A 63983-nucleotide genomic window follows, 5' to 3' on the forward strand; every position below is an offset into this window, starting at 1 on the left:
TACTCTTATGCCCCCAATCTTTTCTTTCAATTTATCCAACTTCTGCATGAGTATACATATTTATTTAAAGTGTGTGTGTGTGTGTCTGTGTGTGTTGAGAGAGAAGAGATTGAAAATAAATTTATAGTCCAGCGGTGTCCATTTAGTGTTTCTAATATGTATTCATGTTCAGTGCTGGCCCCTCATATAGAGGTAAAAGGAATCTGACTACTACTTTTACTATCAGAAGTTGCTTTCTAAGCTGCTAAGCCCTCAAATGGCATGGAAGTTCTAAAGCTCACCATTCACATCATGATAACATAGCTGGCTAGTTTGCCTAATCTGAGAGGTAACTCAGAGGTGATTAGTTGAACTTACATCCTGAGCTATAGAAGTTAAATCATGATTGGTTTCATAAACTTTTCCAACTACCATGTTCGTTTCATCAGCAAGTGTAATTTCTATGTGTATTCTGAATGGTAATTACTTAATCAAGACTGCTAGAGTTGATTTAAATGTCAATCTTAGTTGGTAGTACTCTCATGGTGACCAGAGATAATCTTCCTTAATCAAATGTCAGCTTTGCAAGTGAACGATGCCAGTGATCCTCATTTCTTTGTCTCCTCAGCAAAAAGAACATCAAGTAAAAGATGACTCCATTTCAAAACCTGGATTATAGGACTAAAAAACATGTTCTCAGAAAGTGAAACACAAGTGTCTGAGAAACACTTAAATGTGTTCAAAATCCTCAGCCACCAGGGAAATAACATTAAAACTATTTAGAAATTTTGTCATACTGCTGTCAGAATGAACAAGATAAATAATGGAAATCATGCAGGGAAAGGGCTGCACTTGGTTCTGGTTGGTGTAAGGCAAAACAGATTTAGTTGATATCAAAATCATTGGGGAAGATCCTAAAAAAGACACATCAGTTTACCACAAGTCTTTTAAAGAAGAATTGCAATCAAATTCTCTTAAAATTTTATTTCAGAAATCCACAAGGATGAGCCAAGCTAAGAATCTAAGTTATAGTTTAGAGGGTACCTAAAATGTCCTTCCCATGTAATAAGATTGATGGCTATCTTAATTATCTCCATATAACCTTCATCTAGTAACTGAGGGAAGCAGATGCTGAGATCGACAGCTAAGCACTGGGCTGAACTCCTGGAGTCCAGCCATAGAGAGAGAGGAGCGATATTACAAGCAAAGAGCCAAGACTATGATGGGGAAACTCACAGAAACAACTGACCTGAGATAGTGAGACTGACAGCTGGGTAATCTGCATGAAACCAACTAGGGCCTCTGAATGTGGGTGACAGTTGTGTGACTTTAGCAGTCTGTGGGACCAGTAACAGTTGAGCCAGTATTCATCCTTGGTGTATGAACTGGCGCTTGTATCCCATTCCTTATGAAGGGATACCTTGTTCAGCCTTGATACGGGGGGGGGGGGGAGAGCCTTGGTGGTCCTGCCTCAAGTGAAGTTACAGACTTTGTTGACTCCCCATAGATGGCCTCACACACTCTTAAGAGTTGATGGGGAAAATGGAAGGATGAGAGAGAGAGTGAACTGTGATTAGAATATGAAATAAGATTATTTTTAAAATAAAAAGTAAAAAGAATTCAACTCCAGTCATACTTTGGAGGGAAGCACTTTTCCTAACTGAAGCATCCCAGTGCCCATGTGGGTTTGAATTTTAATTAGTAAAGATACAAAAAATGTAGAATGTAAAGAATCACCCCCAAATATGTTATATATAGCCAGTGTTAATTTAATTTGCATCAAAGAACACACACACATACACACAAAGTGAGAGAGAGAGAGGGAGAGAGAGAGAGAGAGAGAGAGAGAGAGAGAGGAAGAAAGGGAGAGAGGCATGAATTCATGTATGTGTCATACATTTGTACACATATGTACAGGTTTGGTTTAACACAGTGAATTTTATAACTATAATAGATCATATAATGTACTTAAGGTAACAAAAGATGTGATTAATTCAATAGGTGAAGAAAAAGCCTTTGATAAAAACCATCATCCTTTCAAGATAACATTCCCAGAGAGAGTAGGAAAGGAAGAAATATACTTCAAAATATTAAAAGCTATATCTGAGAAACATACTGTCAACAGCATCATTTATGTGGAAAACTAGCAAGGAAACCTTCAAGAAGACAATCTGTCCATTTTCCCCATTCCTCTACAATGAAGTGTTGGATGCCTTACAGTAAGCAATATGGAAAGTGAAGGAAATTATAATCACATACTTATGAAAAGATCAATTTATATCATCGCCATTTTCAGATGACATGGTAACACATGTCTAAATTGTACCAGAACACATGTAGTAGAGTCAACACATTCAGCAGCATTATAAGGAAAGAATCAGATTACAAAAATTAACAGCCTTCCTATATACCAACAGCAAAATCACCTTAGAAAGATGTCATAGACAGAATTCTATTTATAATAGCATGAAAAAAGAGAAAAAAATCGTGGGTTATGCATAAACAACAAGAAGAAGCTAAATTTCTAATGTCAGGAGAAAGTTTAAGAAGAAATCCTATAAAATGAAAAGGAATTTAATAATCATAGAATGATTGAATTAATATTGTGTAAGTGATAATCTTGCAAGAAAAACCTAGCTAACTACTCAGGACCAGTGATGTGATGTATGGTGAAATAACTGCTACTTTCCTAAACCAGTATAGCCCCTAACAATAACAGCAGCCAAAGAGCAAAACCAACAAAATACGTACACGCGCACACACACATACACACACAGAAACAAATTATGTGCTTATACCTGCAGAAAATTGCATTCTTCACCTCTCATGAAAAAAACTTCTGTTTTCAATACATTGGACCATTACAGAAAAACCACAATCAATCAGAAGGCAAAGATGTGGAACCTAGTCCCAATGGATATATGTAAAACATCCCCATACCTAAGGTTCAGGGAACCTTGTGTAAGAGAGGGCATAAAGATAGAAGGATCTAGAGGACCATGGTGTTTGGTCTGAGATTCTATATCCTATCAGTATCAGAAGCCACCTCCACAAAGTGTCATCTATATGACTGCCTCAACAGCAGCAGAACAAGGAAGACAACAATAGGGATGCCAAAGTAGATAATGGGGAAATATCATGAGGCCTTAGCCCTACAGATATCACACACATGCAACTAATGAACATGAAGACTGGGAGATGATATCTTTCCATGGAGGAGCAGAGTAATTGGTTATTCAATACCAAATGGTCAGCTTGTAAATACATAACTAAAATTTTACGGACTGAGCAGGTCATCTTTATCTATTTGGAAAACATAGGAAAAATAACAGACACAAATATGTTAGTAAGAACAATTCCTGCAAAAGAATCTATAAATATGGAAGCAAGTACAAAGAGCATATGATGATGTAATTCTATCATAATCTTAAAACGTAGACAGAATAATAAAACTTGCAATCTGGTACAGGTACAAAAATAGATGTATAGACCAATAGAATCAAGTAGAAAACCCGGATTCAAGTTGTTATGATTGTTCATCACTTTAAGAGACAAGCCACGCCCACTCCCTGCAGCCCCTCCTTCTCTCGCCATCTTGGCTTCTTGCTCTATTCCCTTTCCCACTCCCTTTACTTTCTCTGTCTCTGTTCTCTTTTCTCTCTTCCCTTTCCCTCTCTCTTCTCTCTTACCCATCTTTCCCCCCTTTTCCTTCCCATTCCATAATGAATACCGAATTCTATTCTGCACGATGTGTCTGTGCCTCCTACCCACCACCTGCTCACACAACCGGGCTAGCCAGGACGAACCCGCCAATGCGTGGCTGGGCCCTGCCCGGGGCTTGTGGCTATCAGGACCTGCTGCCCAACCCCCACTGCTCGGGACCAGCAGCAAAAATCATAGCACATGTAGCTCGCTACTACAGCAGTATTGACCTTAAGAAAAGTCAAAACACCAATGAAGCAAAAAAAATATCAAATGGAAAAAGAGAAAGCATATTTAACAAATTTCTATATGTCAACATGTACAAGAATAAGAATAGACCCATATCTATCACCATGCACAAAACTCAAGTCCAATTGGATACAAGGCCTCAACATAAAGCCAGCCACACTGAACCTTATAGAAGAGAAAATGGGAAGTACATTTGAACACATTGGCACAGGACACCACTTCCTAAATATAAGCACAACAGCACAGACACTGAGAGAAACAATTAATAAATGGGACCTACTGAAACGGAAAAGCTTTTGTAAAACAAAGGACACAGTCAACAAGACAAAACGACAGCCTACAGAACGGGAAAAGATCTTCACTAACCCCACATCAGACAGAGGTCTGATCTCCAAAATATACAGAGAACTCTAGAAATTGGTCATCAAAAGGACAAATAATCCAATTAAAAAATGGAGTACAGACTTAAACAGAGAACTCTAAACAGAAGAATCAAAAAATGGCTGAAAGACAGTTAAAGAAATGTTCAATATCCTTAGTTAATGATGCCTGTATTTATTGCCAGTGGACATCTAACGGTATTTTGTTCTATTAGTTATACAGTTAACTTATGCTGGAGAGGTTGTGGGGAAAAGGGAACACTTCTGCATTGCTTGTGGGAATGCACGCTGGTACAGCCTCTTTGGATGTCAGTGTGGCAATTTCTCAGAAAATTGGGAAACAGCCTTCCTCAAGACCCAATAATACCACTTTTGGGTATATTTCCAAAGGATGCTCAATTATGCCACAAGGACATGTGCTCAACTATGTTCATAGCAGCATTGTTTGTCAGAGCCAGAACCTGGAAACAACCTAAATGTCCTTCGATGGTCGGGGTCCAGTGCTAGCCCGGACCATAAATTATTTCTCTTGACCAGACCTCAACATAAACTGTCTTTCCCTCTCTGGACTGGCATGGAGGCATGGGAATAAAGACACAACTCTCATGGCTTTAATGGGAGGGAGACTCTCAGTGGTCCCTCATGAAGTCTTGAGTTCAGATCCTGAAGAATTCCTCCTGCTTTATTCTCCAAACAGTCTTTATACCAAAATGTAAACTGAAGGGTAAATACATTAGCATTCTATATCCTAGGTAACCAGGTGAATGGCTTTTAGTCACGTCCACATCTACCTATCTGCTCTGTATACTACCTGGCACATGGAATTAAATCAGCATCTCTATCAGGCATCCTCCAAATTACAAATAAACAACATACTGACCTTTTGTTGGGTTAGCAACAGCCTGTCTGGAAGGTAACTTGACCACTTTAAATACTGACTATGGACGGACTTAGGAAACATCATTTTGAGTGAGGTAACTCAGACACAGAAAGACAACTATCACATGTACTCAGTCATAAGTGCTTTGTAAACATAAAGCATAGAAAAACAGCCCACAAAATACAATCCCAGAGAGCGAAGACAACAATGAGGACACTAAGAGAGGCATACATAGACCTAATCTATATTGGAAATAGAAAAAAGACAAGATCTCCTTAGTAAATTAGGAGCATGGGGACCTTGGGAGAGGGTTGAAGGGGAGAGGCAGGGGAGGGAGCAGAGCAAAATGTAGAGCTCAAAAAAAACTCAATAAAAAAGGGGAAAACATCTATACCGGAGAAAAGGCTGCATCTTCAAGGAATTCCACTGAGAAAACTGGGTATCTACTTGCAGTACAATGAAACTGAATCCAGTCTAACACTTTGCACAAAAATTATATACATGAGGATCAAAGACCACAATCTGAATCCTGAAACAGAAGAAACACTAGAAGAAAACATAGGTGAAAAAAAAAAAAAAAGAAATAGGCAATATCTTACAAGTTGTGGGTGTTAGTCAGGATTTTCCAAACAGGATACCATTTGCCAAAGAATAGAGGCAAATTATTGGCAACTGTACCCTCACAAAACCTAAAGTCTTCCATACTGCCATGAAAATAATGTAGGATGTGGAGGATAGTATCAATAGAACAGGAGAGATTTATGGGCAAAGATATTTCTAACACATTCTTTTTTCTGTCAGTATTGATTTTGACCATCATGTCAAGGAAGTCTGTAGGAAAGTTATTAAGAAACAGTGATCTATTTGGTTTGAAAAGGTCAACAAACAGAAAAGCACATCATCAATTTGAATTAAGAATGTAAATGGATTTCTTCACTTACTTTAATTCACTGATAATAGGAAAGAAAACCACATGAACACTAAAAGTGAATTAACCTTCTGCTAATACTTTTTCAATAGTCAGCCATTTATAAGAAATATTCTTATATGAATTGCATAATCTATGCTTTTCTAAATTTGAAGAGAAGCATGTATTTGGATGTGAATGATGATCCAATCTCTAAAACACAAGTCATAACCATATCTTCATATTTTTCCGTGTGAGCAAGTATAAATAAATTGTAGAAATGTTTTGTTAACTAGTTTAAATTAATGTAATGGAGCATATATTTCGTTTATATTATTGTTTACATTATTTCAAAATATTAAGAATCCAAACATTATAGAAAATATTATATCCTGAGCCTACAACCTCCACAACAGCAGGCCTGAGTCAGTGACTTCCAATGGAGCAGGACTGAGGCAGCAACCTCCACAGGAGCAGGTACAAGGGAGCAACCACTGAGAGAGCAGGCCCAGCCAGAGACCTCTGCATGACTGGGCACAAGTCAGGGACCTCTCTGAGTGAGCAGGCCCAAGACAGGGACATCTGTGGGAATAGACCCGAGCCAGCAACCTCTGTTGGAGTAGACCCGAGCCAGCAACCTCCATCAGAACAGGACTGATCCAGTATCCTCCACCAGAACAGGCCTGACACAATGACTTCCACAGAAGCAGGTACAAGGGAGCAACTGCTGAGGGATCAGGCCAACATCAGAGACTGTAACACCCGATTCTGTGTTACACCCTCGGTACAGATCGCGCGCCACTGTACCGTACGCGAGTCGGGCAAGGGCCTGGAGATTGAAAGAATACACAAAGAGACCAGGGTCATTCGAAAGGAGATCAGCCGAATGCCATTTATTCAGACTTGGGGAAGTCCTTAAGTATCTAGCTGCTGCACAAGGACCCCTGCCCAGGCAGGTGGGAAATTACCATATTAACAATGGAGTCAGTGTCCTACAGTTAACCACCAGGCGGGGCAGGGAGAGCACAGAAACAAACAGGATGCTTAGTTAGCTGACCAGAAACTGTCCCCGCAAATGCATCCCAGGAACATGGGCAGACCCGGGCCCTACAAGAGACTTCTGCGGGATTTGACACAAGCCAGAGACCCTGAGGGAGCAGACCCAAGTCAGTGAGCTCCGTGGAAGTAAGCCCAAGCCAGGGACATCTGAGGTCTGAGCCAGTGACCACCGCTGGAGCAGGGCCAAGGAAGTGATCTCCACAGGAGCAGGTAAAAGGGAGCCACAGGCCCGAGTCAGAGACCTCTGTGGACTGGGCTTGAGTCAGCGAGAATCTGCCTGGGAGCAGGCCTGACCTGAGATAGCAACCTCTACAGGAGCAGGCTTGAGCTAGCAACCTCTGTTAGAGCAGGTCCAAGGCAGCAACCTCAGTGAGAGCAGCCCCAAGCAAGCAATCTCCATTGGAACAGGCCCAAATGACCCCCAGGATTTCAGAGTGACTTCCAGGAAGGCTGGGAAAATTCTGGGAACACCAACTGACCTCTGGGTGACTGGAATCATGGCGCTGACTGTACCATGAGGAGCTACCATCTGAACATTCAATCTACTGGCACCTGAAAGATTCATCACCAGAGAAACAGCCCAGTTACATCAATCCGGAAAAGATGAATAGACAACACTCAACACCACAAAGAACAACACAACACCAACAAAAACTACTGGCCCTATAACAGCAAGACTTGAACACACAAATGTAGATGAAGCAGAAGAAAACATCCTAAAATATAACTTTAGAAGAATGTTTTCAGCCCTTAAAGAAGAATTGAGAAATTCCCTCAAAGAAACGGAGGAAAAGAAAAACAAAGAATTGGAAGAAATCAACAAATCTCTTAAAGAAAACCAAGAAAAAAGTAATCAAAGAGATGAAAGAAATGATTCAAGACTAGAAAACGGAAATAGAAAAGATAAGGAAAACACAAACCCAGGCAATTGTAAAAATGAAAATTATGAGAAAATGATCAGGAACCACAAATGGAAACATAAACAGCAGAATACAAGAAATGGAAGAGAGAATCTCAAGCACTGAATGTATAATAGAAGAAATAGACTCATCGATCAAGGTAAACATTAAATCTTACAAAAGCTTAACATGAAATATGAGACACCATGAAAAGACCAAACTTAAGAATAATAGGGATAGAAGAAGGAGAAGCCCAACTGAAAACCACAGAAAATATATTCAACAAAATCATAGAAGAAAATTTTCCCAGCCCAAAGAAAGATATGCCTATGAAGGTACAGGAAGCATACAGAACACCAAATAGACTAGATATAAAAAGAATCCCCTTACACATCATAATCAAAACACTAAGCATGCAGAATAAAGGAAGAATATTAAGAGCTGCAAAGGAAAAGGCCAAGTAACATATGAAGGCAGACCTATCACAATTTCATCTGATTTCTCAATGAAAGCCAGAATGTCCTGGTCAAGAGTTAAGAGACAGACATTAAGAGATCATGTATGCCATCCCAGACTACTATGTTCAGGAAAATTTATAATCAACATACACAGACAATACAAGATAGTCCATGAAAGAACCAAATTTAACCATTACCTAGCCACAAACCGAGCACTACACAAAATACTAGAAGGAAAACTCCAACCCAAGGAAGTTAGCTACAACCATAAAACACAGTCAATAGATGATCTCACCCAAACAAACCCCAAAGAAGGGGAAAACACACACAATCACATCACCAACAATGAAATATTTTTTTTAAAAAAGTAACTAGCAATCACTGGTCATTAATATCCCACAATATATATGGACTCAACTCACTTATAAAAAGACACAGGTTAGCAGATTGGATAGGAAAAGACAATCCATCCTTCTGCAGCATACAAGAAACCCACCTCAACCTCAAAGACAGACATTGCCTCAGAATAAAGGATTTGGAAAAAAATTCCAATAAAATGGAAATAAGGAACAATCTGATGTAGCTATTCTAATATCTATCAAAATAGACTTCAGACTAAAATAAACCAAAAGAGACAAAGAAGGACATTTCATATTTGTTACAGGAAAAAAATCCATCAAGAGGAAATCCGAATACTAAACATCTATGCCCCAAATATGAGGGTACCCTCATATGTAAAAGAAACAGTACTAAGGTGTAAGTCACACAACAAAACCAACACACTAAAGTGAGAGACTTTGACACCCCATTCCACCACTGGACAGGTCTGTCAGACAGAAAATTCACAAAGAAATAAGGGAAAGAACATATTATAACTCAAATGGACTTAGAGATACCTATAGAACATTCCATTCAAACATACAATGATATACCTTCTTTTCAGAAACTCATGAAACCTTCTCAAAAATTGACCACATAGTAGATAACAAAGCAAATCTCAAGAGATAAAAAAAAATATTGGAATAAGCCCATGTATCTTATCAGATGACCATCGCTTAAAATTAGAATTCAACAGCAACACTGGATTCAAAAATCCTGCAAACACACAGAAATTAAACAATGCTCACCAGAATTGTCAATGGGTCAAGGAAGATATAAAGGAAGAAATTAAATACTTCCTAAAATTCAATGAAAGTCACCAAACAACATACTCAAATTTATGGGACACAATGAAAGCAGTGTTACGTGGAAAGTTCATAACACTAAATGCCTACATGAAGAAGCAGGAAAAATCCCACAGAAGTGAGTTAACAGGACACCTGAAAGCTCTAGAACAAAAAGAAGCAAACTATCCCAAGAGGACTAGTTGGCAGGAAATAATCAAACTGAGAGCTGAAATCACAAAATACAAACAAAGGAAACAATACAAATAATCAATGAGACAAAGTGTTGGTTCTAAGAGAAAATCAACAAAATAGACAAACCTTTATCCAAACTATCCAAAAGGTATAGAGAGAATATCCAAATTAATAAAATCAGAAAGGAAAATGAGGACATAATAACAGACATGGAGGAAATCCAGAGAATCATAAGGTCATACTTTGAAAACATGTACTGCCCAAAATTGGAAAACAAAAAGGTAATGGGCAAATTTCTGGATAAATATCACTTACCAAAATTAAATCAAGACCAGACAAGCAAATTAAATAGACCTATAATTGCTAAAGAAATAGAAACAGTCATCAAAAGTCTCCCAACCAAAAACAGCACAGGGTCAGATGGTTTCAGTGCAGATATCAACAAGTTTGCCAAAGAAAACCTAATACCAACACTCTCAAATTGTTCTACACAATGAAAACAGAAGTAACATTGCCAAACTCTTTTATAAGGCCATGATTACTCTGATACCCAAAACGACACCAGGACATTACTAAGAAAGAGAATTACAGACCAGTCTCACTCATGAACATTGATGCAAAAATACTCAATAAAATACTGGCAAAACAAGACAGAGAACACATCAGAAAAATTATTCACCCATGACCAAGTAGGCTTCATCCCAGAAAAGCAGGGATGGTTCAACATATGAAAATCTGTCAATGTAATCCAACATATAAACAAACTGAATAAAAACCACATGATCATCTCATTAGATTCTGAAAAAGCCTTCCACAAAATTCAGCATCCCTTCATGAAAAAGGTCTTGGAGAGAACAAGGATACAAAGAATATACCGAAACATAATAAATAAATAATATACATCAATGCAACAGCCAATGCAAACTAAATAGAGAGAAACTCAAAATGAAACCACTGAAATCAGAAACAAGACAATGCTGTCTTCTTTCTTCATATCTATTCAATATAGTAATTGGGGTTCTAACTAGAACAATAAGACAACAAAAGATCAAGAGGATACAAATCAGAAAAGCAGTAGTCAAACTCTCACTATTTACTAATGATAGGATAGTCTACGTAAGGGACTCAAGAATTCTACCAAGAACCTTCTACAACTCATAAACACCTTCGGCAATGTAGCAGGATACAAGGTTAAGTTAAAAAAAAAAATCAGTAGCCATAATTTACACAGAAGATAAATGGACTGAGGAAAAAATCAGAAAAAATGTCACCATTCACAATAGCTACAAATAGCATAAAATATCTTGGAGCAACTATAACCAAACAAGTGGAAGGCCTGCATGACAAAAACTTTAAATCTCCGAAGTAGGAAATTGAAGAAGACACCAGAAAATGAAAATATCTTCCATGTTTATGTGTAGATAGAATTAACATAGTAAAAATGGCAATCTTACCTAAAGCATTCGACAGATTCAATGCAATTCCAATCAAAATCCCAGCAAAAGGACAGAACTGAATTCTTGGAGGAAGAAGGCAGAGTCAGAGGAACGCCATGGAGCCACCAGAGACAGAAGCTTGGAATTTTACCCAGTAAGCTTCTGCTAAGTAGTGATACACAGATTACTAGAAGTGGTTTAAGTTAATTTAAGAGTTAGCCAATAAGAAGCTAGAGCTAATGCACCAAGCAGTGTTTTAAACAACATAGTTTCGGTGTGATTAATTCGGGTGTAAGCCACTTGGGACCTGCTCCTACAGCCATGCCCAAAACTCAAGCCCAAAGGGATCAAAGACTTCATCATAAAACTATCCATACTGAATCTCATAGAGGTGAGCGTGGGAAGTACACTTGAAAGCATTGACACAGGAGACCGCTTCCTAAATGTAACCCCAGCAGCACAGACACTAAGAGAAAAAAAAAATTAATAAATGGGACCTCCTGAATCTGAGAAACTTCTTTAAAGCAAAGGACACGGTCAACAAGACAAAACGGCAGCCTACAAAATGGGAAAAGATTGTCACAAACTCCACATAGGACAGAGGGCTGGCCTCAAATACACACAAAGAACTCAATAAATTGGTCATCAAAAGAACGAATAATTCAATTTAAAAATGGAATACAGACCTAAACAGAGACCTTTCAACAGAGGAATTTAAAATGGCTGCGAGACACTTAGGAAGTGCTCAACATACTTAGTCATCAGAGAAATGCAAATTAAAATGACTCTGAGATTCCATCTTCCACCTGTAACAATGGCCAAAATAAAAAACACTAATGACACCTTATGCTGGAGAGGATGTTGGGTAATGGGAACATTCCTCCATTGTTGGTGTGAATTTAAACTTCTATAGCCTCTTTTGATATCAGTATGGTTATTTCTCAGAAAATTAGGAAACAACTTACCTCAAGACTCAACAATAGCATTTTTGGGTATATACCCAAAGAATGCTTAATCAAACAACAAAGATATGTGCTCAGCTATGTTCATAGCACATTTTTGTCATAACCAAAACCTGGAAACAGCCTAAATGCCCTTTGACCAAAGAATGGGTAAAGAATATGTGGTTCATTTACACAGTGGAGTATTACACAGCAGAAAGAAAATATGATTTGGCTTCTTTTTATTAATGAGACCTGTATTTATTCCCAGTGGACAGCTAGTAGCATTTATTTTCTATTATTTATACAGTTAAGTTTTGGTGATTATCTCTTGTAGTTCTGTACCATAGCCTTTGAATTCCATGTGCTGGAAGAATAAAGTAGTCAATATAGTAGAAGACTTAAAGGTAGCACAGGATATATCAGTATCCGTACAGGAAAACCTTCTTTAGTTTTATCATCTTATCGTCTAAGAATGTGATTGTTTTGACTCGTATTTCTCAGGCCACAGTTTTAAATTCATTTAACTGCAGAGTATTATGCTTAGATTCAGAATGTATTTTAAAAGGCAGCATTGATTAGATGAATCACATACAACATGTGCATATGGATATTGACATTTACCCACCGGTATAGTTGTGGAGTCAAAACAATTGCTTTAATGCTCTCACAAGGATAGTTCTTTCTTTCTGACAGGAACACTCAATTTGTCATCCCAACAGAACCCGACCTTTAGCCTAATCTTATTAGTTTAGGGATATGAGATAATATGCCATTCAGCAGGGCCAAAGAGGAAATAGTGGACAGATGCAGGTTGTTGTGGCACAGAACCATTGGTTGATTCCATGAAACTCCCTCTAACTAACTGTATAAAAAGCTTTGTCAGTTCAGTTCCTTCACAGCAATATCTTAATTTGAGCTTCTACAGAAGAGCACAGGCAGGTACCACCATGGTAAAGTTTCTGCTGCTGGCTTTGGCATTTGGTCTGGCTCATGCTTATGCTGAGGTAAATTCATTTGGTCTGTGAACAGGTTTGATGTTCTTCAACAGCATATTTCTGTGGATGTGATGTTTCTCATTCAGTTTGTCTGTGCAAGTCCGTATTCATGAAATAACCTTTCTGGCTTTCACACATGTGCACTTTTTAAATAAGATTTTTCTAAGATGAAACAATTGAAAGAAGGATACAATGGGTTGAATTTCAGAGCTTAAGAGGCCACCACATGAGTAGTTCCAAAAGGTCACAGATACCAAATGCTATGTAAATACAGTCATCGTATTACCCTGTGTTAGTCTACATCCCTAGAAGCATAATTTTTAACTAATAAACAAAATATTTTTTTATTTTATATTTCTAGTTAGCTTATGTATTTCTAAAGATTCAGATAAGAGACGTGAGTACCAACTCACATTCTCAGGGACTTGTTTGTTTTTTTCAGCTTGAAGGAAAGTGGGTTACCACTGCCATCGCTGCTGACAATGTTGAAAAAATAGAGGAAGAAGGACCTCTGAGAATCTATATTCGTGAACTTACTTGTAGTGAAGCATGTAGTAAAATGGGAGTCACATTTTATGTCAAGTAAGCAGATTGTCAACCATGTAAACTGAGTAGAATATTTCCATTTCTCAGCATTTATGTTGTCAAACTTTCAGGGGAATGTTCTGTTTCTGGTCATGAAATTTAAGGCCTCATCTTTGGCAATGTGATTATTTTATTCCGAGATCGGTTAGCTCTGGGTATTACATGGATGTTTGATACTGTCTTCAAATCCCTGAGTGTTTCCTTAGAAATCCTTTTGGTTGGAGGACTGTGGTTGAATTTTGTGCTCTAATATTAGATGCAAGAGACTCTAAGAATCTCATTTCTAGTAAGTTGAAGGGTAAGTGTGAACATTTGGTTCATAGTCATATATGTTATATTATTTAGTCAATGACATCATAAAAAGTCTTTCACAAACAAGTTAGACAAATCTAATTTGCAAACCCCTTTCTTTGATGCTCTAGTTTCAAAGACACTTTTTGCCATTTAGATGATTACATTCATTGAAAGGTTGTATAACAGCATAAGAACTTATAAAGCTTACAACCATTTCTTTCTTCTAGCTATGAATTTAAGTTTTAGGTTATCAATTAAATCACTTAAAACACATACATATAAAACTTTGAACACGTTGTCATTGGATTAGAACATGAGAATTAGGATATTGAAAACCATACTCAGTAAATAGTGAAATTTGAATAAGGAAGCCATCAGAGCGTTCATAGCACTTGGTAAAATTGCCACAAATAAAGGAAGTCATGTGTATGATTACAAACAGGATGATATTTTCTAAACAAGAATTAAGAGAAGTGAGGTAAGCATAGGTACTTCTGTTATAGCTCTGTACACTGTTCATAGATTTTATTATATCATCAAGTTTGTTATAATACTTAAAGATATTTAATATGAATTAAAGGATATAAAGTGTAAACCAGGGATCCTCTGTTTGATTTTTAGTGCGAATGGCCAATGTTCAGAGACCAAAGTCATTGGGTATAGGCAAGAAGATGGCAAGTACAAAACCCAGTGTAAGTATGGGATCTGGGAGCTTCCTCTACAAACAGAAGCATTCTGAGTGAGCACATTCATGCTGACACTTAAGCTACTCATAGGTACATGGACCTAGAACAATATTAGTTACTTGGAAATTCATCAGTTCTTCCAACCAACAAAGTCAGAGTACAATGTAGGTCATCCATCTGAAGTTTACATTGGAGAAGAACACTGAACCTGAAGATGTAAGTAGTGATGCTAACAAAGTGTCTCCAAATAGTTTCCTGCATGAAAATTTATTTCTATACAATATCCAGTGTCTTTTCTTTTGTTAAATTTGTTATTATTAGGCTATATATTTTTCTCTGCTCCCCTCCCTTCCTATCCCATCCCCTTCTACCCTCTCCAATGTTGTCCATGCTCCCAATTTACTCAGGAGAGATCTTGTCTTTTTGTACATCCCATGTAGATTGTATCCATGGCAGTCTCTCTTAGGGTCCTCTTTGTTGTCTAGGTTCTCTGGGATTGTGAATTGTAGGGTAGTTTTTCTTTGCCTTATGTCTAAAAAGCACTTATGAGTGAGTACATATGATATTTGTTTTTCTAGGTCTGGGTTACCTCACTCAATATGATATTTTCTAGATGCATTTATTTGCCTGCAAATTTCAAGATGTCATTTTCCCTGCTGTGTAGTACTCCATTGTATAAATGTACTATATTTTTCTTATCCATTCTTCTGACAAGGGGTAATTACGTTGTTTCTAGGTTCTGGCTATGACAAATAATGCTGCTTTCATACAATATCTCTGTTTGTCATCGGACAGGCCTGATACTCACTGATAGGTCTCAGTGGCCTCAAACATCATTGAAAACTTCTTGCCTCAGGCTGACAAGCACTTATATTACAGGCCTGAACTGTCATTCTGGATTCAGGGAAACTTTAAATTAATGGTCCTATTTTAAAGTTTCCTATTCTCTTACTTTATAGCGATCATAACATTTAGATCATTAAATGATAAACTTCAATTTTGAAAAGCAGTTAGGGAAAATCTGTTTAAAAAAATCATACAGACTCCTTCAATTTTGTACAAATTGCTAAAATAATAGTAAAATATTCAACTGAATTACGCATATGATGACCTTTGGTTAGATCTTGAAGGCAGGGCACATTCTTCTACCAAGTTTATTGTTTTCCTAAGTTTACATGACCATTATAAAGTAGTCAAGTAATAGAAATTTACTAGATAATAAATTCCTTTTATTTTTCCATGAACAACTTTTATAATTTAATAGATGTCTTTAAGAGAAAATACCACACACATATACAGCCCTGAACACACACACACACACACACACACACAGAGAGAGAGAGAGAGAGAGAGAGAGAGAGAGAGATGATGATGATGATGATGATGATGATGAGAGAGAGAGACAGAGAGAGAATGCAAACAGAAAAACTCTCACTCACAGAGAGAACACACACAATATGAATGTCTGGTAAACTTAAAATGTTGATTCTTACATCTTTTCTATCCATAATCTTACAAGAATAAAACTTTTGTGCAGATTTCTAATTACCATGTCCTTTTTAGCATATGTATCAATTCTCCCACCAAGTATTACTATGGTATGACACCAAAGTTTTACAGTTTCAGAAAACTGACAAGTGTCCTTTTGGATCTGGTTGAAAGGGGAAGGATTACCCAACAGAGTGATCCCACAGGTCTTGACACAAGGAATTCAGAAAAAAAGGAATGTGTATGAACCTTGGATTCACTATCAGGGTTAAAGAATGGAAATGATTGGTTCTCATATTATGATTGGATATGCAAAATGAATGACTACAAGAATACCTTTGCCAACATGTGTTATATGATAGTGAATCAGAGATGATTGCTACAGTCAGGATCAATATTAATGTTTAGTCAACAGGTGATGTCAAACAAAGTAGAAAAATGAGTGGCACTGAGTTTGAAATATTTCTGTTATTACAGTTGAAGGTGACAACAGATTTGAACCAGTGCATGCAACACCAGAGAACATAGTCTTTACCAGTAAGAATGTGGATAGAGCTGGCCAGACAACTAACCTGATTTTTGTTGTTGGTAAGAATGGTAGTGGGTTTTCTGATGTAGTAAGAGAAGTATCACCCTGAAAATAGAGATTAAGTCAGATTCACACTCCAAACAGTATCATGGTGTTTCCAAACTCCTCTCCACTAAATGACAATATGATTGTTGTGTGGACCAACTTTTACATTATTTTGTAATTTGAGTTGCATGGTATTGAAGAGTATTGGTGATGGTGAATGTTATTGGAAGTGTTTATGTTCATATTTCCTTACTAGAAAGAAAAGACCAAATACTATTTGTCTGAAATTTAAAACATTTTGAGTGTCATTTGATCAAGTGTGTACTAAAGAAATCATGAACTCTAGAGTATAGACTCAGGAGAAATGTGAAGGTTCCATTGATAAGCATCCATGATTCTTTAGTGTCATATTTTTGAAAATACATAGGACTGAGGTGTGAGAATTCCCTAGAGAAGTTGCTTTATTTTTGCATACATCACGAAACACTGAAAATGGAATTTGGGGAAAATTACCACTCTCTGTATTGATCCACCCAGGATAGATCAATTTGAAGCAGTTGGGACTTTCTATTGCATATGATGCAGGGATACTAAAGAAGCAATATAATTTCTCCATGTTTCTTGAACATGTCCTTGACATTGTCTTTAATAAACTGTAGGAAAAGGTAAACCTTTGACTCCTGAACAATATGAAAAACTTGAAGAATTTGCTAAGGAACAAAACATTCCAAAAGAAAATATTAGAGATGTTCTGGCTACAGGTAACCCCAATGAATATTATTTTGGCCACAGAATTCTCTCTCTCTCTCTCTCTCTCTCTCTCTCTCTCTCTCTCTCTCTCTATTCATGCATGAATATATACATATACATAATGTATATATATATACATAATGAATCTAACTCTATCTATCTATCTATCTATCTATCTATCTATCTATCTATCTATCTATCTATCTACCTATATATCTACTCAGAAAGATCCCTGATTCAGATTATATGGATTCGTATGCAATCTTTCAGCTGCTATTTCTAGAAATAATCCTTGGGTATCTGTTATCATATTCCTATGCAAACATTTCTGTCAATCCTTACCCCGTTCATATTCTTTTGCAGATATTTGTCCTAAATAATGACTTTCTGGAGGTGAGTAGAAACAGAGGCCATGATTTGTGCTTATTACATAAAAATTAGAGATAAGTATGTCACCAAGGAAAAAGTGAACTGAAAATTAGCAAAATCAAGACTGGGTATCATATGTATTTTAAGAGAGAAAATGTTACAGAGATAGCAATGAAGGATAAAATATTTTTATTTATAAAAATATTAAGAATTTTATCTAATTCACAATTGCTAATATGCTTATATTGAAGAATACTTCATCAAGAGAGTGTGCCTTGTTATTTGTAAAAATCTTATATTACTTATGATTGTGGGGTATTATTTGTCACAGATATGGTAAAATGATGTTGATATTTTCAGTATATTCCTTGAAATCTCTCAATATATATTTTCATGAAGGGGCACAGAATATCATTATTTTCTGTTGACAGTGCTTCTATAGTTTCCAAAGTACAAGGTATTGGTGATTTCTAGGATAGGAACTGTTTGTGTACCATCATTTATGTATACTCATTATATTGTTATATTTATTTTTGCATCCACGAACTCTCAATGATGAAATCTTTCCTGTCTGTTCAATCATGTTTAATTTTTGCTTTCATGTCTGCACAGATGACAGGAGGAATAGAATGATACATCATATCCTCTTGACCATGGAATCAATGTCATATACAAATCACCATTTCTTTAAAATGAATTGTCTTTTCTCCTGTGAAGGCAGAACAGCATATACCAAATTCCTGACTTGTATTTCCTTTCCCTTCTTATGATTTATAAGGTCTTCATATTTTTGAATGATTAAATAAAGTGTTTCAAGAAGCAATAAAGACGTTGTGAAAAGGATCTCATTCAAAAAGCACATAAATATTCACCAAACTAATAAAATAACCACTCTGGTGTAACAAATGATATCAGTATTACTAAATCATATTTAATTAAATAGAAATGTGATAATTACTGGAGATCCATGATTAAGAACACTGAAGAAATAAATTTTATGTTGTGCTTCATGTTTACTTTCAGCTTAAAATTATGATTTGCGGTTGAACAGTCTTAACACTCTAAAAGATTTCACAGAAAAAACTCTTTGAGTCTGCCTCCATGTTACACATTATTTAAAAGAGAGGATGAAATATGTTTTCAAAAGTCTATCTGAGGAGATTATCTTTTGTTAAATGACTTCATTAAGCAAATGAATCAGGATATGCTTTAATAGTGTACATATGACTCAGTTACATTTGAAGAATAATTTCATAAGAATGATATTCCATAGATACCATGCCCTACATATATGCATGCACTGGTTACAATTTTCTCTTTGTATTGCAACAATTACTTAGGATGTAGTTAGCTATCAAATTAGAAAAGGCAGAAGCAATCTTCTTTTAGGGCTTGGAACAAGGAAAAACAAAATATATTAGACAATGTTGTTACATACAGTTTAATGAAGTCTGAAGATATAAAGAAAGCAAAGTGAATTCAGTATTCATAAACAAGAGATATGAATAAGAAACAATGACAATTTTTCTGTGAAAAATCCTGTTATTTAAACTTTCATTGTGTGCCTGGCAAAACAACGTTACTTTAGAAAAAAAATAATTGACCAATGTCTTCTGCAAATTTGGTATATTCAGTGTACATTTACATCACACCACCTTCGTTCTCCTACTAATTAGTGCTATCCCTGTGTCCTCTTCTTGCAGTTTCTCCAACTTCTTCATGAATATACAAATTCATTTCAATATATGTGTGAATATGTGTGTGTGTTAAGAAAGAAGAGGTTGACACAGAAATTTATACCCAATTGTGTCCATTTAGAGTTTCTAATATACATTTGTACCCAGTGCTGTCCTTTTATTCTTCAATTACTTATTACCTATAAGTCTCATTTTAGAGGTAAAGGGAATATGGCTACATCTTGTCCTATCAGAAGTGGCTTTCTAAGCTGCCAAGACTTCAAATGGCATAGAAGTTCTAAAGCTCACCATTCACATCATGCTAACATGGGTAAAGCTTGCCCAATCTGAGAGGTAACTCAGAGGTGATTAGTTGAACTTACACCTTGAGCTGTAGAATGTAAATCACCCTTGGTTCCATAAACATATTCCACTATCATTGTTCTTTTCACCAACTATTGTAATTTCTATGTATATTCTGAATGGTAATTTCTTAATCATGACTACTAGAGATTATTTAAATACTGATCTTATTTAGTAGTACTCTCATGGTGACCAGGAATAATCTTCCTTCATCAAATTGCAGAATGCATTGTTCCTGTAGATATGTTCTTATAACAGCCCGAAGCCTCCCAAAGGTGTCAGTTTTACAAGTTTACACTGCAGGAATCCTCATCTTTCTATCTCCTCAGCAAAATTAACACCAAGAAAACATACGACTCCATATCAAAACATGTATTATAAAATGAAAACTCATGTTCTCAGAGAGTGAAGCATAAATGTCTGAGACACACTTCAAAGTGTTCAATGTCTTTAGCCATCAGGGAAATAAAATTGAATCTCCTTAGAGATTTTGTCTATGATGCAGGGAAAGGGCTGTATTTGGTCCTGGTTGGTGGGAGTGAAAAGTGATTCAGCTGTGATCAAAATCAGTGGGGGAAATGGCTGCACTTGGCCCTGGTTGGTGGAAGTGAAAACTGATTCAGCTGTGATCAAAATCAGTGGGTAGGATCCTAACATCTGTCTTACCAAAAGTCCTTCAAAGAAGAATTACAATAAAACTCTGTTGACATATTTTAAATCATAGAACGTAAAGGATCACTCCCATGTTATATATAGCCAGTATTAATTTAAACCCAATCAACACACACACACACACACGCATATATTCATATGTGTGCACACATACATGCACATAGAGTAAAACGTAACTGGTGATAAAAAAGGCAGAAAACATTATAAAGTACTAGAAAAATGAATACACATTTATATCAAGCGTACCATCCACAATAATTAAGGTGACTTTATTCCAGAGGTACAGGCTTGGTTCAACACGCAGAATTCTATAAATATGATTAATCATACTATATAATTAAGGCAATAAAGGCATCATTAATTCAGTATTTCAAGAAAAAGCCTTTGATAGAATGCCTCATACTTTCAAAATTAAATTTACAAGATAGTGGGAATGGAGGAAATATACTTCATAATACTAAAAGCTGTCTCTGACAACATACTGTCAATACACAACCCATATGTAGAAAACCTGTAAGAAAACCCTCTAAAATCTTGAAGAAGACAGAGTACCCACTCTCCCAACTCCTTTATAATGTCGAGTTGGATACAGTACAGTGAGCGATACAGAAACTGAAGAACATTAAAATCATGCACCTATGAAAAGATAAATCTAAATTAACCCCATTTTCAGATGACATGATCCTATACCTAAGGCATACCCAAATTGTACCCAAACACATGAAGTAGAGTCAAAATTTCAGCAGCCTGACAAGGAAAGTATTGAAAGACCCCCGAAGAGGACCTTCCCTCAGGAGGAGACCCCTGGACCCAAGGATCAAGCCAAGACCACGGATCACGGATGCAAACTGCAAGAGGTTTATTAGGTTGACACAGGTACCTGCGGGCGGCAAAGCCTTTCGGAGGACTTGCGCGCCAGCAGGCTGGGTAAGGGTCTTTTTATAGGAAAAAGGGCGGGCAGAAGCGGCGTAAAGAAGCAGATGCATGGTTACAGGGATTCCATTGGTCAGTTTGAATGAGGCAATGGGGATTGGTCAATTTAAATGAGGCATTGGGGTTGCTTGAGGACAAGTTCCTCTGGGACATGAAGATCTGATAATAGCTGACTTGTTTTTCCCCAGAACTTTCCGTTCCCCACCTGGGCCAGATGTCTGACCACAGATATCCTGTTTGGCAACCTAAGAGCACTAACCTCGCCCTGAACCCATACTTGTTTGTGTGAAAGCCTTGCGAAATGGCGTTACAGCTGTCTAGCTAGGTTTAGGCAATGTAGCAGGGCCGGGGGTCTTTCAGTATCAGTTTCAAAAGTTAAAAGCTTTTCTATATACTACCAACAAAGCCAACTTAGAAAGCTATCATGAGCAGAATCCCATTTAAAATAGCATCAAAGAATAAAAATGTTGGGTTAAACATAACAAAGAAAAAGAAAGTAAACTTCAAATCTCAGAAGAACGTTTGAGGAAAAAGTCCTATAAACTGAAAAGACATTTAATAATCAAAGAATGGAAGAATTAATAGTATGGAAGTGATCATCTTGAAAGAAACACTTCACAGATATAATACAATGTCAAATTAAAAAAAAAAAAAGACATGACATTCTTCACAGAAATAGGAATGCATATGGCTTCTGATTTTCACATGCAACCTGAAAAGACTGTAGATTCTTAAATGAATCCTGGGATAAATAGATCAATACAGGAGGTATCGTCATTTCAGTCTTTAAGGTATTTTATAGGTCTAGAGTTATAGAAAAAAATCTAGCTAACTACCCAGAACCAGTGATTAGATATGTAGTACAAATAACTGCCAGGATATCAGCTAACAATATCAACAGCGACAACAAAAATGACAACAACAACATAACAAAAGCATCAACACACAGACAGTTCTGTGCTAATAAACATAGAAAAGTGTATTCTTGACCTCTCATAAAGAAAGATAGTGTTCCATAAATAAAGGACATTGAGACTATAATTCGTGATTCTAGAGAAGCTAAATAAGAAGGTGAACCCAAAGAAATACATATAAGCATCCCCCTGAATATTAACCTTCATCAGGCGATGAAAGAAGACAGAGACAGAGACCAACATTGGAGCACTGGACTGAAGTCTCACGATCCAAAGGAGGAACAGAAGGAGAGTGAGCACGTGCAAGGAACTCAGGACTGCGAGGGGTGCACCCACACACTGAGGCAATGGGGATGTTCTATCGGGAACTCACCAAGGCCAGCTGGCCGGGGACTGAAAAAGCATGGGACAAAACCGGTCTCGCTGAACATAATGGACAATGAGGACTACTGAGAACTGAAGAACAATGGCAATGGGTTCTTGATCCTATTGCACGTAATGGCTTTGTGGGAGCCCAGGTAGTTTGGATGCTCACCTTAATAGACCTGGATGGAGGTGGGTGGTCCTTGGACCTCCCACAGGGCAGAGAAACCTGCTTGCTCTTTGGGCTGAGGTGGAAGGAAGACTTGATTGGGGGAGGGGGAGGGAATGGGAGGTGGTGGCGGGGAAGAGGCAGAAATCTTTAATAATTAAATAAATTAATTAATAAAAAAAGAATTATAAGAAAAAAAAATAAAAAAAAAAGAAAGCTAGTGTTTTCAACATACTGAAACATTACACAAAACCACAATCACTCAGAACACAGAGGTGTAAAGTATATTCCCAATATATATATGAATAAGCATTCCCATACTTAAGCTTCAGGAAACCTTGTGTAAGAGAGGGCAGAACAAGATAAAGTAAAAATAATAATAAGAGGACAACTTCCCCAAATTAGAGGCAGAGGGGACTAGCAGAAATGGAGGGTCCACAGAGTTTAGTAAATGAGAAGGAATTGCCCACTGATCTTGAAATCAGTCAGTGTCATCTGCTAGCATATCCACTGCTTGCTTGGAATTCCAGGAAGCTTCTGGTCCATTAAGATGTAAACTGGGGTCATCATTATTTCTATTGCATGTTTCTATGTTTTTTTGTGCACATGTACCATAGAATGTGTGTGTCTCATGAATGTCCTATAGAGTACTTAAATTGGCCCTTGAATTGGGGATGGCAGGCTATCTCTCCAGGACTCGAGGTCGAACTCGGACATCAGTAGGCATGGAGACATGGTGCTGTTCTGAGTGTCAGGAATCATCAGGACATCTTTACAGAGGAGCCGGGTACAGTGAAAGGGTCACTGAGGTCTTCTGCCTCCTCAATCAGCATATGGCATCCATCACTATGGTTGATCACCGTCTCCTGGTTTCTCCGTTACACTTTCTGCCTTAAGATAGTCATCTCTAAAGATGCTTTCCTGTTCTCTTGTGCCATCTGCACACCCCCCACTGCGAGACATACATGTTACATTGCTCCTTTCTTGCAGGAAGCGAGGTATTCTGCAGAATGTTACTCATGGAATCTGAGTTACACTACGATTTTAAAGGCTTTAAAAAAAAAAAAAAAAAACACTGCAGACACAGATTCTCCCTAAGGATGAATTCAAATAGAAACTCACATATTATTTTAGCCTCTCACTAACTCCTGCTTTGCTGTGATATCTTGTTTGTGTTCTGACAAATAAAGCTTGCCTGCAAATCAGAGGTTGGACCTAATAATAAAAACCCAGAGACAGAAATTGAGGTTTAACTCAAAAACCAGAAAAGAAAAGTAGCCAAGCCACTAGAGAAATCTTACCTCTACCAAGTTTAGATGACAACAAACTAAACAGATAGGTCTCTCTCTTCCATTTACACTCCCTCTAATGCCAGGATTAAGAGCATATGACTCCCTAGAATTGGGATTAAAGGTATAGACCACCACCACCTGCATTTTTTCTGCATTGATCTCCTGTGTAGCCCAGGGTGGCCTTAAACTCACAGAGATCCTTCTGACTTTGTCTCCCAAATCCTGGGATTAAAGGTGTGTGGCACCACTGCCTGACCTCTAGTGACTTAATTTTGCCTCTGGTCTTCAGGCAAGATTTATCTGTCAAAATACAAATAATATAACACTACATTTCCCATTTTTATTTACAGTAAATAATAAATATAAATTATAAATAATATAAGGTAAACTACATACAATAATTACAATGACTATATATTAAATACAGGCAACAAATACATCAACAATGTCTAGTTCATTTGCATTTGGCAAATTCAGAGAAAATACTCCACATCTATCCTATCTGGGTGAGTCAAAATTTTTTCAATCTGAAGAGTCATGGAGATGAGAGGTGACTTTGGCTGTTCCTTACTTCTCTGATCTTTCAGCATTTACCCCTATATCTGATTCCAGGTTTTTATTATTAAGACCAATTAGAATTCATGCCACATTGCTTCATAAGCATTTCATGGTGGACTTCTAGAAACCTAAGCAAGGAAGAAGTCTGCATGGAAATGAAACTTTCCTGCCACCCCTATGTATTGCCATGAAGGCTGGCCAGAGTCTGTCAGTCCTGCAGAGTCAGTACAGAATTCCCTTGAGTTCAAACAAAGCTGTCAGCATTTGGCTGTTTTCAGGCCAGTCCACTAAATAAAGTCTCAGAAAAAGAAGTAGCAAGGTATCAGCTAACACAGTGCTCTGGAAAAGAATCAGGAGCCCAAAAGCTGGGATTGCATGGCTCAGGTCTGCATTTTCCTTACTAACTCTCTGCCTGGCTTTTATCATAATTTGTCGCAGCTGTTCACATCAGTGAAAGTGGGCCACTAGCAAGGAGAACCACACCTCAGCTGAACTGGCTGGAGAGCAAGGGAGGCAAGAGATCTGTTTGTATTAACTTATTTGAGTAACTCGGGGCCTGTTTTTTGTCTCTGGTGATGTTGCCTAGAAACCCAGTGATTCTGATTTGAATCCAAGTTACTAATGGAATATTTGGCAAAGCCCAGGAAAACGCTCTTGGAACCCTGTCATCATTCAGAGAACTTTCTCTCCATGTTAATTCTGCATGTGTCTGACACACATGTGTAACTTCAGAAATGTAATATGAGATTGTGTCCTTTTGGTTGTCAGCTTGGGTGTCATAAGGGTGGGGGAATATTTTGTCTTTTCCCCAAGTCCCTGTCTCAGAATAAGGCAGCACTCCCACTAAATAGACAATGTTGGAAAGAAACCCTTTGCTTTTCTTGCCTTTATTTGCTGTTCCAGAGAAGAAGAATGAATAAAACTTTTAAGGGGAAGGCTCAATGTGTCAGCAATCAATGCCCCTGTGTGGTCTCTTTCTTTCTCTACCAAAGTTCTGGGTAAGGGCTGTAGGGAAGGCCAGTGCTCATCAACTTACATTGCCAAGATGAGGCTAGCCAGCACAGCTCAGAGCACATGGGTCCAGGACACAGGCACCGCTTTTCCAAATCTGCTCTAAGCCCACTGCCTCCAGCCCAGCTTCATCAGCAACAAACTGGTCTCGACTGGTCTGAAAATGGTCTGTCAGTTATTCTATACCTTAACCAAAGTTGGTTGCTCCAACATTAAAAATGAGACTTTAGGTGATTGCCCAGGTAGCCATTTGTCTCTGTCATTTGTTGTACATTTTGTAAGTTGATTGATAACACTTTTTGCTTACTCAAGTAATATTATTTCCCTTCCAGATCTTTGATGTAGTTGAAGACTAGATAGTTGTATTTGCTTTCCTCTCATGACTTGGCCAAGTTTTTTATTATACAAGACATAAACTCATTAAGATATGATAATTATTGAATCATTTATAATCTGTTTCGTACTTGATATATTTCTTCTTATTGTATATAATTTTGTATTGTTTAGAACTCTCTTATTTAAACAAAAGGAGGAGGGGCTGTAGAAATTCCTATTGCTAGTACCTTTTAATTTACCTGCCCACTTGGGTATTGCCTCATACTATTTATGCTGATAAAAAATGCACGTCTGGCCTTTTTTTCTGGCTGTGGAATTCAGTTGCTGTTTCCTGTCCCAGAAGAGGTTTGTGATCTGTAAGTCTACCCCTAAGTAAATAATCCTCTATTATTCTCAATTCTGGGCTACTGTGGGATTTCTTTTAAGTGTTCTTCTTCAAAGGGTCTAGGAGAGGCTCTGGTCTGGTCTCTGTCACAGATTATACAAAAGTCACACAAGGCCCAAGCCTTGTGTGCTGATAACAGGTTATTCATTACTATCTTTAAAAGAACAACCCTGTGTGGCTTACATCTCAGATCCCTAGTACTTTTCTTTGAGCACAAGGATCTCAGTTCCTCCTACACTGTTAGACCCTGAAATCATAATTCCCCTGCCACCACTCACCATGTCCTAAGACCAAAGAAGTTAGGCACACCACACAGAGTTTTAATATGACTAGTAAAAATAACTCCCGAAACTGCATAAGGATAACACAATCTGTTTGTATGTTATTTTGTTCTCTCTAATGTTTGAATTTTATTATTTTGAATACTATAGTTAATAATAAAAACAAAATATATACTTTACTATATTAATTGAAACTACTTAAAACATTACTGAAATATAAGATTCATTTATAATTGTTCATATAGAAAAATATGAAGATACGGTTATTACTTGTGCTTAAGAGATTAGATAGTTACTCACTTCTAATTACATGCTTTGCTTCAAATTTAGAAAAGAATATTTCTAAACATAGCTATTAGAAAATTCTTATGGAAATGAAATTCAATTTTAGTCTTCATGTAGTATTCTTTCCTGTTATCAGTAAATTAAAGTAAGTGAAAAATTCCCTTTATATTCTTATTTCAAATTGATCATATGCTTTTGTGTTTGTTGAATGTTCAAACCAAACGGATCACTCATTTACTACTCTTTTCTCAAGAACTCTTCTACAGTCTTTCTTGACATAATGGTCAGGATTAATACTGACAGAAGAAACAATGGGTGAGGTATATCTATGGCCATTGATCTCTCCAACTCTATTGATACCTATTTACATAATTCATTATTTCCATAACAGAATGGAAGACTTTTAGTTTGATGAGGTCAAGGTTGTCAATACTTGGCCACTATTCCTTGGCAAATGGAACCCTGTTTGGATAATCCTGTCTTACACCTATATCTTGTAAAGTATTGATTTTGTTTTCTTCTAGTGTATATACTGTTTCAGGATTCAGACTGAAGTCTTAGACTCCCTTGTATCTAATTTTTGTGAAAAGTAATAGTTTTGGTCCAGTTTCATTGTAGTACAAGTAGATACCCAGTTTTCTCAGCAGCATTCCTTGAAGATGCTGTCTTTTCTCCATTGTAGGTGTTTTGCCTTTTGTTAAGGTCCATATGCCCATAGTAATGAGAACTTCTATTTGGGTCTTCTTAATTCTATTGGAATGCACATCTATATTTGTACCTGTACCAGATTGCATGTTTTTATTATTCTGTACCAGACTGCATGTTTTTATTATTCTGTCTAAATTTTAACATTATGATAAGAATTACATCACCATATGCCCTTTGTACTCTTCCACATTCACAGCTTCCTTTTTCAGGAATTGTTCTTGCTTACATATTTGTGTATGTTTACTCCTCTGTTTTCCAAATAGATAAATATACTATGCTCAGTCTATATAATGTTAATTATGTGTTTACAAGATGTCCACTTGTTATTGAATAAACAATTACTCTGCTCCTCCGTTGAAAGATGATATACCCCAAACTTCATGTTAATTAGTTGTATGTGAGTGAAATCTGTAGGGCTGAGGCCTCATGTTTCCCTAGGCTACTTTGGCATGCTTGTTGTTGTCATCCTTGTTCTGCTGCTGTTGAAGTAGTCATATAGATGACACTTTGTGGGAGTAGCTTCTGACACTGCTAGGATATAGAATCTCATACCAAACATCATGGTCCTCTAGATCCTTCTATTTTTATGCCCTCTCTTACACAAGGTTTCCTGAAGCTTAAGTATGGGAATGCTTATTCATATATATATTGGGAATATACTTTACACCTCTGTGTTCTGAGTGATTGTGGTTTTGTGTAATGTTTCAGTATGTTGAAAACACTAGCTTTCTTTTTTTTTTATTTTTTTTCTTATAATTCTTTTTTTATTAATTAATTTATTTAATTATTAAAGATTTCTGCCTCTTCCCCGCCACCACCTCCCATTCCCTCCCCCTCCCCCAATCAAGTCTTCCTTCCACCTCAGCCCAAAGAGCAAGCAGGTTTCTCTGCCCTGTGGGAGGTCCAAGGACCACCCACCTCCATCCAGGTCTATTAAGGTGAGCATCCAAACTACCTGGGCTCCCACAAAGCCATTACGTGCAATAGAATCAAGAACCCATTGCCATTGTTCTTCAGTTCTCAGTAGTCCTCATTGTCCATTATGTTCAGCGAGACCGGTTTTGTCCCATGCTTTTTCAGTCCCCGGCCAGCTGGCCTTGGTGAGTTCCCGATAGAACATCCCCATTGCCTCAGTGTGTGGGTGCACCCCTCGCAGTCCTGAGTTCCTTGCACGTGCTCACTCTCCTTCTGTTCCTCCTTTGGATCGTGAGACTTCAGTCCAGTGCTCCAATGTTGGTCTCTGTCTCTGTCTTCTTTCATCGCCTGATGAAGGTTAATATTCAGGGGGATGCTTATATGTATTTCTTTGGGTTCACCTTCTTATTTAGCTTCTCTAGAATCACGAATTATAGTCTCAATGTCCTTTATTTATGGAACACTATCTTTCTTTATGAGAGGTCAAGAATACACTTTTCTATGTTTATTAGCACAGAACTGTCTGTGTGTTGATGCTTTTGTTATGTTGTTGTTGTCATTTTTGTTGTCGCTGTTGATATTGTTAGCTGATATCCTGGCAGTTATTTGTACTACATATCTAATCACTGGTTCTGGGTAGTTAGCTAGATTTTTTTCTATAACTCTAGACCTATAAAATACCTTAAAGACTGAAATGACGATACCTCCTGTATTGATCTATTTATCCCAGGATTCATTTAAGAATCTACAGTCTTTTCAGGTTGCATGTGAAAATCAGAAGCCATATGCATTCCTATTTCTGTGAAGAATGTCATGTCTTTTTTTTTTTTTAATTTGACATTGTATTATATCTGTGAAGTGTTTCTTTCAAGATGATCACTTCCATACTATTAATTCTTCCATTCTTTGATTATTAAATGTCTTTTCAGTTTATAGGACTTTTTCCTCAAACGTTCTTCTGAGATTTGAAGTTTACTTTCTTTTTCTTTGTTATGTTTAACCCAACATTTTTATTCTTTGATGCTATTTTAAATGGGATTCTGCTCATGATAGCTTTCTAAGTTGGCTTTGTTGGTAGTATATAGAAAAGCTTTTAACTTTTGAAACTGATACTGAAAGACCCCCGGCCCTGCTACATTGCCTAAACCTAGCTAGACAGCTGTAACGCCATTTCGCAAGGCTTTCACACAAACAAGTATGGGTTCAGGGCGAGGTTAGTGCTCTTAGGTTGCCAAACAGGATATCTGTGGTCAGACATCTGGCCCAGGTGGGGAACGGAAAGTTCTGGGGAAAAACAAGTCAGCTATTATCAGATCTTCATGTCCCAGAGGAACTTGTCCTCAAGCAACCCCAATGCCTCATTTAAATTGACCAATCCCCATTGCCTCATTCAAACTGACCAATGGAATCCCTGTAACCATGCATCTGCTTCTTTACGCCGCTTCTGCCCGCCCTTTTTCCTATAAAAAGACCCTTACCCAGCCTGCTGGCGCGCAAGTCCTCCGAAAGGCTTTGCCGCCCGCAGGTACCTGTGTCAACCTAATAAACCTCTTGCAGTTTGCATCCGTGATCCGTGGTCTTGGCTTGATCCTTGGGTCCAGGGGTCTCCTCCTGAGGGAAGGTCCTCTTCGGGGGTCTTTCAATACTTTCCTTGTCAGGCTGCTGAAATTTTGACTCTACTTCATGTGTTTGGGTACAATTTGGGTATGCCTTAGGTATAGGATCATGTCATCTGAAAATGGGGTTAATTTAGATTTATCTTTTCATAGGTGCATGATTTTAATGTTCTTCAGTTTCTGTATCGCTCACTGTACTGTATCCAACTCGACATTATAAAGGAGTTGGGAGAGTGGGTACTCTGTCTTCTTCAAGATTTTAGAGGGTTTTCTTACAGGTTTTCTACATATGGGTTGTGTATTGACAGTATGTTGTCAGAGACAGCTTTTAGTATTATGAAGTATATTTCCTCCATTCCCACTATCTTGTAAATTTAATTTTGAAAGTATGAGGCATTCTATCAAAGGCTTTTTCTTGAAATACTGAATTAATGATGCCTTTATTGCCTTAATTATATAGTATGATTAATCATATTTATAGAATTCTGCGTGTTGAACCAAGCCTGTACCTCTGGAATAAAGTCACCTTAATTATTGTGGATGGTACGCTTGATATAAATGTGTATTCATTTTTCTAGTACTTTATAATGTTTTCTGCCTTTTTTATCACCAGTTACGTTTTACTCTATGTGCATGTATGTGTGCACACATATGAATATATGCGTGTGTGTGTGTGTGTGTTGATTGGGTTTAAATTAATACTGGCTATATATAACATGGGAGTGATCCTTTACGTTCTATGATTTAAAATATGTCAACAGAGTTTTATTGTAATTCTTCTTTGAAGGACTTTTGGTAAGACAGATGTTAGGATCCTACCCACTGATTTTGATCACAGCTGAATCAGTTTTCACTTCCACCAACCAGGGCCAAGTGCAGCCATTTCCCCCACTGATTTTGATCACAGCTGAATCACTTTTCACTCCCACCAACCAGGACCAAATACAGCCCTTTCCCTGCATCATAGACAAAATCTCTAAGGAGATTCAATTTTATTTCCCTGATGGCTAAAGACATTGAACACTTTGAAGTGTGTCTCAGACATTTATGCTTCACTCTCTGAGAACATGAGTTTTCATTTTATAATACATGTTTTGATATGGAGTCGTATGTTTTCTTGGTGTTAATTTTGCTGAGGAGATAGAAAGATGAGGATTCCTGCAGTGTAAACTTGTAAAACTGACACCTTTGGGAGGCTTCGGGCTGTTATAAGAACATATCTACAGGAACAATGCATTCTGCAATTTGATGAAGGAAGATTATTCCTGGTCACCATGAGAGTACTACTAAATAAGATCAGTATTTAAATAATCTCTAGTAGTCATGATTAAGAAATTACCATTCAGAATATACATAGAAATTACAATAGTTGGTGAAAAGAACAATGATAGTGGAATATGTTTATGGAACCAAGGGTGATTTACATTCTACAGCTCAAGGTGTAAGTTCAACTAATCACCTCTGAGTTACCTCTCAGATTGGGCAAGCTTTACCCATGTTAGCATGATGTGAATGGTGAGCTTTAGAACTTCTATGCCATTTGAAGTCTTGGCAGCTTAGAAAGCCACTTCTGATAGGACAAGATGTAGCCATATTCCCTTTACCTCTAAAATGAGACTTATAGGTAATAAGTAATTGAAGAATAAAAGGACAGCACTGGGTACAAATGTATATTAGAAACTCTAAATGGACACAATTGGGTATAAATTTCTGTGTCAACCTCTTCTTTCTTAACACACACACATATTCACACATATATTGAAATGAATTTGTATATTCATGAAGAAGTTGGAGAAACTGCAAGAAGAGGACACAGGGATAGCACTAATTAGTAGGAGAACGAAGGTGGTGTGATGTAAATGTACACTGAATATACCAAATTTGCAGAAGACATTGGTCAATTATTTTTTTTCTAAAGTAACGTTGTTTTGCCAGGCACACAATGAAAGTTTAAATAACAGGATTTTTCACAGAAAAATTGTCATTGTTTCTTATTCATATCTCTTGTTTATGAATACTGAATTCACTTTGCTTTCTTTATATCTTCAGACTTCATTAAACTGTATGTAACAACATTGTCTAATATATTTTGTTTTTCCTTGTTCCAAGCCCTAAAAGAAGATTGCTTCTGCCTTTTCTAATTTGATAGCTAACTACATCCTAAGTAATTGTTGCAATACAAAGAGAAAATTGTAACCAGTGCATGCATATATGTAGGGCATGGTATCTATGGAATATCATTCTTATGAAATTATTCTTCAAATGTAACTGAGTCATATGTACACTATTAAAGCATATCCTGATTCATTTGCTTAATGAAGTCATTTAACAAAAGATAATCTCCTCAGATAGACTTTTGAAAACATATTTCATCCTCTCTTTTAAATAATGTGTAACATGGAGGCAGACTCAAAGAGTTTTTTCTGTGAAATCTTTTAGAGTGTTAAGACTGTTCAACCGCAAATCATAATTTTAAGCTGAAAGTAAACATGAAGCACAACATAAAATTTATTTCTTCAGTGTTCTTAATCATGGATCTCCAGTAATTATCACATTTCTATTTAATTAAATATGATTTAGTAATACTGATATCATTTGTTACACCAGAGTGGTTATTTTATTAGTTTGGTGAATATTTATGTGCTTTTTGAATGAGATCCTTTTCACAACGTCTTTATTGCTTCTTGAAACACTTTATTTAATCATTCAAAAATATGAAGACCTTATAAATCATAAGAAGGGAAAGGAAATACAAGTCAGGAATTTGGTATATGCTGTTCTGCCTTCACAGGAGAAAAGACAATTCATTTTAAAGAAATGGTGATTTGTATATGACATTGATTCCATGGTCAAGAGGATATGATGTATCATTCTATTCCTCCTGTCATCTGTGCAGACATGAAAGCAAAAATTAAACATGATTGAACAGACAGGAAAGATTTCATCATTGAGAGTTCGTGGATGCAAAAATAAATATAACAATATAATGAGTATACATAAATGATGGTACACAAACAGTTCCTATCCTAGAAATCACCAATACCTTGTACTTTGGAAACTATAGAAGCACTGTCAACAGAAAATAATGATATTCTGTGCCCCTTCATGAAAATATATATTGAGAGATTTCAAGGAATATACTGAAAATATCAACATCATTTTACCATATCTGTGACAAATAATACCCCACAATCATAAGTAATATAAGATTTTTACAAATAACAAGGCACACTCTCTTGATGAAGTATTCTTCAATATAAGCATATTAGCAATTGTGAATTAGATAAAATTCTTAATATTTTTATAAATAAAAATATTTTATCCTTCATTGCTATCTCTGTAACATTTTCTCTCTTAAAATACATATGATACCCAGTCTTGATTTTGCTAATTTTCAGTTCACTTTTTCCTTGGTGACATACTTATCTCTAATTTTTATGTAATAAGCACAAATCATGGCCTCTGTTTCTACTCACCTCCAGAAAGTCATTATTTAGGACAAATATCTGCAAAAGAATATGAACGGGGTAAGGATTGACAGAAATGTTTGCATAGGAATATGATAACAGATACCCAAGGATTATTTCTAGAAATAGCAGCTGAAAGATTGCATACGAATCCATATAATCTGAATCAGGGATCTTTCTGAGTAGATATATAGGTAGATAGATAGATAGATAGATAGATAGATAGATAGATAGATAGATAGATAGATAGAGTTAGATTCATTATGTATATATATATACATTATGTATATGTATATATTCATGCATGAATAGAGAGAGAGAGAGAGAGAGAGAGAGAGAGAGAGAGAGAGAGAAATTCTGTGGCCAAAATAATATTCATTGGGGTTACCTGTAGCCAGAACATCTCTAATATTTTCTTTTGGAATGTTTTGTTCCTTAGCAAATTCTTCAAGTTTTTCATATTGTTCAGGAGTCAAAGGTTTACCTTTTCCTACAGTTTATTAAAGACAATGTCAAGGACATGTTCAAGAAACATGGAGAAATTATATTGCTTCTTTAGTATCCCTGCATCATATGCAATAGAAAGTCCCAACTGCTTCAAATTGATCTATCCTGGGTGGATCAATACAGAGAGTGGTAATTTTCCCCAAATTCCATTTTCAGTGTTTCGTGATGTATGCAAAAATAAAGCAACTTCTCTAGGGAATTCTCACACCTCAGTCCTATGTATTTTCAAAAATATGACACTAAAGAATCATGGATGCTTATCAATGGAACCTTCACATTTCTCCTGAGTCTATACTCTAGAGTTCATGATTTCTTTAGTACACACTTGATCAAATGACACTCAAAATGTTTTAAATTTCAGACAAATAGTATTTGGTCTTTTCTTTCTAGTAAGGAAATATGAACATAAACACTTCCAATAACATTCACCATCACCAATACTCTTCAATACCATGCAACTCAAATTACAAAATAATGTAAAAGTTGGTCCACACAACAATCATATTGTCATTTAGTGGAGAGGAGTTTGGAAACACCATGATACTGTTTGGAGTGTGAATCTGACTTAATCTCTATTTTCAGGGTGATACTTCTCTTACTACATCAGAAAACCCACTACCATTCTTACCAACAACAAAAATCAGGTTAGTTGTCTGGCCAGCTCTATCCACATTCTTACTGGTAAAGACTATGTTCTCTGGTGTTGCATGCACTGGTTCAAATCTGTTGTCACCTTCAACTGTAATAACAGAAATATTTCAAACTCAGTGCCACTCATTTTTCTACTTTGTTTGACATCACCTGTTGACTAAACATTAATATTGATCCTGACTGTAGCAATCATCTCTGATTCACTATCATATAACACATGTTGGCAAAGGTATTCTTGTAGTCATTCATTTTGCATATCCAATCATAATATGAGAACCAATCATTTCCATTCTTTAACCCTGATAGTGAATCCAAGGTTCATACACATTCCTTTTTTTCTGAATTCCTTGTGTCAAGACCTGTGGGATCACTCTGTTGGGTAATCCTTCCCCTTTCAACCAGATCCAAAAGGACACTTGTCAGTTTTCTGAAACTGTAAAACTTTGGTGTCATACCATAGTAATACTTGGTGGGAGAATTGATACATATGCTAAAAAGGACATGGTAATTAGAAATCTGCACAAAAGTTTTATTCTTGTAAGATTATGGATAGAAAAGATGTAAGAATCAACATTTTAAGTTTACCAGACATTCATATTGTGTGTGTTCTCTCTGTGAGTGAGAGTTTTTCTGTTTGCATTCTCTCTCTGTCTCTCTCTCTCATCATCATCATCATCATCATCATCATCTCTCTCTCTCTCTCTCTCTCTCTCTCTCTCTCTGTGTGTGTGTGTGTGTGTGTGTGTGTTCAGGGCTGTATATGTGTGTGGTATTTTCTCTTAAAGACATCTATTAAATTATAAAAGTTGTTCATGGAAAAATAAAAGGAATTTATTATCTAGTAAATTTCTATTACTTGACTACTTTATAATGGTCATGTAAACTTAGGAAAACAATAAACTTGGTAGAAGAATGTGCCCTGCCTTCAAGATCTAACCAAAGGTCATCATATGCGTAATTCAGTTGAATATTTTACTATTATTTTAGCAATTTGTACAAAATTGAAGGAGTCTGTATGATTTTTTTAAACAGATTTTCCCTAACTGCTTTTCAAAATTGAAGTTTATCATTTAATGATCTAAATGTTATGATCGCTATAAAGTAAGAGAATAGGAAACTTTAAAATAGGACCATTAATTTAAAGTTTCCCTGAATCCAGAATGACAGTTCAGGCCTGTAATATAAGTGCTTGTCAGCCTGAGGCAAGAAGTTTTCAATGATGTTTGAGGCCACTGAGACCTATCAGTGAGTATCAGGCCTGTCCGATGACAAACAGAGATATTGTATGAAAGCAGCATTATTTGTCATAGCCAGAACCTAGAAACAACGTAATTACCCCTTGTCAGAAGAATGGATAAGAAAAATATAGTACATTTATACAATGGAGTACTACACAGCAGGGAAAATGACATCTTGAAATTTGCAGGCAAATAAATGCATCTAGAAAATATCATATTGAGTGAGGTAACCCAGACCTAGAAAAACAAATATCATATGTACTCACTCATAAGTGCTTTTTAGACATAAGGCAAAGAAAAACTACCCTACAATTCACAATCCCAGAGAACCTAGACAACAAAGAGGACCCTAAGAGAGACTGCCATGGATACAATCTACATGGGATGTACAAAAAGACAAGATCTCTCCTGAGTAAATTGGGAGCATGGACAACATTGGAGAGGGTAGAAGGGGATGGGATAGGAAGGGAGGGGAGCAGAGAAAAATATATAGCCTAATAATAACAAATTTAACAAAAGAAAAGACACTGGATATTGTATAGAAATAAATTTTCATGCAGGAAACTATTTGGAGACACTTTGTTAGCATCACTACTTACATCTTCAGGTTCAGTGTTCTTCTCCAATGTAAACTTCAGATGGATGACCTACATTGTACTCTGACTTTGTTGGTTGGAAGAACTGATGAATTTCCAAGTAACTAATATTGTTCTAGGTCCATGTACCTATGAGTAGCTTAAGTGTCAGCATGAATGTGCTCACTCAGAATGCTTCTGTTTGTAGAGGAAGCTCCCAGATCCCATACTTACACTGGGTTTTGTACTTGCCATCTTCTTGCCTATACCCAATGACTTTGGTCTCTGAACATTGGCCATTCGCACTAAAAATCAAACAGAGGATCCCTGGTTTACACTTTATATCCTTTAATTCATATTAAATATCTTTAAGTATTATAACAAACTTGATGATATAATAAAATCTATGAACAGTGTACAGAGCTATAACAGAAGTACCTATGCTTACCTCACTTCTCTTAATTCTTGTTTAGAAAATATCATCCTGTTTGTAATCATACACATGACTTCCTTTATTTGTGGCAATTTTACCAAGTGCTATGAACGCTCTGATGGCTTCCTTATTCAAATTTCACTATTTACTGAGTATGGTTTTCAATATCCTAATTCTCATGTTCTAATCCAATGACAACGTGTTCAAAGTTTTATATGTATGTGTTTTAAGTGATTTAATTGATAACCTAAAACTTAAATTCATAGCTAGAAGAAAGAAATGGTTGTAAGCTTTATAAGTTCTTATGCTGTTATACAACCTTTCAATGAATGTAATCATCTAAATGGCAAAAAGTGTCTTTGAAACTAGAGCATCAAAGAAAGGGGTTTGCAAATTAGATTTGTCTAACTTGTTTGTGAAAGACTTTTTATGATGTCATTGACTAAATAATATAACATATATGACTATGAACCAAATGTTCACACTTACCCTTCAACTTACTAGAAATGAGATTCTTAGAGTCTCTTGCATCTAATATTAGAGCACAAAATTCAACCACAGTCCTCCAACCAAAAGGATTTCTAAGGAAACACTCAGGGATTTGAAGACAGTATCAAACATCCATGTAATACCCAGAGCTAACCGATCTCGGAATAAAATAATCACATTGCCAAAGATGAGGCCTTAAATTTCATGACCAGAAACAGAACATTCCCCTGAAAGTTTGACAACATAAATGCTGAGAAATGGAAATATTCTACTCAGTTTACATGGTTGACAATCTGCTTACTTGACATAAAATGTGACTCCCATTTTACTACATGCTTCACTACAAGTAAGTTCACGAATATAGATTCTCAGAGGTCCTTCTTCCTCTATTTTTTCAACATTGTCAGCAGCGATGGCAGTGGTAACCCACTTTCCTTCAAGCTGAAAAAAACAAACAAGTCCCTGAGAATGTGAGTTGGTACTCACGTCTCTTATCTGAATCTTTAGAAATACATAAGCTAACTAGAAATATAAAATAAAAAAATATTTTGTTTATTAGTTAAAAATTATGCTTCTAGGGATGTAGACTAACACAGGGTAATACGATGACTGTATTTACATAGCATTTGGTATCTGTGACCTTTTGGAACTACTCATGTGGTGGCCTCTTAAGCTCTGAAATTCAACCCATTGTATCCTTCTTTCAATTGTTTCATCTTAGAAAAATCTTATTTAAAAAGTGCACATGTGTGAAAGCCAGAAAGGTTATTTCATGAATACGGACTTGCACAGACAAACTGAATGAGAAACATCACATCCACAGAAATATGCTGTTGAAGAACATCAAACCTGTTCACAGACCAAATGAATTTACCTCAGCATAAGCATGAGCCAGACCAAATGCCAAAGCCAGCAGCAGAAACTTTACCATGGTGGTACCTGCCTGTGCTCTTCTGTAGAAGCTCAAATTAAGATATTGCTGTGAAGGAACTGAACTGACAAAGCTTTTTATACAGTTAGTTAGAGGGAGTTTCATGGAATCAACCAATGGTTCTGTGCCACAACAACCTGCATCTGTCCACTATTTCCTCTTTGGCCCTGCTGAATGGCATATTATCTCATATCCCTAAACTAATAAGATTAGGCTAAAGGTCGGGTTCTGTTGGGATGACAAATTGAGTGTTCCTGTCAGAAAGAAAGAACTATCCTTGTGAGAGCATTAAAGCAATTGTTTTGACTCCACAACTATACCGGTGGGTAAATGTCAATATCCATATGCACATGTTGTATGTGATTCATCTAATCAATGCTGCCTTTTAAAATACATTCTGAATCTAAGCATAATACTCTGCAGTTAAATGAATTTAAAACTGTGGCCTGAGAAATACGAGTCAAAACAATCACATTCTTAGACGATAAGATGATAAAACTAAAGAAGGTTTTCCTGTACGGATACTGATATATCCTGTGCTACCTTTAAGTCTTCTACTATATTGACTACTTTATTCTTCCAGCACATGGAATTCAAAGGCTATGGTACAGAACTACAAGAGATAATCACCAAAACTTAACTGTATAAATAATAGAAAATAAATGCTACTAGCTGTCCACTGGGAATAAATACAGGTCTCATTAATAAAAAGAAGCCAAATCATATTTTCTTTCTGCTGTGTAATACTCCACTGTGTAAATGAACCACATATTCTTTACCCATTCTTTGGTCAAAGGGCATTTAGGCTGTTTCCAGGTTTTGGTTATGACAAAAATGTGCTATGAACATAGCTGAGCACATATCTTTGTTGTTTGATTAAGCATTCTTTGGGTATATACCCAAAAATGCTATTGTTGAGTCTTGAGGTAAGTTGTTTCCTAATTTTCTGAGAAATAACCATACTGATATCAAAAGAGGCTATAGAAGTTTAAATTCACACCAACAATGGAGGAATGTTCCCATTACCCAACATCCTCTCCAGCATAAGGTGTCATTAGTGTTTTTTATTTTGGCCATTGTTACAGGTGGAAGATGGAATCTCAGAGTCATTTTAATTTGCATTTCTCTGATGACTAAGTATGTTGAGCACTTCCTAAGTGTCTCGCAGCCATTTTAAATTCCTCTGTTGAAAGGTCTCTGTTTAGGTCTGTATTCCATTTTTAAATTGAATTATTCGTTCTTTTGATGACCAATTTATTGAGTTCTTTGTGTGTATTTGAGGCCAGCCCTCTGTCCTATGTGGAGTTTGTGACAATCTTTTCCCATTTTGTAGGCTGCCGTTTTGTCTTGTTGACCGTGTCCTTTGCTTTAAAGAAGTTTCTCAGATTCAGGAGGTCCCATTTATTAATTTTTTTTTTCTCTTAGTGTCTGTGCTGCTGGGGTTACATTTAGGAAGCGGTCTCCTGTGTCAATGCTTTCAAGTGTACTTCCCACGCTCACCTCTATGAGATTCAGTATGGATAGTTTTATGATGAAGTCTTTGATCCCTTTGGGCTTGAGTTTTGGGCATGGCTGTAGGAGCAGGTCCCAAGTGGCTTACACCCGAATTAATCACACCGAAACTATGTTGTTTAAAACACTGCTTGGTGCATTAGCTCTAGCTTCTTATTGGCTAACTCTTAAATTAACTTAAACCACTTCTAGTAATCTGTGTATCACTACTTAGCAGAAGCTTACTGGGTAAAATTCCAAGCTTCTGTCTCTGGTGGCTCCATGGCGTTCCTCTGACTCTGCCTTCTTCCTCCAAGAATTCAGTTCTGTCCTTTTGCTGGGATTTTGATTGGAATTGCATTGAATCTGTCGAATGCTTTAGGTAAGATTGCCATTTTTACTATGTTAATTCTATCTACACATAAACATGGAAGATATTTTCATTTTCTGGTGTCTTCTTCAATTTCCTACTTCGGAGATTTAAAGTTTTTGTCATGCAGGCCTTCCACTTGTTTGGTTATAGTTGCTCCAAGATATTTTATGCTATTTGTAGCTATTGTGAATGGTGACATTTTTTCTGATTTTTTCCTCAGTCCATTTATCTTCTGTGTAAATTATGGCTACTGATTTTTTTTTTTAACTTAACCTTGTATCCTGCTACATTGCCGAAGGTGTTTATGAGTTGTAGAAGGTTCTTGGTAGAATTCTTGAGTCCCTTACGTAGACTATCCTATCATTAGTAAATAGTGAGAGTTTGACTACTGCTTTTCTGATTTGTATCCTCTTGATCTTTTGTTGTCTTATTGTTCTAGTTAGAACCCCAATTACTATATTGAATAGATATGAAGAAAGAAGACAGCATTGTCTTGTTTCTGATTTCAGTGGTTTCATTTTGAGTTTCTCTCTATTTAGTTTGCATTGGCTGTTGCATTGATGTATATTATTTATTTATTATGTTTCGGTATATTCTTTGTATCCTTGTTCTCTCCAAGACCTTTTTCATGAAGGGATGCTGAATTTTGTGGAAGGCTTTTTCAGAATCTAATGAGATGATCATGTGGTTTTTATTCAGTTTGTTTATATGTTGGATTACATTGACAGATTTTCATATGTTGAACCATCCCTGCTTTTCTGGGATGAAGCCTACTTGGTCATGGGTGAATAATTTTTCTGATGTGTTCTCTGTCTTGTTTTGCCAGTATTTTATTGAGTATTTTTGCATCAATGTTCATGAGTGAGACTGGTCTGTAATTCTCTTTCTTAGTAATGTCCTGGTGTCGTTTTGGGTATCAGAGTAATCATGGCCTTATAAAAGAGTTTGGCAATGTTACTTCTGTTTTCATTGTGTAGAACAATTTGAGAGTGTTGGTATTAGGTTTTCTTTGGCAAACTTGTTGATATCTGCACTGAAACCATCTGACCCTGTGCTGTTTTTGGTTGGGAGACTTTTGATGACTGTTTCTATTTCTTTAGCAATTATAGGTCTATTTAATTTGCTTGTCTGGTCTTGATTTAATTTTGGTAAGTGATATTTATCCAGAAATTTGCCCATTACCTTTTTGTTTTCCAATTTTGGGCAGTACATGTTTTCAAAGTATGACCTTATGATTCTCTGGATTTCCTCCATGTCTGTTATTATGTCCTCATTTTCCTTTCTGATTTTATTAATTTGGATATTCTCTCTATACCTTTTGGATAGTTTGGATAAAGGTTTGTCTATTTTGTTGATTTTCTCTTAGAACCAACACTTTGTCTCATTGATTATTTGTATTGTTTCCTTTGTTTGTATTTTGTGATTTCAGCTCTCAGTTTGATTATTTCCTGCCAACTAGTCCTCTTGGGATAGTTTGCTTCTTTTTGTTCTAGAGCTTTCAGGTGTCCTGTTAACTCACTTCTGTGGGATTTTTCCTGCTTCTTCATGTAGGCATTTAGTGTTATGAACTTTCCACGTAACACTGCTTTCATTGTGTCCCATAAATTTGAGTATGTTGTTTGGTGACTTTCATTGAATTTTAGGAAGTATTTAATTTCTTCCTTTATATCTTCCTTGACCCATTGACAATTCTGGTGAGCATTGTTTAATTTCTGTGTGTTTGCAGGATTTTTGAATCCAGTGTTGCTGTTGAATTCTAATTTTAAGCGATGGTCATCTGATAAGATACATGGGCTTATTCCAATATTTTTTTTTATCTCTTGAGATTTGCTTTGTTATCTACTATGTGGTCAATTTTTGAGAAGGTTTCATGAGTTTCTGAAAAGAAGGTATATCATTGTATGTTTGAATGGAATGTTCTATAGGTATCTCTAAGTCCATTTGAGTTATAATATGTTCTTTCCCTTATTTCTTTGTGAATTTTCTGTCTGACAGACCTGTCCAGTGGTGGAATGGGGTGTCAAAGTCTCTCACTTTAGTGTGTTGGTTTTGTTGTGTGACTTACACCTTAGTACTGTTTCTTTTACATATGAGGGTACCCTCATATTTGGGGCATAGATGTTTAGTATTCGGATTTCCTCTTGATGGATTTTTTTCCTGTAACAAATATGAAATGTCCTTCTTTGTCTCTTTTGGTTTATTTTAGTCTGAAGTCTATTTTGATAGATATTAGAATAGCTACATCAGATTGTTCCTTATTTCCATTTTATTGGAATTTTTTTCCAAATCCTTTATTCTGAGGCAATGTCTGTCTTTGAGGTTGAGGTGGGTTTCTTGTATGCTGCAGAAGGATGGATTGTCTTTTCCTATCCAATCTGCTAACCTGTGTCTTTTTATAAGTGAGTTGAGTCCATATATATTGTGGGATATTAATGACCAGTGATTGCTAGTTACTTTTTTAAAAAAAATATTTCATTGTTGGTGATGTGATTGTGTGTGTTTTCCCCTTCTTTGGGGTTTGTTTGGGTGAGATCATCTATTGACTGTGTTTTATGGTTGTAGCTAACTTCCTTGGGTTGGAGTTTTCCTTCTAGTATTTTGTGTAGTGCTCGGTTTGTGGCTAGGTAATGGTTAAATTTGGTTCTTTCATGGACTATCTTGTATTGTCTGTGTATGTTGATTATAAATTTTCCTGAACATAGTAGTCTGGGATGGCATACATGATCTCTTAATGTCTGTCTCTTAACTCTTGACCAGGACATTCTGGCTTTCATTGAGAAATCAGATGAAATTGTGATAGGTCTGCCTTCATATGTTACTTGGCCTTTTCCTTTGCAGCTCTTAATATTCTTCCTTTATTCTGCATGCTTAGTGTTTTGATTATGATGTGTAAGGGGATTCTTTTTATATCTAGTCTATTTGGTGTTCTGTATGCTTCCTGTACCTTCATAGGCATATCTTTCTTTGGGCTGGGAAAATTTTCTTCTATGATTTTGTTGAATATATTTTCTGTGGTTTTCAGTTGGGCTTCTCCTTCTTCTATCCCTATTATTCTTAAGTTTGGTCTTTTCATGGTGTCTCATATTTCATGTTAAGCTTTTGTAAGATTTAATGTTTACCTTGATCGATGAGTCTATTTCTTCTATTATACATTCAGTGCTTGAGATTCTCTCTTCCATTTCTTGTATTCTGCTGTTTATGTTTCCATTTGTGGTTCCTGATCATTTTCTCATAATTTTCATTTTTACAATTGCCTGGGTTTGTGTTTTCCTTATCTTTTCTATTTCCGTTTTCTAGTCTTGAATCATTTCTTTCATCTCTTTGATTACTTTTTTCTTGGTTTTCTTTAAGAGATTTGTTGATTTCTTCCAATTCTTTGTTTTTCTTTTCCTCCGTTTCTTTGAGGGAATTTCTCAATTCTTCTTTAAGGGCTGAAAACATTCTTCTAAAGTTATATTTTAGGATGTTTTCTTCTGCTTCATCTACATTTGTGTGTTCAAGTCTTGCTGTTATAGGGCCAGTAGTTTTTGTTGGTGTTGTGTTGTTCTTTGTGGTGTTGAGTGTTGTCTATTCATCTTTTCCGGATTGATGTAACTGGGCTGTTTCTCTGGTGATGAATCTTTCAGGTGCCAGTAGATTGAATGTTCAGATGGTAGCTCCTCATGGTACAGTCAGCGCCATGATTCCAGTCACCCAGAGGTCAGTTGGTGTTCCCAGAATTTTCCCAGCCTTCCTGGAAGTCACTCTGAAATCCTGGGGGTCATTTGGGCCTGTTCCAATGGAGATTGCTTGCTTGGGGCTGCTCTCACTGAGGTTGCTGCCTTGGACCTGCTCTAACAGAGGTTGCTAGCTCAAGCCTGCTCCTGTAGAGGTTGCTATCTCAGGTCAGGCCTGCTCCCAGGCAGATTCTCGCTGACTCAAGCCCAGTCCACAGAGGTCTCTGACTCGGGCCTGTGGCTCCCTTTTACCTGCTCCTGTGGAGATCACTTCCTTGGCCCTGCTCCAGCGGTGGTCACTGGCTCAGACCTCAGATGTCCCTGGCTTGGGCTTACTTCCACGGAGCTCACTGACTTGGGTCTGCTCCCTCAGGGTCTCTGGCTTGTGTCAAATCCCGCAGAAGTCTCTTGTAGGGCCCGGGTCTGCCCATGTTCCTGGGATGCATTTGCGGGGACAGTTTCTGGTCAGCTAACTAAGCATCCTGTTTGTTTCTGTGCTCTCCCTGCCCCGCCTGGTGGTTAACTGTAGGACACTGACTCCATTGTTAATATGGTAATTTCCCACCTGCCTGGGCAGGGGTCCTTGTGCAGCAGCTAGATACTTAAGGACTTCCCCAAGTCTGAATAAATGGCATTCGGCTGATCTCCTTTCGAATGACCCTGGTCTCTTTGTGTATTCTTTCAATCTCCAGGCCCTTGCCCGACTCGCGTACGGTACAGTGGCGCGCGATCTGTACCGAGGGTGTAACACAGAATCGGGTGTTACAGTCTCTGATGTTGGCCTGATCCCTCAGCAGTTGCTCCCTTGTACCTGCTTCTGTGGAAGTCATTGTGTCAGGCCTGTTCTGGTGGAGGATACTGGATCAGTCCTGTTCTGATGGAGGTTGCTGGCTCGGGTCTACTCCAACAGAGGTTGCTGGCTCGGGTCTATTCCCACAGATGTCCCTGTCTTGGGCCTGCTCACTCAGAGAGGTCCCTGACTTGTGCCCAGTCATGCAGAGGTCTCTGGCTGGGCCTGCTCTCTCAGTGGTTGCTCCCTTGTACCTGCTCCTGTGGAGGTTGCTGCCTCAGTCCTGCTCCATTGGAAGTCACTGACTCAGGCCTGCTGTTGTGGAGGTTGTAGGCTCAGGATATAATATTTTCTATAATGTTTGGATTCTTAATATTTTGAAATAATGTAAACAATAATATAAACGAAATATATGCTCCATTACATTAATTTAAACTAGTTAACAAAACATTTCTACAATTTATTTATACTTGCTCACACGGAAAAATATGAAGATATGGTTATGACTTGTGTTTTAGAGATTGGATCATCATTCACATCCAAATACATGCTTCTCTTCAAATTTAGAAAAGCATAGATTATGCAATTCATATAAGAATATTTCTTATAAATGGCTGACTATTGAAAAAGTATTAGCAGAAGGTTAATTCACTTTTAGTGTTCATGTGGTTTTCTTTCCTATTATCAGTGAATTAAAGTAAGTGAAGAAATCCATTTACATTCTTAATTCAAATTGATGATGTGCTTTTCTGTTTGTTGACCTTTTCAAACCAAATAGATCACTGTTTCTTAATAACTTTCCTACAGACTTCCTTGACATGATGGTCAAAATCAATACTGACAGAAAAAAGAATGTGTTAGAAATATCTTTGCCCATAAATCTCTCCTGTTCTATTGATACTATCCTCCACATCCTACATTATTTTCATGGCAGTATGGAAGACTTTAGGTTTTGTGAGGGTACAGTTGCCAATAATTTGCCTCTATTCTTTGGCAAATGGTATCCTGTTTGGAAAATCCTGACTAACACCCACAACTTGTAAGATATTGCCTATTTCTTTTTTTTTTTTTTTCACCTATGTTTTCTTCTAGTGTTTCTTCTGTTTCAGGATTCAGATTGTGGTCTTTGATCCTCATGTATATAATTTTTGTGCAAAGTGTTAGACTGGATTCAGTTTCATTGTACTGCAAGTAGATACCCAGTTTTCTCAGTGGAATTCCTTGAAGATGCAGCCTTTTCTCCGGTATAGATGTTTTCCCCTTTTTTATTGAGTTTTTTTTGAGCTCTACATTTTGCTCTGCTCCCTCCCCTGCCTCTCCCCTTCAACCCTCTCCCAAGGTCCCCATGCTCCTAATTTACTAAGGAGATCTTGTCTTTTTTCTATTTCCAATATAGATTAGGTCTATGTATGCCTCTCTTAGTGTCCTCATTGTTGTCTTCGCTCTCTGGGATTGTATTTTGTGGGCTGTTTTTCTATGCTTTATGTTTACAAAGCACTTATGACTGAGTACATGTGATAGTTGTCTTTCTGTGTCTGAGTTACCTCACTCAAAATGATGTTTCCTAAGTCCGTCCATAGTCAGTATTTAAAGTGGTCAAGTTACCTTCCAGACAGGCTGTTGCTAACCCAACAAAAGGTCAGTATGTTGTTTATTTGTAATTTGGAGGATGCCTGATAGAGATGCTGATTTAATTCCATGTGCCAGGTAGTATACAGAGCAGATAGGTAGATGTGGACGTGACTAAAAGCCATTCACCTGGTTACCTAGGATATAGAATGCTAATGTATTTACCCTTCAGTTTACATTTTGGTATAAAGACTGTTTGGAGAATAAAGCAGGAGGAATTCTTCAGGATCTGAACTCAAGACTTCATGAGGGACCACTGAGAGTCTCCCTCCCATTAAAGCCATGAGAGTTGTGTCTTTATTCCCATGCCTCCATGCCAGTCCAGAGAGGGAAAGACAGTTTATGTTGAGGTCTGGTCAAGAGAAATAATTTATGGTCCGGGCTAGCACTGGACCCCGACCATCGAAGGACATTTAGGTTGTTTCCAGGTTCTGGCTCTGACAAACAATGCTGCTATGAACATAGTTGAGCACATGTCCTTGTGGCATAATTGAGCATCCTTTGGAAATATACCCAAAAGTGGTATTATTGGGTCTTGAGGAAGGCTGTTTCCCAATTTTCTGAGAAATTGCCACACTGACATCCAAAGAGGCTGTACCAGCGTGCATTCCCACAAGCAATGCAGAAGTGTTCCCTTTTCCCCACAACCTCTCCAGCATAAGTTAACTGTATAACTAATAGAACAAAATACCGTTAGATGTCCACTGGCAATAAATACAGGCATCATTAACTAAGGATATTGAACATTTCTTTAACTGTCTTTCAGCCATTTTTTGATTCTTCTGTTTAGAGTTCTCTGTTTAAGTCTGTACTCCATTTTTTAATTGGATTATTTGTCCTTTTGATGACCAATTTCTAGAGTTCTCTGTATATTTTGGAGATCAGACCTCTGTCTGATGTGGGGTTAGTGAAGATCTTTTCCCGTTCTGTAGGCTGTCGTTTTGTCTTGTTGACTGTGTCCTTTGTTTTACAAAAGCTTTTCCGTTTCAGTAGGTCCCATTTATTAATTGTTTCTCTCAGTGTCTGTGCTGTTGTGCTTATATTTAGGAAGTGGTGTCCTGTGCCAATGTGTTCAAATGTACTTCCCATTTTCTCTTCTATAAGGTTCAGTGTGGCTGGCTTTATGTTGAGGCCTTGTATCCAATTGGACTTGAGTTTTGTGCATGGTGATAGATATGGGTCTATTCTTATTCTTGTACATGTTGACATATAGAAATTTGTTAAATATGCTTTCTCTTTTTCCATTTGATATTTTTTTTGCTTCATTGGTGTTTTGACTTTTCTTAAGGTCAATACTGCTGTAGTAGCGAGCTACATGTGCTATGATTTTTGCTGCTGGTCCCGAGCAGTGGGGGTTGGGCAGCAGGTCCTGATAGCCACAAGCCCCGGGCAGGGCCCAGCCACGCATTGGCGGGTTCGTCCTGGCTAGCCCGGTTGTGTGAGCAGGTGGTGGGTAGGAGGCACAGACACATCGTGCAGAATAGAATTCGGTATTCATTATGGAATGGGAAGGAAAAGGGGGGAAAGATGGGTAAGAGAGAAGAGAGAGGGAAAGGGAAGAGAGAAAAGAGAACAGAGACAGAGAAAGTAAAGGGAGTGGGAAAGGGAATAGAGCAAGAAGCCAAGATGGCGAGAGAAGGAGGGGCTGCAGGGAGTGGGCGTGGCTTGTCTCTTAAAGTGATGAACAATCATAACAACTTGAATCCGGGTTTTCTACTTGATTCTATTGGTCTATACATCTATTTTTGTACCTGTACCAGATTGCAAGTTTTATTATTCTGTCTACGTTTTAAGATTATGATAGAATTACATCATCATATGCTCTTTGTACTTGCTTCCATATTTATAGATTCTTTTGCAGGAATTGTTCTTACTAACATATTTGTGTCTGTTATTTTTCCTATGTTTTCCAAATAGATAAAGATGACCTGCTCAGTCCGTAAAATTTTAGTTATGTATTTACAAGCTGACCATTTGGTATTGAATAACCAATTACTCTGCTCCTCCATGGAAAGATATCATCTCCCAGTCTTCATGTTCATTAGTTGCATGTGTGTGATATCTGTAGGGCTAAGGCCTCATGATATTTCCCCATTATCTACTTTGGCATCCCTATTGTTGTCTTCCTTGTTCTGCTGCTGTTGAGGCAGTCATATAGATGACACTTTGTGGAGGTGGCTTCTGATACTGATAGGATATAGAATCTCAGACCAAACACCATGGTCCTCTAGATCCTTCTATCTTTATGCCCTCTCTTACACAAGGTTCCCTGAACCTTAGGTATGGGGATGTTTTACATATATCCATTGGGACTAGGTTCCACATCTTTGCCTTCTGATTGATTGTGGTTTTTCTGTAATGGTCCAATGTATTGAAAACAGAAGTTTTTTTCATGAGAGGTGAAGAATGCAATTTTCTGCAGGTATAAGCACATAATTTGTTTCTGTGTGTGTATGTGTGTGTGCGCGTGTACGTATTTTGTTGGTTTTGCTCTTTGGCTGCTGTTATTGTTAGGGGCTATACTGGTTTAGGAAAGTAGCAGTTATTTCACCATACATCACATCACTGGTCCTGAGTAGTTAGCTAGGTTTTTCTTGCAAGATTATCACTTACACAATATTAATTCAATCATTCTATGATTATTAAATTCCTTTTCATTTTATAGGATTTCTTCTTAAACTTTCTCCTGACATTAGAAATTTAGCTTCTTCTTGTTGTTTATGCATAACCCACGATTTTTTTCTCTTTTTTCATGCTATTATAAATAGAATTCTGTCTATGACATCTTTCTAAGGTGATTTTGCTGTTGGTATATAGGAAGGCTGTTAATTTTTGTAATCTGATTCTTTCCTTATAATGCTGCTGAATGTGTTGACTCTACTACATGTGTTCTGGTACAATTTAGACATGTGTTACCATGTCATCTGAAAATGGCGATGATATAAATTGATCTTTTCATAAGTATGTGATTATAATTTCCTTCACTTTCCATATTGCTTACTGTAAGGCATCCAACACTTCATTGTAGAGGAATGGGGAAAATGGACAGATTGTCTTCTTGAAGGTTTCCTTGCTAGTTTTCCACATAAATGATGCTGTTGACAGTATGTTTCTCAGATATAGCTTTTAATATTTTGAAGTATATTTCTTCCTTTCCTACTCTCTCTGGGAATGTTATCTTGAAAGGATGATGGTTTTTATCAAAGGCTTTTTCTTCACCTATTGAATTAATCACATCTTTTGTTACCTTAAGTACATTATATGATCTATTATAGTTATAAAATTCACTGTGTTAAACCAAACCTGTACATATGTGTACAAATGTATGACACATACATGAATTCATGCCTCTCTCCCTTTCTTCCTCTCTCTCTCTCTCTCTCTCTCTCTCTCTCTCTCCCTCTCTCTCTCTCACTTTGTGTGTATGTGTGTGTGTTCTTTGATGCAAATTAAATTAACACTGGCTATATATAACATATTTGGGGGTGATTCTTTACATTCTACATTTTTTGTATCTTTACTAATTAAAATTCAAACCCACATGGGCACTGGGATGCTTCAGTTAGGAAAAGTGCTTCCCTCCAAAGTATGACTGGAGTTGAATTCTTTTTACTTTTTATTTTAAAAATAATCTTATTTCATATTCTAATCACAGTTCACTCTCTCTCTCATCCTTCCATTTTCCCCATCAACTCTTAAGAGTGTGTGAGGCCATCTATGGGGAGTCAACAAAGTCTGTAACTTCACTTGAGGCAGGACCACCAAGGCTCTCCCCCCCCCCCCCCGTATCAAGGCTGAACAAGGTATCCCTTCATAAGGAATGGGATACAAGCGCCAGTTCATACACCAAGGATGAATACTGGCTCAACTGTTACTGGTCCCACAGACTGCTAAAGTCACACAACTGTCACCCACATTCAGAGGCCCTAGTTGGTTTCATGCAGATTACCCAGCTGTCAGTCTCACTATCTCAGGTCAGTTGTTTCTGTGAGTTTCCCCATCATAGTCTTGGCTCTTTGCTTGTAATATCGCTCCTCTCTCTCTATGGCTGGACTCCAGGAGTTCAGCCCAGTGCTTAGCTGTCGATCTCAGCATCTGCTTCCCTCAGTTACTAGATGAAGGTTATATGGAGATAATTAAGATAGCCATCAATCTTATTACATGGGAAGGACATTTTAGGTACCCTCTAAACTATAACTTAGATTCTTAGCTTGGCTCATCCTTGTGGATTTCTGAAATAAAATTTTAAGAGAATTTGATTGCAATTCTTCTTTAAAAGACTTGTGGTAAACTGATGTGTCTTTTTTAGGATCTTCCCCAATGATTTTGATATCAACTAAATCTGTTTTGCCTTACACCAACCAGAACCAAGTGCAGCCCTTTCCCTGCATGATTTCCATTATTTATCTTGTTCATTCTGACAGCAGTATGACAAAATTTCTAAATAGTTTTAATGTTATTTCCCTGGTGGCTGAGGATTTTGAACACATTTAAGTGTTTCTCAGACACTTGTGTTTCACTTTCTGAGAACATGTTTTTTAGTCCTATAATCCAGGTTTTGAAATGGAGTCATCTTTTACTTGATGTTCTTTTTGCTGAGGAGACAAAGAAATGAGGATCACTGGCATCGTTCACTTGCAAAGCTGACATTTGATTAAGGAAGATTATCTCTGGTCACCATGAGAGTACTACCAACTAAGATTGACATTTAAATCAACTCTAGCAGTCTTGATTAAGTAATTACCATTCAGAATACACATAGAAATTACACTTGCTGATGAAACGAACATGGTAGTTGGAAAAGTTTATGAAACCAATCATGATTTAACTTCTATAGCTCAGGATGTAAGTTCAACTAATCACCTCTGAGTTACCTCTCAGATTAGGCAAACTAGCCAGCTATGTTATCATGATGTGAATGGTGAGCTTTAGAACTTCCATGCCATTTGAGGGCTTAGCAGCTTAGAAAGCAACTTCTGATAGTAAAAGTAGTAGTCAGATTCCTTTTACCTCTATATGAGGGGCCAGCACTGAACATGAATACATATTAGAAACACTAAATGGACACCGCTGGACTATAAATTTATTTTCAATCTCTTCTCTCTCAACACACACAGACACACACACACACACTTTAAATAAATATGTATACTCATGCAGAAGTTGGATAAATTGAAAGAAAAGATTGGGGGCATAAGAGTAGGAGCGATTATTTGGAGAATTTGAGTGAAATGATGTAAATATGCATTGAATATACAGAATTTTCACAAAACATTAGTCAAGCATTTTTTTCTGAAGTCACGTTTTTTTAAAAAGATGCACATAGAAAGGTTAAGTAACGGATTTTTTTCAACAAGAAACTATTTCATTGTACACTATTTAAGAATATCCTGATTTATTTGCTTACTGAAGTCATTTAACATAAGATAATCTCTTCAGATGGACTTTTAAAGACATACTTCATTCTATCTTTTAAATAATGTGTAACATGGAGACAGAACCAACGAGTTTGTTATATGAAAACTTTCAGTGCCTTAGGACCGTTCAACCACAAATCACAATATTCAGCTGAAAGAAAATATGAAACAAAACATAGAATCTAATTCTGCAGTGTTTGTGCACATTGCTCTTCAGTAATTGCAAAATTTCCAATTATTACAATAAGCTTTAGAAGAACAGATACAATTTGTTACAACAGTGATTCTTTTAATTAGCTTAGTGAGTATTTATGTGTTTTTTGAGCGAGGTCACTTTCACAAGGTTTTCATTGCTTCTTGAAACACTTTATTTAATCATTCAAAATGTAAGGAGAGTTTATAGATCATAAGAAGGATGTGGGAAGAGAGATCAGAAATTTAGTATGTGGTATCCTGATTTCACAGGAGAGGGGAGAATGCATTTAAAAAGAAATGGTGATTTATATGTGATGCTGTTGCGATGGTGAAGAGGATATGATTCATAATTCCATTCCTCCTGTCATCTCTGCTGACATGAAAGTAAAAATTAAAGCATGATTGAACAGACATGATAGATTTCATCCTTAAGAGTACATGAATGTAAAATCAATATAACAATATGGAGTATAAAGAATGGATTGTACACAAATAATTCCTCTCCTAGAAATCACTAACACCTTGTATTTTGGATTCTATAAGAACGCTTTTGATAGGAAATAATGACATTCTGTACCATACATGAAAATTTATATTGAGAGGTTTCAAGGAATATACTGAAATGGTCAACATGCTTTTACCATATCTGTGACAAATAATATGCCACAATCGCAACTAAAGTAAGATTTTTGAAATGACAAGGAGCATTCTCTTGATGGAATATTCCTCAATATAAAAATATCGCCATAGAACTTTCATCCAACAACAGATGGGCACAGAGGCAATGACCCACATTGGAGCACTGGACTGAGCTCCCAAGATCCAGCTGAAGAGTGGAGGGAGTGAGAGTATGAGCAAGGAATTCAAGACCATGAGGGGATCATCCACTGAGACAGTTTGCTGGAGCTAATGGTAGCTCACCAACTCCAACTGGACTGGGAGTGAACAAGCATGGGAACAACCAAGCCCCTTGAAAGGGAGAATGACAGCTGGGGCAGACTGGAGGGGCCACTGATAATGACACTGGGATGTGTCTCTACTTGCATATGCCGGCTTCATGGGATCCTATTCTCTTTGGAAGTAAACCTTGCTCAACCTAGACATAATAGGGAGGGCTTTGGACTTGACACTTGGTGGGGTGCATGGCACTCCCGTAGGGTTGGAGGGGTGGGGGGAGAATTTGTGGAGGGAGAGGGAGGGGACTCCGAGGAAGGGAGGGAGTAGGAATTTGGATTGGTATATTTTTAAGTAATAAAAAAGAAAAAAAAAAAAACAAAAAATATTAGCAATTCTGAATTAAATAAAACTTTCATATTGTTTTATAAATAAAAATATTCTATCCTTCTTTATATCACTGTAAGATTTTCTGCATTAAAAGACACATACTATCCAGTCTTGATTTTAAATAATTTGGAGTTTATTTTTTCCTTGTTCACATACTTATCTCTAAATTTTTATGTAATGAGCACAAATCCATTCAACTATCAAGATGTTTAGGCATAGCTTCTGTTTCTACTTACCTACAGAAGGCACTTATTTCAGACAAGAATCTGTAAAGCAACATAAGTAGGGTAAGGAGTGACATGAATGTTCTCATAAGATAATGAAAGCAGTTCCCCAAGAATTATTGCTGGAAATACAATGGAAAGATAGCATCTGACTAAGATATAATCTGAATCAGGTATCTTACTGCATAGGTAGGTAGGTAGATAGATGATAGATAGATAGATAGATAGATAGATAGATAGATAGATAGATAGATAGATAGATAGATAGATGATAGGCAGATAAACTCAGTATGTCTATATACATACATATATTATGTATAAACATCAATATACATATATGCACATACATATTTATAAATGATTTGGTGAACAAAGTATTCAAAGAGGTTACCTGTAGCCAGAATATCTTGAATGTTTTCTGGTGGAATGTTCTTTTTCTTAGCAAATTTCTCAAGTTTTTCATATTGTTCTGGAGTCAGTCAAAGTTTGACCTTTTCCTACATTGCATGAATGCCAATGTCAGAGACATGTTCAGTATAATTCTGCAGAATTAACATTGCTTCCTTAGTGTCCTTCCATCATATGCAATTAAAAAAAAATGCCAACTGCTCCAATTTCCTTTACCCTGGGTTGGTCAATACAGACAATAATAAATTTTCCCCAAGTTCCATGGACACGTTTAATGAAGTTTATATGGTGGTATGACATCACTTTTCAGTGTTTCATGATGCAAGAAAAAATAAAAACTACTTTTCTAGAGAATTCACTCATCTCAATCCTAACCACTTTCAAAAACATAACACAAGAGACTCATGAAAGCCTTTTAATGGAACCTTCACATTTCTCCCAAGTCTACAATCTAGAGTTCATGGTTTAATTTAGTACTTGAACAAATGACACTCAAAATGGTCTGAACTTTGGGAAAATAATATTTATTCTATTCTTTCTAGAGAGGAAACATGAACATAAAGTCTTCTAATACCATCCCGATCAGCCCTAGTCTTCAGTGATCATGCTATTAAAATTACAATATAATGTAAATTAGATCCACAAAACAATCAGATTGTTATTTAGTGAACAGGAGCATGGAAATACCATAGTACTGTATTTGGAGGATGAATCTGACTTAATCCTCATTTGCAGGGTGATACTTTTGTTACCATTTTAGAGAAACCACTACCTTTCTTACCAACAACAAAAATCAAGTTTGTTTTCCGGCCAGCTTTATCGACATTCTCACTGGTAAAGACTATGTTCTCTGGTGTTGCATGCACAGGTTTAAATATATTGTCTCCATCATGAATAATAATGGAAATAATTAAAAACTCAGTGTCACTCATCTTTCTGCTTTGTTTGATGTCACCTGTTGACTAAACATTAATATTGATTTCAACTCTAACAATCATCTCTTATTTGCTATCATATGACACACATGGGCAAAGATATTTCTATAGGCATTCATTTTACATATCCCAACATAATACAGTGACCATATTTTCTACTCTTTAAACCCGATAGCGAGTCCTAAGGACAGACACTGTCCTTTTTCTCTGAATTCCTTGTGTCAAGACCTGTGGGGTGACTCTTTTGGGTATGCCTTTCCCTTTTAACCAGATCCAAAAGGTCACTTGTCAATTTCTTGAAAGTGTAAAACTTTCGTGTCAAGCCTGGTGGTGGTGGTGCATGTCTTTAATCCCAGCACTCAAGAGACAAAGGCATGCAGATATCTGTGAGTTCAAGGCCAGCCTGGTCTAAAAGAACTGCTTCCAGGACAGGCTCCAAAGCTGCAGAGGAACCTGGTCTCACTAAATAAATAAATAAATAAATAAATAAATAGTGTCATACCATGGTAATATTTGGTGGACAAATGGATATCTATGCGAAAAGAGACCATACTAGTTAGAAATATGCACAAAAATTCATTTTGTGAGATTATTGATGGAAAATATGTAGGAATAAGCATTTTAAATTTTCCAGAATTCATATTATGGGTGTATGTCTATCTCTGTGTGTGTGAGTGTTTCTATGTGTGTATACCTCTGTGTGAGTGTATAAGTGTGTTTGTCCATGTTTGTGTGTATGTGTGTGTTTATTTGTGTGTGGTATTTCTACTTACTGACACTGATTAAATGATAAAATATTTTTATGGAAAATGGTCATTTTCTATTACAGGACTGCTTTTTAATATCTATGTAAAGTTAGGAAAGCATTTCACTTGCCAGAAGAATATACCCTCTCTTCATTTAAGATCAACCAAACTTATACTGTTTATAATTTAGTTGATTAATGTTGCTATTATTTTAGCAATTTTTACAAAATTAAAATAGTCAGTCTGAAATTCATAAACAGAATTTCACCTAACTGCTTTTGAAAATTAGATTTTATGGTCCAATGGTTCAAATATTATGATCTCTACAAAATATGAGAAAAGGGAACTTTAAAATAGCACCATTAATTTAAATTTTCCTTGAATCTGGAATGATAGATAACGACTCTAATATAAGTACTTGTTTGCTTGAGGCATGAAGTTTGCAAAGATGTTTGAGGCCGCTGAGACCTATTAGTGAGTGGCAGGCCTATCCAATAACAAACCGAAATACTGTATGAAAGAAAAGACACTGAATATTATCTAGAAATAAATTTTCATGCAGAAAACTATTTAGAGATATTTTCTTAGCATTAATGATATCTTCAGGTAATATTGATCTTCTTCATGTAAACTTCAGATGACCTACAATGTACTCTGACTTTGTAGCATATCTCAGTTCGTTGGAAGTATTGATAAATTTCCAAGTAACCAAAAATTGTTCCATGTTTATGTACTTATGGGTGGCTGAAGTGTCAGCATGAATGTGCTCACCCACACATAATGACTTTGTTCATTAAGGAAGCTCCCAGATCCCATACTTAACTGGGCTCTCTATTTGCCATCTTCTTGCCTCTACCCAACAACTTTGATCTTTGAGCACTAGCTTTTTGCACTAAAAATCAAACAGACAAATCATTGTTTATTGTTCATATCTTTTGAATTCACATTAACGATCTTCAAGTGTTATAATTATCTTGATAACTTAGTATCTCTGAACAGTGTTCAAAGCTAGAAGGGATGGATCTCTGCTTATCTCACTTTTCGTAATTCTTGTTTAGAAAATACCATCCTGTTTGTAATTATACATATTAATTACTTTATTTGTGGCAATTTTTCCAAGTGCTATGAAGACTCTATTTTCTTCCTTGTCCAAATTTCACTATTCACTTAGTATGAATTTCAATATGTTAATTCTCTTGTTATAGTCCAACAATAATATGTACACAGGATTTTACGAATGTGTTTTAGGTGCTTTTATGTCTAAGCTAAAGCTACAACTGTGGATAGAACATAGAAATGGTTCTAAGTATTTTATGCTCTTAGTTTTATACACTCTTTCATTGAACATAGTCTTCCAAATGTCAGAGACAATCTTTGAAACTAGAGCATCAGAGACATGAATTTGGGAAAATAAGATTTTTCTGACCTGTTTGTGGAAGACTTTTTATGGCATCAGTGCTTGAATAATATAACATGTATGGTTTTTCCCAATTGCTCACACATACCTTTCAACTTACTAGAAATGAAATTTGTACAGTCGCTTGCACCTAATAATAGAACATAAAATTCAATCACAAGCCTCCAACAACAAGGATTTCTCAGGAAACCGTCATGGAATTTACGACAGTGTCTAATTTCTGTGTGGTGTCCAGACTTAACCCATCATGGAATAATATAATCACATTTCTGAAGATGAGGTTTTCCATTTCTTACCAGAAAAAGAACATCCACCTGTAAGTTTAACAACATAAAATCTGTCAAACGTAAACAGTCTGTTCAGTTTACATGGTTGACAATTTGCTTACTTGACATAAAATGTGACTCCCATTTTATTACATGCCTCACTACAAGTAAGTTTATGAATGTAGATTCTCAGAGGTACTCTTTTCTCTATCTTATCAACATTGTCAGCAGCGAGGGCAATGGTCACCCACTTTCCTTCAAGCTGAAAAGAGGCAGGCACCTATTTCACTATTGCCTCCACCATTTTGCCAATGCTCAGTCACTGGGCACAGATACATTGTAATACATCTGTATGCCGTCCAATGGGAGTTTTATTTTATCCTTTCAGGAGAAATAAAGTGACTTGTTGGATGATTGCTCCATTTCATTATTTTCTATAGTCCTCTGATCAAATCCTTACTCATTTATATTAGCTGTACTTTTTACTAATGCTCTCAGGGATATCACTATACAGTTTGAATACATATGTTGTTATAAATAATGTGTTTAAAATTCTGAATACGTGTGTTGTTATAAATAATGTATTTACATATATTATCAACTTATGAACTTTCTATCATCTATTTCTTCTGTGTATCTCAACACCCAAATATATAAATTTTGATCAAGTTCACCTCTGATTCCTCTGCCCCCCCCCCCCGTTACTGCCTCATAGGGCATTGCAGAATGATGAATTTTCTAAAACATTTTTGCTCTATTCTATATCCAAAATTTTAAGCTTCAGGTGAAAAGTTCACCTAAATCCCACCTACAAACCTGCAAAGAATATACACCAGTAATATGCTCCCTAACATTTTTAATGAAACAGTTTGTTTTTTAAAATTCCCAAATTAATACCCGTCTTAAGACCCTAATAATTTATATAAAAAAAAGTTTTTGTCTGTTACACACCCTGTTATAAACATCCACAAAATGAATCAATAATGATGACTCAGAAAATCATTACTCTTTAAATTTCAGTTGAGTGACAAATAGAATACCCAACCACAAGTGGTGCCTTTAGCTTAGGATTGCTGTATCATCAAATTCAATTATCACCGTCTATTCAGGTAAACATCAAATTGGAATAGATTTATTTTATTATTTTCTCCTTCCATCATCTTTCCTCTTCTGTATGGTAGGAACATGCCCTGCACATTCACACTGTCCTTGCTGGAGTAAAAGCATATTCATTCTGTGTTTACTACTTCACCACTATGCCTCGAAGTCCCTAATACCTAAAGGTTAATAAAATTTACTTCTCCTCTCCACCTCATTGGAAATCTTAGAATAAAATATTCATTCAATGAGGCTTTCTCTAAATGATTTCCTAACGTCAGTTTCCAAGTTCATAGACTCTAACATGATAAGTTCTAAATGTTTTCAGATTCCCTTTTATAATGACAAAGATTTATGGTTCAACTGGACATAGATCTAGTATATTGGGAAAAATGACTCTAAAATTTTTGATTGTAGTTATTTGTTCCCCTTCAAAAATGTGTTTATGATTAATGATGTATTTCATTGTGCTTATCAAGATCATTCTAGGTATCCATCGACAACTGTCTCCTTTACACTTTCCATTATAGAGTGTATTTTTAAATTCCCAAATTAATATACATATTTTGTGCTCAATGAGTTATAAAATAAGAGACAAATTCTTTTATAGAAGCATACTGAATATTAGGATACAAAGTTGAATCAACCATGAGAGTCTGAAAAGTAAATATTCTTTATTTTTAGTTGAGTGACAAATCACCTCACAGTCCCCAATATCAACAGTTGCCCCGGTCTTTGGCTTCATATTAAATCCTAAGCAACTTGCCTCATCTGTTCAGGTTGAGGTCAAGTCAGGACAGTTTTTAAATATTTTCTCCTTCCTCTGTCTTACTCTCCTCTCTGACATTAATGTGCTGGGAAAATGCCTGTGTCTTTGTTTGAGTATACACATAGGCACAAACTTAGTTAAGGGTTTTGATTTCTGAAAAGCTTTATGGAACCCTAAACAAATCCATTCATTCCGATTCCCTTGCTTCAATCTATACTCACCAAGAGTCATATAATTTCATCAAATTATCACAAATTTGAATACGACAACAATTACTTTATAATAATTCCTAAATAATGGCAGAGAAAGGAAGGACTATGGAATGCTTCAGAAGGAGTAAATGTAAGGAGCAATTGGTGTGGTTATAAAATATAGTATCTTAAAGTTAAGGAAGCAAGATTTTACTTTTCAAATGAATGTCTGATAAATATATTTCTCGATTTGTTTATTTTGAACACGGTGAACCATTAATTTTCATTTCTTTCACACTCTATTGATTGTTATGATGGAGGAAGGTCATTTGTCAATAAACAAACTGCCTTGGCCCATTTGATAGGCCATCGCTTAGGTGGGCGGAGTAGACAGAATAGAATGCTGGGAGGAAGAGGAAGTGAGCTCAGACACCATGCCGCTGTGCTCCAGAGCAGATGCGATGAAGCTCCGACCCAGGATGGACGTAGGCTAGAATCTTCCCGGTAAGCGCACCTTGGGATGCTACACACATTATTAGAAATGGGCTAGTCCAGGTGCGAGAGTTAGCCGAGAAGAGGCTAGATATAATGGGCCAAGCAGTGTTTAAAAGAATACAGTTTGTGTATTGTTATTTCAGGGCATAAACTAGCCAGGCGACCAGGAGCTGGGGCGGCAGGAACACAGCCCACAGCTCCCACAAAAGAATGGTGCCCGACGTGGTAGCAGCAATTTCTTGGGTCTGCTCTGCATGCTAGAGGCAAGCAAGTGCTCTCATCTAAGAGAGGTTTTCTGACTTAGCTTTAGCTGCAAAACCCTGCAGCTCTTAAGAGGTCCTGCCACGAAACACTTAAATGGTGTTGATAAGAGCCGACTGAATGCTTGTTTGTTTTCAGCAGTAGCGGGAAAAAAGTTGAGTTGTTTTAAAATGCCAGCTTTGTGGGCCGTCCTGCCGGGGCAAACTCGGACTCTTTCAAGCAGGCGGTCCTGACTATGGAGCTTTTTGAGTGTTGCTTAATAACTGTTGCAGTTTGCTTGCTGGCAGGGACCTTGAAATGCCTAGAGTTGTAGTGATAAACGTGGCTACAGTCTGTACCTCAGCCACGAGGCTGGAAAGCTAAGGAATGGGCTGGATCTAGCCGTCAAAGCCACGGCTTTTGTCCTAGTGATATTGCTTGGTAAATTAAAGACTCAGGTGATCAGAAAAAGAGAGATATACAGTAAAGAGAGATTCAAAGACAAAGAAAACTTTAAATGATTTACAGTGTGTTTAAAAATATATGCAGGCTAAAAGTTAAAGTTCTAAAAAGTAAAAAAAACAAAAATAAGGAAGTAGTTGGGTGTGGTAGTACACACCTTTAATCCCAACACTTGGGAAGCAGAGGGAGATTGACCTCTGTGACTTCAAGGTGTGGCAGTACACTCCTTTAATCCCAATGCCTGGGAGGCAGAGACAGAGGGATCTCTGAGAGTTCAAGGACAGCCTGGTCTACAGAGTTATTCCAGGACAAAGATACACAGAGAATATAAAATAAAAGTAAAAATAAACAAAATAGAGGTTAAAATAAAGCCACACAAAGATGGAAAATACAATGAGAATCTTGATACTATATGCTATTATGCTCTGTTTGAATTGTTTGAATGCTGAGTAAGGAGCAACAGATGCTAAAAGATATTTGTTTATAAATGCTGCTGAACTAATCCAAGACAGATATTTTGAAAATACCCTGACTTCAGAATTTGGATCTAAGGATATGATACTTTGGAAAAGAGTTTCTTCTTTTGTTTTCACAGAGGATGAGACCCTGTGGATTGTTTCTATCCCAATATGGTATGATAGACCACGCCTGTAAAACCCGATTTTGTGTTACACCCTCGGTACAGTTCGAGCGCCACTGTACTGTACGTGAGTCGTGCAAGGGCCTGAAGATTGAAAGAACACACAAAGAGACCAGGGTCATTCGAAAGGAGATCAGCGAATGCCATTTATTCAGACTTGGGGAAGTCCTTAAGTATCTAGCTGCTGCACAAGGACCCCTGCCCAGGCAGGTGGGAAATTACCATATTAACAATGGAGTCAATGCCCTACAGCTAACCACCAGGCGGGGCAGGGAGAGCACAGAAACAAACAGGATGCTTAGTTAGCTGACCAGAAACAGTCCCTGCAAATGCACCCCAGGAACAAGGGCAGACCCGGGCCCTACACATGCCCTCCTGAAAGGTTGCTGTGAACACCCTCAAAAAATTACTTCGCTCAACTGCCAACTGAGATGAATTTAACACACAGGTTATACCATGAAAGACCTAATTAACAATGCCCCCATTCAGCAGGAAGCAGTTTGGAGAGAAAAAACTGCGCCCTTTTTCCCAAATATTGTCTGTAAATGTTCTTTTTACATTTAAAGGGAGATATGATATAAATAAGGATAATTTACACTGGTATAAGTTTTGCTTTGTTGATATAAATTTAAGGTCAATTTTGTTATATGTATGTATGTATTTCTCACCTTGATTAAGGTATTGTAATTGTGTAGTTCATTTAAAAAATGTATATAGGTTGTTAATGGATAATCATTAATAATAGTCAAGTTTGTAGTTATGTTAGTTAGATTTTCTAGATGTACATAGATATATTTTAGATAGGCATTCTTCATATCTTTCAAAGATTATAAAATATGGCATTTTAAGTGTTTTAATAACTTAGAGTTTTTCATGACAATGAGACATGTCTGCTCCTGGCAGCACCAATCTACTTAAAGAGGAAGATGGGCATCGGAGAGGATCCTTATGGAGTCTGATAGCCATTTGGGCAAGAAACTGCTCTTGCCTGGACTGTTGCATAAACTGGACACAAAGGACCCGCAGAGAGAGGACTGCTGAACTTGCCTAAAGGTGAGATGATCTTTCAGGGTTCCTGATTCATGAAAGAGTGCGAGACATTCTGCAGGACACAGCAGATAGTGACTGAACTGCGTTTGAAATTTCCTGTTTCATGGAAATGTCTCTGGATACTATGGGCCTGAAGGCCGAAGATGGATGCCCCAGCAGTACAAAAGAACTTTGGGTGACTGTCTAGGCACCAAAATGTCTCTGTCATTTCTAGAGTTTGGAAGTTGCTTATTCCTTGTTTGCTTAGAAAATATTGTATCCTTCTCAAGTCTTTGGTGGAGTTGAAGAATATATAGTTATAGTTTGCCTTAGTTATGATAAAGATAAAATAGATGTAAATATTGTAATTCTTGATAACTGTTTTTGTTATATGTAATTTTGCTATGTTAAAGTTAAAGCCTTTCTTTTTTTGTTTAAACAGAAAAAGGGGAAATGATGGAGGAAGGTCATTTGTCAATAATCAAACTGCCTTGGCCCATTTGATAGGCCATCCCTTAGGTGGGCGGAGTAGACAGAATAGAATGCTGGGTGGAAGAGGAAGTGAGCTCAGACGCCATGCCGCTGTGCTCCAGAGCAGATGCGATGAAGCTCCGACCCAGGATGGACGTAGGCTAGAATCTTCCCGGTAAGCGCACCTTGGGATGCTACACACATTATTAGAAATGGGCTAGTCCAGGTGCGAGAGTTAGCCGAGAAGAGGCTAGATATAATGGGCCAAGCAGTGTTTAAAAGAATACAGTTTGTGTGTTGTCATTTCGGGGCATAAGCTAGCCAGGCGACCAGGAGCTGGGGCGGCAGGAACACAGCCCACAGCTCTCATAACATTGTTATTTTATGTTAATCTTATGAGTGATAATGCTTAGCATCTTATTTTGATCCTTTATTCAGGATTCAAAGTCATGGTCACAGAATAAAGTACCCAGGATGTTTACACATAAAATACTTCTCTAAGAACACACTGTATTCTGAGAGTCTTTTCTCCATCCTATAACAGACATTGAACTAAGGTTTTTTAGAAGGAGAAAACTTAAGCAATATCTTCCACGGCAAATATATCTTTAAACACATGAAATGATATTCATTTACTTTTCAAGTCGGACCTTAGATTCAAACATCCCACAGATAAAACAATGAATTTCTTCATGCTTTCTTCTGTTTCTTCTTCTATCTCTGTTTCTTTGCAAAAGAAAATGCGGTGCACACTAGATTCATATGCCATAACTTTGAGGGAACTCTGTTTTGGCGAGTTACTCTATTGAAACTATCTATATATGGAAATGCCCTAAACAAATTTTAAGACATGTAATGAAAAACAAAAAGTAAATAGTCATCAACAAAGACAAAAAACACATAGTTAATATTGAAAAGACTCAAATGAATCGTAGTC

The 63983-nt window shown here is 36.8% G+C and overlaps 2 protein-coding genes across 2 annotated transcripts; one reads left to right on the forward strand and one right to left on the reverse strand.

Moving 5' to 3' along the window:
* Window positions 1–13198: 13198 nt before the first annotated feature.
* LOC130868355 (odorant-binding protein-like) lies at window positions 13199–19715 on the forward strand. Its single transcript, XM_057760607.1, has 6 exons — window positions 13199–13255; window positions 13689–13828; window positions 14747–14817; window positions 16777–16887; window positions 17533–17634; window positions 19696–19715. Exons 1-6 carry the CDS (start codon window positions 13199–13201, stop codon window positions 19713–19715), a joined length of 501 nt encoding a protein of 166 aa, XP_057616590.1.
* Window positions 19716–32246: 12531 nt separating this feature from the next.
* On the reverse strand, window positions 32247–38760 carry LOC130868356 (odorant-binding protein-like). The gene is made up of 6 exons (XM_057760608.1): window positions 38704–38760; window positions 38131–38270; window positions 37142–37212; window positions 35072–35182; window positions 34325–34426; window positions 32247–32266 (listed from the first exon to the last, which is right to left on the reverse strand). Exons 1-6 carry the CDS (start codon window positions 38758–38760, stop codon window positions 32247–32249), a joined length of 501 nt encoding a protein of 166 aa, XP_057616591.1.
* Window positions 38761–63983: the final 25223 nt, after the last annotated feature.

The sequence above is a fragment of the Chionomys nivalis genome, chromosome X (genome assembly GCF_950005125.1).
Source record: "Chionomys nivalis chromosome X, mChiNiv1.1, whole genome shotgun sequence".
Lineage (NCBI taxonomy): Eukaryota > Metazoa > Chordata > Mammalia > Rodentia > Cricetidae > Chionomys > Chionomys nivalis.

Bases quoted from the DNA above. Each gene is read 5' to 3' on its own strand.
- LOC130868355 (XM_057760607.1), top strand. From the start codon at position 13,199: ATGGTAAAGTTTCTGCTGCTGGCTTTGGCATTTGGTCTGGCTCATGCT. The intron at 13,256-13,688 runs GTAAATTCATTT...TGTTTTTTTCAG, and splicing joins TGGCTCATGCTTATGCTGAG to CTTGAAGGAAAGTGGGTTAC. The intron at 13,829-14,746 runs GTAAGCAGATTG...TTTGATTTTTAG, and splicing joins GGAGTCACATTTTATGTCAA to TGCGAATGGCCAATGTTCAG.
- LOC130868356 (XM_057760608.1), bottom strand. From the start codon at position 38,760: ATGGTAAAGTTTCTGCTGCTGGCTTTGGCATTTGGTCTGGCTCATGCT. The intron at 35,183-37,141 runs GTAAGTATGGGA...CTGTTATTACAG, and splicing joins TGGCAAGTACAAAACCCAGT to TTGAAGGTGACAACAGATTT. The intron at 32,267-34,324 runs GTAACCCCAATG...CTCTTCTTGCAG, and splicing joins TAGAGATGTTCTGGCTACAG to TTTCTCCAACTTCTTCATGA.